The sequence below is a fragment of the Mirounga leonina genome, unplaced genomic scaffold (genome assembly GCF_011800145.1).
Source record: "Mirounga leonina isolate KUSES-001 unplaced genomic scaffold, KU_Mleo_1.0 Mir_154, whole genome shotgun sequence".
Taxonomy (NCBI): domain Eukaryota; kingdom Metazoa; phylum Chordata; class Mammalia; order Carnivora; family Phocidae; genus Mirounga; species Mirounga leonina.
The window spans coordinates 41,045,592-41,106,539 of NW_023270389.1; the positions used below are offsets into that span (position 1 = coordinate 41,045,592).

Consider the following 60,948-nt stretch of genomic DNA (forward strand, 5'->3'; position numbering starts at 1 on the left):
CAGTAATAAGAGAAAATCCTCCCAATATTCAGAGCTGTGAGTAGTGCACTGGGTCACCCACTTAGTGTAGAAAAAAGAAGTGTCCCAAGGTTAGAATATATAGTGGCAAATGGCCTGGCTAGCTGATGAGGAAAAACAGGAAAATTAGGGATAAGGGGTCTGGGATGGAGGTATGTGGATGAACTTAAAGAAGTGGACCTGAAGGAGAAAAATCTTTGTATCCTATGTTCAAATCCCCAGAGAGCATCTACCATTGGTGAAGAACTAAATCAAGTAGACAGATGACTCAGCCCACTGGCCTTAGCCAGCCTCTATCACGGGCCACTCCAGTGTCAGCACAATGGAAACGTGAACAAAATGTGGGAGCAGAGATGAAGGTTATTCATGGGCCAACAGCATAGACTCTTACTCACCAAAGATAATTTGGCTCTGTTGCCATTAAAGTTGTCCTGCCTACAGCAGCAACCAACAGAGTCCCCAGTAGAGCACCATATTGATTGGTCTTCCTCAAGAGACAAACCAGCCACTTGGTAGCAGTTTGACTACATTGGGCCCTTTCCATCCTGGAAAGTTCAGAAATCTATTCTTTGTTCTCAGAAGAATAGGTACATATTCAGGTCATGGGTTGGCCTTGCCTTTCCTGACCACAGAGACTCAACCAGCACCACCATATGAAGGTTTATAGAATGTTCCATCCACTGACATGGGAAGATTATGTTTGGCACCCAGGTGTAGAAAAAATGTGTTTCAGTGGACACTATGCATCATTTATAACATACCTTTCCAGATTATCAGATTCTGGTCGTGTTCCTCATCTTCAAGTTATTTTTCAACATTTTGATAAATTGTAGGTAATTATATGTAAATTCTGTCTTGTCTTGTGGTGATTTTAATTGACTTATTTCCCACTGCAGAAAAAATTTTTATCTCTACTTGCAATTCATCCCAATATCGCTTAATGCCAATATGCTTGTGCTCTTTTGACTTTCTTAAATTTTGTATATATACACATATCTCATCCATCTTTGTGTCTGAGAGTCCTAATTTTTCTTTTCTGAAAAAAAAATTACCTTTTAACAACAGGTGACTTGGGCACCTTTGGTGCTCTCTTGCCCAACAGTGACAGTAAATGGAGAGCTATAGAAACCTCAGCTTGCAAAGGGGCTCAGGTCCCCTAGAGATGAGGTCTCGGTCGTATCAGACTAGCCTGTGAAGCCAGGAGAAACGGTAACCGATGAGGAGAGGCTTCTAGAACGGATGAGCGTCAACTGTGACCGAGAATCCAACTGCACCATTCCGGGCTGGCTCATCCTACTAACTTCCCCCTTCTGAGTTTCTTGGGAAGAAATGACCTGAGCCATTCGGGAAGAACTGCTGCCAGAACATGTAGGGAAAACAAACTGAGTGGAACAAGGAGTGAACTATAGTGCTCACAGAAACACACCGTCCACACCTCTTTCCAAGGAAGGACTTGTTTCATAGACATGGGGTACGGCTGTGGGGGCCCCGTAAGCAGGGTCGGACAGCTCCTTCAGGGTCTCCCTCGGTGGTGGAGAGCTGCTGCACCCAAAACCATGCCCTTCCTGGGGCAATGCACATTCCGTGACTAGACAAATCCACATAAAGGCGCAGCCATCTTGTCCCCACACACAACGCTCAGAGGGACGATGTTCGCTCCAGAGTTCCATGCTGGGTCGGCCAAGGTTTTGTCAGCCTTGCGCTGCAGTTCAACTTCTCCCTGCCTCACCCTGCTTCTCTCCCTTACTTCCACAGCTCGTCCACCCCCAAACTCCCTCTCACTGCCTTCTTTTGGAAAATCTACCCTGAAGTGCTAGTCCCCTTGCTTCTAATCCTTCTTCCCGCTACAGTCTGGAACGTTGTTTGGTTTTGTTTTTTTTTTAAACACCCACCCGACCATGTCATTTCACCAGTGACTCAAAATCATCAACGACTTATTGGACCAGGTTATTTATTCTCCTGTGTATGTCAGGAGATCTGAGAAGTCAAAAACTGTACTCTTGGGGCACCTGGGTGGCTCAGTGGGTAAGCCTCTGCCTTTGGCTCAGGTCATGATCCCAGGGGTCTGGGATCGAACCCCGTGTCGGGCTCCCTGCTCAGCGGGGAGCCTGCTTCTCCCTCTCCCTTTGCCTCTGTCACTCCCCCTGTTTGTGCTCTCTCACTCTCTGTCAAATAAATAAATAAAATCTTTAAAAATAAATAAATAAAATTGTACTCTTTTCTGTAATTTTAAACGTTACCTACAATCAGCTCTGTGCATTGTAGGACACGAGGCCCTTTGGAATCTGACCCATCTGCTGGTCCACCCTCATCTCTCTCTCTCTTCAAAATGGAAGCTCCAGGAAGGCATGTCTCTCCGCCTCTGTGCCTGAGGCTGATTCTGCAGAGAATTCTCCCCTCTTGTTCTTCACCTGCTCAGGCAGTGCCAGGAAGCTCTACTTCACTCCTTCAAGAAGACTACCACACCCCTATATTTATCCCACCAGTAGCCCCCCCATTAGAGTGCTCCTTGCCTTTTTTTTACTTTTTAAGTTGAAGCATAGTCAACACACAATGTTACATTAGTTTCAAGTGTGTAACATAGTGATCGGACAACTCTACACATTATGCTGTGCTCTCCCCAAGTGTAGCTGCCCTCTGTCACCACAAACACTATTACATTATCATTGGCCAGTGCCCGCTTCAGCAGCACATATACTAAAATTGGAACGATACAGAGAAGATTAGCATGGCCCCTGCGCAAGGATGACACACATTATCATTGGCCATATGCCTTATTTGTACCTTTCATCCCTATGACTTCTTCATGCCATGACTGGAAGCCCATACCTCCCACTGTCCTTCACCCATTTTGCCCATCCGCTCACCCCCTCTTCTCTGGCAACCATCAGTTTGTTCTCTGTATTTAGGGGTCTGTTTCTGCTTTTTTCATTTGTTCTCTTGTTTCTTAGATTCCACACAGAAGTAAAGTCATGGTATTTTTCTTCCTCTGACTTACTGCACTTAGTATAATACCTTCTAGGTCCATCTGTGTTGTTGCAAATGGCAAGATCTCATCCTTTTTTAAATTGCTGAGTAATAGAGCACTCCTTATCTTTACTAAATCTGGTCACTTGTCAGTCTACCTACCGCTTCACATTCCCCATACTAGACTGTTCTCTAGGGCTAGGATGCTATCTATTTTTCTATCTTGGGTGTCCAACCATAATGCCTAGTTTACATTAGGAAATATTAGTTGAATAAATAAGTTGAATAAATTCATCAAAAGATAATTTTTTGTGTATGAATGTTAATAGCAGCTTTATTCATAACTGTCAAAAACTGAAAACAAGAAAATATCCATCAATAGATAAATGGATGAACAAATTGGGTATATAGTCTTAGTCTGGTAAGGCTACCATAAGAAAATAGTATGCACAGTGTAACTTAAACCACAGAAATTTATTTTTTCTTGTTCTGGAGGCTGGAAGATCAAGGCATCAGCCGATTTGGTTACTCCAGAGGCCTCTCTCCTTGCTTGCTGATGCCTACTTTCCTGCTGTGTCTTCACATGGCCCTTTCTCAATGGATATGTCAAAAGATGATTTTTAAAGGAGGGCATAATCATACCTCTCATATAGCTATAAAATGAACACATGTCAGAGATTTTATTTAAGTCATTAATGAAGGAGAGAACCAGTAACATATTACAACCTATTCCAAAGAGAATCCAAAACACAAATATATAGACATCTGGAATCCTGAAATTTACAAATAAATGCGATGTCTTTCACGTTTTCCCCTACAGTTTAATTAACGGCTAACTCCTCCACCCCAAATTATGCATTTATTTATCAAGTCATTTGACATAATTTTTTAAAATCCACACAACAAAATGCTTTGTTCTCAAATACCCTAGAGAAAAATCCTTTTCAGCTTTAGTCATTTAGTTAAAGCCAGCAGTCTGATTTAGGTCCTGGGGCAGATGGAATCCCCTGTCAGTTGTCCTCTTGTTTCCTCTAAATTTTCACAGATATGGCCCAATTCTTAGCAAGAGATATTATTAACAATATCAATATTAACAAGGGAAAGACTTTGTTATCTTAGGTGCTCTGAAGAGTTAGAAAAAGCTAACCACCTTTGGGTGATGCGTAAGGTTCTACCAACCCTGATTTTCACCGCTGCTTTCCTGGGGGAGAGAGAAGTCTTGTGGGCCCAGCTCCCAAGGCTGGTACCAAAATGGAGCTGGATGTTGGGGGAGAAATGTTGGGCAATGGGGCCCAAGGGAAGAAAGGAGAACAAGAAACTAGTGAGGCGATTCTGAGTGAACAGCATCTTGGAGGGAAGAGTAAAGAGCCCTGAACCGCACAGACTACCTCTAGATGTGGCAGCTTGTGAAGAGGTGATGCGGGGCTCAAGGGGTCAGGGCTCTGCACATATAAAATCAGAACGTCCAAGTGTTTGAAAGCCCTCAGACATTGGCACTGCCAAAAGGCTAAGAAGTTGCACAGAATCCACGTTGGCCGGATCGGTGAGCCCGCTTGAATGGGCTCTGCTCCGCTCAGCTCAGTAAAGGTGGTACCCCCCGCCCTGTCTCGGCCCGCGGAGATCCTTCCCCAGTGGGCTCTGAAAGGCCAAGCTGTGTGTCACAACCACGTCACACGCTCTCATACACAACCCCGGGTCTCCCCCAGGAACCCCTCGGGGACACCCTTACTTCCCCCGGGGTCCCCTCCACCCCTTTGCTCTCCACCACAGCACTTTTAAACTGCTCTGGGGCCCAAGCTCTTGAGTCAGGAGCTCTTTACCTTTTCATCACCAGCTGATCTTTTTATTACTTTTACAGACACTAAGTTTGTAAAAAAAAAAAAAAAAAAAATTGTCTAACAAACCAACCATATCTATTGCATAATAATCCTTGTCTGCTCAACAACCAGCATTGCCATACTGAGTTGATACAATACCCGTCAAAAGCAAAGACACTTCTCATGGTAAATGCATAATTTCCATTAGACTTCTTAGAATACTGGAAACAGCTTAGGCCTTTCTCCCCATTTGGGGGACCCCAGGTTGGGGACTTCTGAGGGCTAACATTGAGTGGGCGCCAGTGAAGCTTCCCTAGTCCCTTTTCACAGATGGGCAAACCAAGGCTGTTAGTCTTAAGGTGAACCGACGTCATCAAATTGAAAAAGAATCAGAGTAAAAAAATGAGATTTTTTTTTTTTAAAGTCTCATGGTAAATGCATAATTTCCATTAGACTTCTTAGAATATTGGAAACAGCTTAGGCCTTTCTCCCCATTGGGGGACCCCAGGTTGTGGACTTCTGAGGGCTAACATTGAGTGGGCGCCAGTGAAGCTTCCCTAGTCCCTTTTCACAGATGGGCAAACCAAGGCTGTTAGTCTTAAGGTGAACCAACGTCATCAAATTGACAAAGAATCAGAGTAAAAAAATGAGATTTTTTTTTTTTAAAGTCTCCCCCTCTTGGTCTCTAATTCCTAGCAGTAGATTTTCTAAAAAAAAAAAATAAAATAGAGCTGGGAGGGACTGCCACTTGCCCCTGAGGGAGCCTTTTCTACGTGCAGTGTGGACCTTTCTGTGGGATCTTGGAATTTGCTGTAGAGCCACTCGCTGCCTGCTCCCGGCCCCGGGGTGGAGAGGCCTCGCCTATCCTGGCAACAAGAAACCTGAGAGGTTATCTGGTCAGGTTGTCCCAACAGGGTGTCCCAGGATGTTGACTGCTATTTTGAGGAAAAGGGCTTCCATGGTGAATTACTTGTGAGAAAGGCAGGGTTAAACAAAGGTAAACTGGTTTAGTTTAGTTTAGTTTTGTTTTCACTGCAGGACTTCCCTGAGCCTTTGAAATGCCTTTGGGCCTAATGACCTGCTGGGAGGATGAGATAGCATATATTATCACCCAAACTTATGGGACCCGAATTCTCTTTTTCATAGGAGACCTATTAATGCCTCATGGAACCCTGGGGTTCTGGGGAACATTAGTTTGGGACTTGTGAGTCCCGTCCACCATTTCCAGATGAAGAAACTGAACTCCAGGGAGTGACCAGGCCAGAGCTGATTCCAGGTTGCTAGAGTCTAATCCCGGACTTTGCAAACTTGGGTCTTTCCCTCCATACCTCACCCACCATGTACCTTAATTTAACCCTGGGAAAAAATGAGCAGGGGACCACAGACCATGGAGGGAATTCTGCTCTGAGAGAAGCTGCTTCTGAGGTTCATGTGTGTCTCCGCAAAATCTCCCAGGCTGGTGGCGGCAGGAGGGACCCGGGAGGCAGGAACCCCACAGGACCACAGGGCGAGGAATGGCACAGCTGTGGTGCTAGAAAGGGCTTCGCTCTGGAGGCCCCAGGTCATCCTCGCTCTAAGGCACCCATCCGCAGCAGAGAGGCTGCAAAGATACCTTGCACTCAGGAAGAGCCGGGCAGACCGGCCCCTGCAAGCCGGCATCCCGGGCCAGAGAGACCTGGGCCAGCGACTCCCAGGGGTCTTCGGGGAAGGTGTGCCCAGGAAGAAGAGAGCGCCCACTGCGCTCCAGAGCTGGAGAAGCGGCATCTGCAGCTAGGAGCGAAGGCTTGGCGGGGCTCCGGGCTGATGTGCCCGCTAGCCTGGGGCGTGTTCTAGGGGCTGCAGGCGGCAAGATAAACAGGCACTGGGCCCCCTTTTCAGACAGCCTCAGACATTCACTCCAGAGACCGGATGCCAACAAGAACAATGAAGAGCTGGGCCTTTCCTGGGCAATGGTCCTGCTGCAGCTGGGATGTAGGGTCTTTCCCCTCTGCCCAAAGCAGCTCCCGAGCTTCTGGGGAGACCCCTCCCACCCAACACCGAGCCACTCTGCTTGGCCAGGTTAGACCTCCCCTGGCCAAACCAGATCCTCCCCCCTCCCTGCCTGCCCCTCGGAGTGTGGGAGGGGCACGGCGGGTCGCTGTCCTCTTGCCTTAGGTGACCACACCCGACTCAAGCCTTGTTTCCCTTTGAGCATTGGGGATGTGGCTCCGAGCGGAGAGGGAAGCATTCTTGCGGGGGGCGCCTATCTGAGAGTAGCAGTCTGGCGGGGCCGTGCATGGGACTCTCCCTGTTAGGCAGACACAGCCAGGTGTGTGGTTTCCAAGCCTGGAGTGGGGCTGGGGACTGGGTCGCTCACCAGCCTTCTTAACTGTGGGCAAATTCCTAGGCCTCCTTGGGTCTTGGCATCTTCCTCTAAAATCTGACTTGGGAGGCTTGTCGGGGGCTGACTTACAGGCTACGCAGTGCCGCTCCGTGGACTCGCTGGCATCCGCCTTCCACAAGAGGAGGATGGAGGCGGGTGACGGTGTTGAACTCACACCCCTGTGGACGTGGGAGGGGCGATGTGGGGAGCGGTGCCCCCAGTCCAGGACCCCAGCACATCAGCCCCGAGTGAAAACCTCCTCAGGGTCTCTTCAACAAGTACATGCATTTCCACCATCCTCATTACCCTCGTCTCATTCAATCAAGCTTATTCCCAGACCTGAGCTTGACCCTCCACCAAATTAGTTCCCAGACAATCTGTGATGTCTTGGGACCACCGCTTACCAGCTGGGGAACCTTGGGCAAAGTAGTTAGTCTCTTTGAGCCTCGGTGTACTCCTCTATAAAATGGGAAGGATAATATCAATTCCTAGGTTTGTCTTGTGAATTAGACTGACAAATGCAAAGTGGGCTGATTCCAAAGCTCAGGACTTAACCTCTGCTTAGAGTTTAAGGACTCACAGAGGTGACAAAGAAATGAACTCACCCAAAAGGCCCCGTAATGAATGGTGTTAGGACACAAGGAAGGGGTATTACTCTGGCTAGGGGTTGATCATGAGGGTCTCCCAGGTAGAGAAGGAAGGACCTTCCAGGTGGGGCAGGAAGGACCCTCCAGGTAGGGAGTATGCAGACGTGTTCATGGAACGTGAACTCCAGGGTGATGTGAATGGAGTGTGGGGTGTGTACAGGAATTGGGAGGCTATGAGACAAAGTTGGAGAAGGTGGGTTGAGGAGCTCTCAGCACTGTGAGCCAGTTGGGGACCACATTTCACTGCTCACGAGGACTATGCTCACAAGGTTTTAGAAAAATCACCAGGTGGGTGTAGGGAGAGACAGGATTGGAGCAGGGAGACCAGGCTGGAGGTGGGTTCAGTTCTGCAGTGGAGATCCCACTACTCCAGACTGAGATAGAGGCAGGGGAGATGGGAGAGGAGATTCCTCTAAGAGAAGGGAAAGGGGCAGCATTCTTGTCTTGGAAGGTGAAGGAGAGAAAATTTCTCAAGTTGCTGGCTTGGGTGATTGATGATGCCATTCTCTGGGAGAAGATTCAGAGAAGGGGAAGATGATCCATTTGGATCCTACCAGGTCAAATGTGAAGTATCTGAACAGGTGGGGTGTCCTCCACCCAGTTATGTAGCACATAGTAGGAACTTGATACATATCTGCTGGGCACCTCATGAGCGTGGAGAGTGGGGGTCTTCAGCATGCAGAGGGGGACAGCTTGGATGTCTTGGATTTAGATTATGTCCCTCTGGAAGCCCACACAATGTAAGAGTGGGGGGAAGAGCTCCAGGGGACAGACCAGGGGCAGGAAGAAGAGTCAAGAAGGAGCAATTGGAAATGAGTGAGGGTAACCAGGAAAGAGCGAGGTCATGGAAGCTGAAGGAAGAGACCGCTCTAAAAGGGGCGGAGTCACAGTCTCTTAAATCCTGCAACCCTGGGCCCTGGCACTTAGGGGCAGGGCACAATCACTATGCACTTGCAAAGATTATAGCTGTTTTTACATAAAGGGAAAACTCATTCGGAGCTAGAATGAGCAACGTTGCTTCCTTTGAACATTTTTCTTGAATAAACCTCCACAGAATTAACATAGTTTTTAACTGAATGACTGCATGTGCAAGGCTCTTGGAGTTGCCGGAGACTTCGTGGAGATTCAGGAACTCAGTAGAGAAGAGTGGCTAAAGGGTGCGGTCTTTGGAGGCAGACAGTGGTTCAGCTTGGTCTCCTCCACTTACTCATGTTGGGTCTGAGTCCTGACTCCACCACCTACTATCCTGCAGGTTACTTGACCCTTCTACTCCTCATTGCTCCACCTAGAAGTATGAGTTCTTACTGATGAGCGTTGTTGAGAATATTCTGTAAAATGAAGCATATGGAGCACTTAGCATAGTTTTCGCATATTGGCATTCAAGAAATGTTAGCTCTGGGGCGCCCGGGTGGCTCAGTCGGTTAAGCGTCTACTTTCCGCTCAGGTCATGATCTCAGGGTCCTGGGATCGAGTTCACATCGAGTCCCACATTGGGCTCCTTGCTTAGCAGGGAGCCTGCTTCTTCCTCTGTCTCTGCCTCTCTTACCCCCCTCCCCACTTGTGCTCTGTGCTCTCGCTCTCTCTCAAAATAGAATCTTTAAAAAAAGAAAAAGAAACGTTAGCTACAACAATAATATAAGACTAATTATTGTTAATCTAGTCAACAAATATTAACTGAGTGCCTACCATGTGCCAGGCAATATTCTAGGGCAGGTCTGTCCAGTAGAAATCCAATGCAAGCCATAAACACAAGCCCTGTATGTAATTTCAAAATACATATAATAACCATACTCTAAAAATGCATAAATTACATGTCTTTACATATAGCATTAGATATAATATACTTTATTTAACTTAATACATCCAAAATACTATCACTGCAACATGTAATCTATATGAAAAGTTATTAGCGAGATTTTTACATTCTTTTCTTATGTGACCACTTTGAAACCCATATTGCACAGTGTTTTCTAGGGGCTAAAGACACAATGATAAGTTGGGACAGAGTCTGCCCTCATAAAGCTTACGTTTTCGAAGGAGAGATGGACAATAAGAAAGAGAGTTATCGAATAAAATAATGATTGACTGTAGTATCTAACCCCTACCCCACCTAGGAATAGGATCTGACCCACAGGGCTGAGGTATATTTCACTGACTGCTTATCTCTGCTCCACTGTGGAGTACTGTTTACCCATTCCTATCTCCCTGATGCCCAGGAGACTTTAATCCTGTTCCCTGCAAGGGACAACACCACAAATCAGGGAGGATGCTTACTGAGCTGGTAAACTTAAAACAATCGTAAGTAAAAATAAAAATAACCATATTACTGGTGTGGATTTCATTAAATGAGATCCATTTTGAAGAACCACTTCCTTTATTTGAGGGTTGCAGAAAGAAGATGGTGCTAAGTTGAGCCCTAAAGTTAAATGGCAGAGGGAATATTGATACTCTTAAAAAGAAAAGTTATTTCTCTAAATTCATTTTATGATTTATTATAATGACTTCTTTTCTGCTTATGAAAATGGAACATTGTAAAAAGCCTGAAAATATCAAAAAGTATAAAGAAAAAATTTACCCAGACCCCAAAATGCAGAGATGAATATTTTGATGTATTTTCTGTCTTATTTTATATATAGATATGTAAGTATAAATGTAGCTATTTACTGATTTCACATGCATGTTTTATATACTTAAAATCAAACTGTAATATTCTGTTTCATATTCTGCTTTTTTGCCTAACACTGTTGCATGAGCATATTCCTATTTCACATTTCAAAATAGAGTTTACTTCTAAGGGCTACATAATGCTCTACCTTATAGAGATAGCATAACTTCTATTCTAGTTGGACATTTGGGTTGTTCCAATATTTTGCTACTATAAATAATGCTGAATGAGCTTCCTTTTACTCAAATCTTGGTCGTCATTTTTTATTTCCTTCTCATAGATTCTAAGAAAGACTTTGCTTTGTCCAGAGCTATGGCATACTTCAGACTTCTGTTTCACCACGATGAATTAATTGCCTTAAAAAATGTTACATCCCCCACAAGCAACGTATGCGAAAGCTCATCTACTCGTATTCTACCCCAAGTCTGGTATTACCATTGAAACATTTTTTGCTATTTTAAAGGGTTAAAACGGTGACTTTAGGATTGTTTTAATTTTCATTTCTCTGTTTTCTAATGACTTTGAACATACCCTTTTATGATTATTAGCTGTTTGTTTCTCTTCTACTGTTCCTCTTCTACTGTAAACTGTTTATGTGCTTTGCTCATGTTTCCTCTGTTCTTTAATGTAGTGGTATCATATTGTGACTTAAATTTGTACTTGTTTAATGACCAACAGTTTTGAGCACCTATTCACATGTTTGTAGATCATTTGGATATCCTTCTTGGGAAATGCCTATTCAAGTCTTTTGTCCATTTTTAAACTTAGTTTCTGTCTTTTCTTGATTTTAAGAAGTTCAGGTATATATTGGCAGTATATAGATATTGCAAACATCTTCTCCGAGCCTTTTCACTATCTTAAAGATGTTTTCTGATAAACAGAGATTCTTAATTCTAATGAAGTCCAATTTATCACGTCTGTCTTTTAAAGTTAGTATTTTTATGCCTCTTTAGGAAAGATTTTCCTAGCTCAACATCATAAAGATATTCTCCCTGTTTTCTCCTAGAAGCTTGATTGCTTTGGCTTTCGTATTTTGTTCTATAATCAATCTCACATTAGTTTTTGTGAATGGTATGAGGTAGGGGTCAAGGAATCAAGATTTATTTCCTTTCCAATATGGATATACAATTGACCTAGCACTGATTATTGAAAAGATTATCCTCTCTTGCTCTGCACTGCATGGAGCTTTGGTTATAAGTCAAGAGATTGTACATGTCTGAGTCTGTTTCTGGACACTCTAGTCTATTCTATTTGTCTATACTTTTACCAGTGCCACATTGTCTGAATTAGAGTCATTTTATTGTAAGTTTTGATATTCACTAGCATAAGTTCTCCAGCACTGTTCTTTTTGAAAATTGTCTTAACTATATCCTTTACATGTCCATATAAACTTTAGAATCAGCTTGTCAATTGCTACCAGAAAGAAAACCTGTTGTAATATAGATCAGAATGCATTGAATACTGTTATGGGTTGAGCTAGTCCCCCCAAACTCCTTAGTCCTAACCCTCAATACCTCAGAATGTGACCTTGTTTGGAAATGGGATTTTAAGATGAGGTCATACTAGAGTAGGGTGAGTCCCTAATCCAATATGACTGATGTCCTTGTAAGAGGAGGAAATTTAAATTTAAATTTGGACACAGACACCCACACAGTGAGAACACCACGTGAAGACTGAAGTTGTATCGTCACAAGCCAACTACCAGAAGCTGGAAGAGAGGCCTGAAACACATCCTTCCCTAGAGCCTTCAGATGGAGCATGGCCCTGCTGAGACCTTGATTTTGGACTTCTGGCCTCCAGAACTGTGAAATAACACATTTTTGTTGTGTAAGCCACCCAGTTTGTGGTACTTCATTACCACAGCCCTTTGAACTAAAACAAATACATAGATCAATTCTGGAGGAATTGACATCTTAATGATAGCAAGTTTTCTGATCTATGAACATGGTATATTCCTCCACTTATTCACATGTCTTAAATTTCTCTCAGTAATGTTTTGTAGTTTTCTTTCCTTTTTAAAGATTTATTTATTTATTTATTTTAGAGAAGAGAGAGTGTGTGAGCAAGGGGAGGGGCAGAGGGAGAGAGAGACCAGCAGACTCCCCACTGAGTGGGGAGCCTGACATGGGCCTCGATCTCACGACCCTGAGATCATGACCTGAGGGGAAATCAAGAGTCGGACACTTAACCAACTGTTTTGTAGTTTTCAGTGCAAAAGTCTTGCTAATGATCTTTGTCAGATTTTATTCCTAGGCACTTGATGTTTATTGATGCTTTTATTCATGGTAATTTTTATAAATCTCACTTTCGACTTGTTTGTTGCTAAGTATATAGAAATGCGATAGATTTTTATATATTGATTTTGTAACCAGAAGTCTTGCTAAATTTACTTCTTTTTTAAGAGCTTGTAGTTTCTTTTGGATTTTTCTATAATCATGTAATCAGCAAATAATTTTATTTGTTTCATTATTTATGCTTTTTTTTTCTTTTTCTAGCTGTATTGCACTAGATAGGGCTTCCATTACAACACTGAATAGAAGTGGTGGTACTGGATAGCCTTTCCTTGTTCCCAAACTCAGGAAAAGTGTTCCATACGCCACTACTATCATATTAGTTATATATATATATATTTTGTAAATTCCCTTTATGAGATGAAGAAAATGTAGGATCTGTTTTTATACTATGTGCATAAATATACTATGTATACTATGTACATATACTATAAACATACTATATATATATACTATATTCATTATGTTGCCTTGCTCTGATTATTTGTTTTGGCATCAGTTCCTCTCTATTTTAATTATTATAAACTTATAATACAATTTTGTATTTTGTAGAATAAGCCTCCTCTCCTTTTTCTTTTTTTTTCTTTCCTTTCTTTCATAAAATCTCTTTAAAATATTCTTTCCTATATATGGAATCTTGACTGAAATCACATTTAAATCTTTAAATTCAATGAAAATTTTCATCTTCATAATATACAATAAGTGTTGTGAGCACTGAGTAAGTATTTCTCCATTCACCCAGGTCTTCTTTCATATATAAAGTGGGGTTTTTTTCATATAGTTTCCATATTTTTAAAAATTATGAAATATGTTTATGTACATTATATATATACTATATACTACACACATTCTACATATGATATGTTATGTGTATACATATAATGTACATTGTAAAGACTAATAAAGTAAACATCCATATATGTGCCGCCCGATTCAATAAAGCATTATCTCTGCCTCTGGAAACCTTCTCCCAGTTGTCATCTGCCATTCTCTTCCCACACTGAGGAGACCACAATATAATTATCTGTGCTAATAATTCTCTTGCTTTCCATTAGTTTGACCCCATACGCATGGTATGTGTCTCTAAAGAATGTACTGTTTAGTTTCATCTGTTTCTTTTTTCTTGCTCTGTTTGCTCAGCAGCCTGTAAGAATCAGCCACGTTGTTCTGTGTAGTTACCATTTGTTCATCTTTCGTTGATCTCTAGTGTTCCATTTTACAAATATACCAAAATTATCCCTTCTACTATTGATAAACATTTGGATTGTTTCCAGTTATTTTGTATTGTGAACAACGTTGCCATTAATTTTCTTGTAAATGTCTTTGGTATAAAGGTTATTTCTAAATGAGCTATTACTTTTCTGGATTATACTCCTATTTCTTCATAGTCTTTCATATGTCTTACGCAAATGACTGATATATTTTTGAGCACTTTTCTGTCTTTTCTCAAGATGAAAAACTGTCATAAACATGACTTCAGGTCTCAGTCATGCTCCAGTATCGTTCTCCCTGAATCTGCTTTCATTTTGTAGATGAGAAAAGTGATTCGACCAAGATGACAGTGATTGCCGACAGGCAGGTTAAAGCCAGGTGTCCTGCCCTCATATTGATGCCACCACCCACAGAGCAGGCCTGGTAGATTAGGAGGGAGAGTATTAAAATATTTTCCTAATCACAGTCATTTCCCTGTGCTTAGGATTATGAAATGGAAAACTGTGGTTTGGGCTTGGACATGGGAACAGATGCCTAGCAGAGTGAGGGCAGATGTGGGGCATCAAAGGCAGTGAAGTCTGAAGTCCTTTTCTCCAGGGAAGGTCCCTGTCCCATCCTGGGGGACGCCCTGCCCCGCAGCCTGGGGGACGCCCTGCCCAGCAGCCTGGGGAAGTGGTTCAGGCTAACCCCGGCCAGGTAAGAACCATGCTTCTGTTCTCCTTGGGACTAGGGCAATTCAGGCAGGTGGGGCATAGGAGAGCATGTATGTGTTCTTGTATGTGTGTGTGTGTGTCCGCGCGTGCACGCGCACACGCGGGTGCTGGAGTGTGCAGAGACGTGTAACAAGGTGGTTGCTCTCTGGAGGTGCCCAGTTGTCGTGTTGCCTCAATGTATGTATTTCTGGGATCCTCTCCCACCCTGTTTGTGCTTCTCTCTCATTATCTCCTCCTCTCTCCTCCCCCATCCATTTCTTCTTCTGATAGCTCTGTTACCTCCTGATTTCCAGGCTCACTCAGAATTGAAGCCTAAAGCCCCTATCCCTGTCTGTGATCAGTGAGCACTGGGGGAAGTGGGAGGAAGGGCGAGGGCAAGCAGGCCTGGGCATCAGGTGAAAATGAGAGGCAGTGGAGAAACCTGGGTGCTGGTCCTGGCCCTGCCAGGGACCGACTTTCTCACAGACCCTGAGGCAGGACTGGCCATGTCGAGCGAATGAACCAAATCCTTTGAAAATGACCTTGATCCTTTTAGCAAGCAGTGCTGTCAGGCAGCCCTACATGGTAGGGATTTTTTCTCTCTTTCTTTTAGCTGCCTGGCATTTAGTCACTACCTTTTATGTGGCAGGCACGTGGTGGGGGCCGGGGACACAGATCCAGATCAGGAATGCTCAGTGACGTGGCAGCGTGATAAACGGTCCGGCAGCAGCGGGCCCCTGGGGCTTTAACCCAGGGTAGGAGGCCCGTGGAAGGTACTGGGAAGACTGCCCTGAGGAGGGGCCGTTTGAGCTGTGCGGAAGGTCTAGTAGGAGACAGCCAAATTGGCACGTATGTGGAGGGAAGCAGGGTGTCTCAGGCTGAAGGAGAGCCTGGGCAAGGCCGGTCAGGGGAGCTGGAAGCGGGTCCATGTGGCTGGCGTGCGGGATAGGCTGTGGGGCCGTGAGCTGAAGCCGGAGGCACCCAGGCCTTACGAAGGGTTTGAGTCTGAACACAGGACATGTGCTTCTCCAGGCTGACTGGGCCTGAAAAGCCCTTGGGAAGCCCATTAGGAGGCAGACTCCCGGGCCTTACTCAGCCTACAGAGTCAGGATCTCCACGAGCAGACCTTGGAATCAGCCTCTCACCAGTGGCCCGGGCGTGTCCACACAGGCCCAGGTCACACCAGCCCTTGGCAAGTGGCGGAAGAGTTCTAAGCCGGGGGGGGGGGGGGGCGAAGACAGGTCCCAGTGCTCTCTTGGGCCTCTGCTGGAAAGAAAAGGGAAGAGCCTGAGGGAAGACCCTGGAGCCGTGAACAGCATCCCCAAGAGCCACTGACAGGACCAGTTGGCTCTGTGTGCTCCTCAGACCATGTGCCCCACATCCAAGACAGGGGTGACCAGCTCCTCAGGCAATACAGTGGAGCGATGGCAGAGGTGTCCCTCCCACCCCAGTCCCACTCCACCCACCTCTAATGGTGTGACCTTGAAGGACCATCTCTCACCCATCCCTTTATCCTAAGTGAAACCCGATTTCCACATCCAACATGGCTCCTTGTTCAAAGCTGCGTGTTCAGAGCCTGTTGAGGGAAGGTGGGGAGGAGGAGTGAGAGGTGGTGTTTTCATCCAGGCTAAGTGGAGGGAGGCTCCTTGGGATGCTGGGTCTCCCTCGCTGTTCAAATGGAGGAAGAAGGCTATGTGATTGCTACATCCCATGTATTTGTGTTCCTCCTAGATTTCTCTCCAAAACACGGCAATGAAGGATTCTGATACACAGGACATAAGGTGCCATGCTCAAGGTAGCCCACCTTCCAAGGACTCCCACTTCACAGGACAGTGTCCAAGCTCCTCACCCGGACACCAGATGCTCTCCCGCGGACCACACCACCCCTGCCTTGCAGCTTCAGCCCGGCTCTTGCTTTTCCAGTGTGACTTTTACTCATAGTAACAATGGAACCAGGCAGTTTCACACCTGGATGCCTGTGTTTATGCTAATCTGTCTGACAGAAATGGTTCTCCCACCCCTCCCCCTCTGTCTGGCTAGCTCCTGCTCTTTCTCCATGACCCGGCGCTCCGCAATACCCCTCCCACCCAACACACACCTCAGTCACACACCTCAGCTCTTCCTGTGAGCCGACCATACCACCACCCTGTGCTAGCCTGACTGGGGAGCACGTATATAGAAAGTTTCTGTTTCCCTCCCCGGCCCAACTTGACCAGAAATTCCTCAAGGACAGGGCCTGTGGTATTACATTTTGTCTTTCCAGTGTCTGGTGCATAGTAGAAACTCAATGGATATTTGCTGAACCAAACAGAATCCAGATGAATGAGAAATGCCTTCCGATGCGTGAATGTTGTGATAAATTAATAGCTTCTGAGGATATGCTTGTTGGTATTTGTAGATGGCTTTTCAAGCCTCTGTAGAGATGTGACACCCATCCCCCTATATTAAGTGTAAAGTAACAAATTTAATGAGTAAACTGAAGGTGATTATTTGCATCTCAAAAGGTGGGGGGGCAGGTTTCCTTTAAACATTAAGCTTTTGCTGGAACTTTCAGAAACTTGCCTTACAGATCATTAACTTCTGGGGGTGGGGAACAGGAGTCATGAAGTTACCTCCAAGAGTCTGGGTTCTGAGATGCCTCTGAAAGGAGAAAGCAAGGCAGAAGATCTTGGAACCCCTCAGGACTGGATTCGGGTTCTGACTAGACTAGCCGTGTGGCCTCAGGCAAGTCCCTCAGCTCTCTATACCCCGATTTCCTTATCCCTAAAGTGGAGATACACTACACTCACTCGGTGGGATTGTTGTAAAGATCTAAAGGATCCTATATGGAGTCTCTTAGCTCGTAGAAGTTTCCCAGTAATGGTAAGAGTAATGTTGTTGGATTTGACATTGCACGTGGACGAGAGGAAGGGGTCTTACCAGGTTTCCAGAACTTTACCTTGGATTGCCAGAGTAAGGAAGGCAGAAAGTATCCAGACTGGAAGGGCCAGACCACTGCTGCAGCGCATTTTTTGTCTCACAGCACTTGACAGTGTTTTGATTTTTTAGACTAACTCTTTCCATGCTGAACATGCGCATGCAGAGTGCTGCCCCCTCCCCCCGTGCGGTGTGGTGGAGGTGAGGGTCTTGAACTCTAGAAAGCATACCACTTACGAGCTCCGTAATCTTGGGAAGATCACCTAACTCAGTTTCCTAATCTGTAGAATGGAGACAATAAACAGTACCCATCTTTTAGGGTTGCCATATGAGATAAGGAATGTAAAGTGCTTAGCCCAATGCCAGGTGCACGGTACCTCCATAAATCCCCGTATATGGTACAGTATTGTATTATGAAGGGATCCGTACTAAGAAACGGCAGTAAGTGCCCTGTTGGAGGAACAGCTTGCTCTGGGAATATGGAAGGAGGTAGGGATTCACTTGCCAGAGCACTGACCCCAGACTTCGGAGACGGGAGAGCTGCGTGACCTTGGGCCTGTTCTGTAACACACAGGGTGTGCCCTAGATAATCTCTCAGGTTCCTAAATTAGCCCAAGGCCTGTCCAGCACAGCTCCCCAGACAGCTGCCCTCAGGCCTGGGGGGGCTTGAGCCTTGCCCAGATGCCCCCACTTACAGGGTAAGTCCTCCTCACTCAAGAGCCAGGCCTCCCCCGGAAACCATCCCTCGCCTCCACCCCTGCGCAGGCACTTAGCAAGCACACTGGGTGGTCCTGTTGCTGTGCCTGTCATCTAGACGGTGACAGTAGTACAGCAAGTACAAATAGGAGAGCAGCCCCTACTTGAGTGAGAAGCTTGTCGGGCTGAAGGAACAATGAATGAGCACTTTTCCCTTTGCAGAGATTTCTGGAATCTCCTGGGTCCTAACTCTCTTATTGCTTCCCATCCTTTGTTGACAACTGTTTGCAAAGAGGTGAGATTCCTTTATCTCCCTCTGGGTGGAAAGAGAAAGAAAGCTCCGTTGGTTTGGGCCACGGGCTGCAGGGAAAAACCTTTGCTGCTACTTCCTCCCAGGTGTGGAAAAAGTGACAAGGTCTCTTCAGGAGGCCCCGGGGCTCTGAGAACCGGTCCCTATCCCAGGCGCTGGCAATGCAGGTACCAGGCTCTCCCGCTGGCAGGGCAGGATGAGGGAACCCGCCTGCACTCCGGGTACCCTTGCGCCTCCGGAAAGCAGAAACGAATGACCTTGACCTCTGAGGCGAGGGCCCCTCGGAGAGGGCGGCCCGAGTTCTCTGGAAAAGTTGTCTCAACAAAGGTCATTTCTTAGCTTCCACCCGGAGGGCCGAGCCTCCCCCCAAGCCGCGGGTGTGCAGTTACACGCATTCCCGCCGAGCCGGGGAGGAACGCGGGGTCCTCCTCGCCTTGGCTCGCGTGGAGCCGGGTCCCACGCCGCGCGCGCCCCGAAGCCTCGCCAGGGCCCGCGCGAAGGGGTCGGTCCCGCGGCGTCCTCCGAGCGCCCGAGCCCCCTCGGTCCCCGCGCCCGGGCCCCGGCCCCGCTCGTCCTCCCTTGCCCGGGGCGTGGGAGCCCGCGGCCGGCCGCGCCGGGAGCAGGAGGCGAGCGGAGGGCGGCGGGGGCCGCGGCGGGGGCACGGGCCCGCTCCTCCAGCCCCTTCCGCCGCCCCGCCTTTCTGCCCTCGGCGCTCCCTCTCTCGGCTCCCGGCCTGGGGCGCGCCAGGCTTGGCCTCTCCCCGGGGCCGGCAGAGCCGGGAACGAGCAGCCCATGCCGCTGCCTCCCCGCCCGGGCCGCGCCCGCTTGCCCCCGCGGACCCGCAGGCAGGCGGCGGCCCGCACCCCACCGCGCGGCGGAACGGAGGGCAGAGGGCCGGAGGAGGGCCGCGCCGCTCCGCGGGATGGAGGGGCTGCCGGAGGCGGCGGCGGCCCGGCCCGCGGGAGGCGGCCCCCAGTGAGTACGCGGGAGCGAGGCGCCGGGCCGGCGGGGGCGGCGGGGGGAGCGGAGGGGATAGGGTGGGGGGGGGTGCCGGCCGCGCGCGGCCTCGGAGCCGACCGGGGCGCGGGGAGGCCGCCCTGCGCGTCCTTCCCGCTTCGGCCTGCGGGAGTCAGAGCCGACCCCGGGCTCGGCCCGGCCCGACAGGCGGGCGGCTCCCCGGAAGGCTGCCCGTGCCCCGGGGAGCCCCGCGCAAGGCTCGCGTGCTCGAAGGGCTCCAGGCCCGGGTGCCCCGGGAATGCGGTTCCAGAGCCTACCCGTCGGAAAGTTCTTTTCGTCTGGCTGGCCTTGCCCCGAATCCCCTGCTTTCTGAGCTGAACTTTAGAAGAGAGGATTCGGTGGCTGGGCTGCAAAAAGAAAGTTGGTAAATTCCAGATCAGCTGGTGGAGGAAATGATCTCGCCCTCCTGAAGATCCTCCTCATACTTCACAGGCTTAAGGCTGATGTGACATTTGCACTATGTATGTATTTTGCTTTATGAACTATGTACATTCCTGAAACATGTATAAATCGAATTGTAATAAACGACAATAGAGGGACTTGCCATTTCAGAGAATCCTGTGGTGAACTTTAGTTCATAGATGAAGTGAAAAATTAACTCCTAATTTGTAATTTACGTAAATATGCATTTTTATACATGCAGTTTACTTCTAGTGAGACATATCTAAATGTATGGTGTTCAGGGAGCTTTTTCTCAGAGAGTGGGGTAAATACTGGTGCACTGAACCACTTGGTGAATAAAATCCCACGCTGACTTTCATTCTCTGTGGAGACATTGACATCAGCTCCGCCACCAAGGAGCTGTGTGATTCTGGCAAGTCACTTAACCTCTCCAGACTGGATATTCTCACCTACAGAATAAGGGGAGTGGGGGGTAAGTGATCACCTGATCACTGAGTGCTTTGAAAGAGCCACCGGCCTTGGAAGGAGATTTGCATTCCAAATCCAGCCTTCTTTCAGCCCCTGTGTGACCAGATCTCTGTGTGCCTCAGTTTCTCCATCTGTGAAAATGAGGAAGATAATCCCCTCCTGGCAGAGTGTGTGAGGATCACTAGAGAGAGTGTGTTTGAAAGCTCTTGCAGGCCCGCCTGCCACCGAGCAGACGTGGATAGGAGCCGGTGACTCGTCATGGCCACCCTTTGCGCCCAGCCCCATGCTGCTGACCTGTGGCCTGTACACAGGAAGGCACCTTCAACCCTGGTTGTGTTGAAGATACCCTGTGTGGTATCTTCCCGAAGTCCCTCATCCCCTTTGGCTCCCCTTAAAAAAGGAGGAGCTTGTTAGCTCTTAACAGATGTTGACATCCTCCCCTGAGTCCTCCTGTCAGCAAAGACAGAGGCCAGGGCCTGGGAAATCTGGTCCCTGTTGTCACTCTGGTCCACATTAGGCTGTTGTTTGAAGCTTCATTGTGCCCCATCTGTAAAATGGGGCTAGAAAAACTAGAACACTGCTCAGACTTGGAAGAAAAAACTCAATAACTTATTTGTGCCATCCAGTGATTTATACTTTTCAAAGTTCTGTCCCCAGGTTGTTCTCATCTGCACAGGCTTCAATACCAAGGCACTTTGGGGACCCAGGAGGTTGTTGGAGCTACTAGCCACATGCTGGGTCTCAGGAGCTCTGTCTGTTTTCTCCTCCAGAGGGACCCAAATAGGGAGCAGAACAACCAGCGCCATGGAGATGACCTTGGCTGTGGAGAGAAGTGGCTCTGAGCCACAGCTGGATAGTGGACACCTCCCAAGACCCTGTTCCTGCTCTCTGGAAGACAGAACACCCAGCCTGATGGCCCCCCAAGACCCCAGGGCATGGGGGCTACAACTCCCAGGTCCCTCTGTGCTGGAGTCCAAAGTGAGGGCCTTGAAGGAAAAAATGACGGCAGGCAAACAGGTGGTGAGCCCTGGCCTCACTTCTCACGAGCGGCCATCCAAGAAACCCAAATGCAGGCGAGTCAAGGTGGGCGGAGCTGGGCCTCTGTCGGAGGGGTCTTCCTTGCCGGATGCTGAGGGGGTGATCCCTGCTCAGAATTTGCCTGATGGGCAGCTGGACAGCGATATCAGCAAGGAGGAACCTGCCCGGAACGGGGGTCCCAGACCTCCCAGGCCGCCTTCTCCTGGGCTGGAGTGCTGGAACGGGAGGAGACCGCGGCCTCCAGAAGCAGTACAGGCCTTGCCCAACAATGAGAGGAGTCTGCTGCCAGGGCCTGGCTCTTTGCAAGAGAACCCTGTTCACAGAGTCACTCCAGGCCGGCCTGGGGGCCCTGGTCCTTGTAACAAAATCGCCCACATGCCCAACCTGAGGAAAGGAAGGTCATACGCCCTTCAGGATGACCTAGTTACAGGGGGAGACCTGGACAGCTTGTCTCTGACCTGCGAGGAGGACTTTGTTCCCAGGCCAGCCTTGCTAGGGGGGGTCTGGCGAGCTGCAGAGCTGGGGGCTCTGGGCACTGGGGGCAGTGCCTTATCCTTGTCTGATCGGGTGGAGAGGAACCGCCTTCTGCTGCAGGAGATGCTAAATGTTGGGAGCCAAGAACCCCCCAGGGTAGGAATCCCAGCCTGGACTCCACCCTGGGACAGAGGACTACCAGGTGAGGCTCACTCTGTAGGTCTGGGTGGTGGGGGCCAAAGGAGGGAGTCCAAGAGGAGACGAGGGGCAAGAGGGTACCCGTGGCGGGGTGTGGCAGGAAAGGGAGAAGGGCACAGCTGCCGGCCATCTAATTCCTCAAGATGTCCTCTTATTCTGGGCTTTGACATAGATTCTTTACCACCTCACAGCTAGCCTGTCTGCTGAAGACCCCCATGGCCCCCCAGACCAACTGGAGGCTACCGTCAGAGCTTGGGGTGGTTTCTCCCCTGTGGCTTACAGCCCTCTCTGGAGTGGCTCTCGGCACCTTCCTCCGGTGACCTGCCCCCAGCCCCCCGGGGGAGCTCAGTGCCTCCTGGCGGAACCACCCGCAGGGGGCAGGGTCCTGTCGGGCAGCTCCGCTGGGACGTGTAAGTGTTTGGGCCTGAGGGAGCCTTCTTTCCGTGCTTCCCCCTGCTCCGAAAGTCCACTCCTCACCCCACACCAGAGAGGACCCATGCGGTCCCCTTGGCCCGCAGTCGCGCTCCCCAGCTGTAACCATGACACGCTGTGCCTCCACTTCTTGGGCTGAGACACAGAGCGGGGTTGAGTGTGTCTCGGGAACAAGCCGTTCCTGGAGACAACTTTCTTCCTTTCTTCCCGGTGTTCGTTAAGTCGCAGCTGAGAGCCCGGTTTCTGACTCTGCCCTGAGCTCCGCTTCTGTTCTGTGTCCTAGAGCGACCAGCAGGGGACGTGGACTGGGACTCAGGCATCTCCCTGCAGGACTCGGACCAGAACAGGTGAGAGCCCACGGTGCACACATCCTCTCCTGCCCTCCTCTTCCTGCAGCTGCTCCTGCCCCCCACCTCTCACACCCCACCCCACCCCTCGTTTGCCCGGCACCAGGAGAGTGGGAGTCCTCAAGAAAGCAAGAGGCAGGCAGGACCCCCTCCCCACCCCGTGCATCCACCCCCCACCCTCCGCCCCGCCACCGCACCAGCAGACCAGTGGACAGCGGGCCACTGTGGGTCCTCATATCTGAGGCCCCATGGAAGGTGTCAGCCCCCCCAGTGCTCACAGGTGCCTGGCCACTGGGAGAAAAACCACTGGGCACAGGACACAGGGCCAAAAGCACTGCAAACCACCTGCTCTGCGTCCCTGGGCATCCTTTCCCCGGCCCTGGGCTCAGTCTCTTGATCTCTAAGGTGGCCCAAAGAGTGTCTGTCTGGTTTCCTTCCCAGGACTGTGGTGAGGCTAACAGGAGAGAATGTGTGAAAATCCTTAGGGAAAGTCCACAGATTGCAAAGCGCTTCCCCCACAGTGCCTTCCCCACCCAGGGGGTCTGCTGGCTCCTGCAAAGGAGTTCACCTCCGACATCGCACGGTCACAGACCAGTGTCTCTGGGTGGTTGGCGCAACGGCGTGCTCGGGGCCGTGGGGCCACTCTCTGGAGTGGGCAGGGTCCTGGCAGGATGTGCGCTCCGTGGGGCTGAGGGCCACCCCAAGTGCCTGCTCAGATGTTGGCCTCCGTCTTCAATGAGCTCCTGGCCCCGGGCGCACCGGGTTCTGTGTATCCAGCTGTGCAGTGACGTCACTTGGTGAGGGTCTCCTGGCGCCTGTGGGGGGCAGAGGTCAGAGTTGTTGCTTCTTCATTCCCAGGCCATTCCCTGCAGAAATTCCACTTCAGTTGACCTGCCTTCCAGAAAACGTGGAGGAGGCCCCCCTGGTCCTGCTTTCACAAATCAAGGGCTGCCCCGATTCAGACGATCCAGCTTCTGCTTGGCTACTGGCCTTTGCCGTGGCCTTGGCCAAGGGCCTGGTGGAGTGGGGGCTTTCTGGCTCCTTCGTCCCTCATTATTTATGACTTGGAATCATAGTGGGCTCCCCTCTGCCAGGTCCCTACATAGCCCGGCCACCATATGGAGGAGTGTGACTGCAGAAAGGACTGGTCCTCAGTGACATGCTTTCGTCCTCCCCGTCCCCTCCTCCTTGCCTGGGGAGCCCATGGAGGAGGCAGCTGGGGCAGACGTACCACGTGTCCTGTGACAAGGTGCCTCCTCTTCCTGCAGCTGCTCCTGCCCCCCACCTCTCACACCCCACCCCACCCCTGTCCCGGGCCAGAGAGAGGCTCCGCCCCAGCATGTTGCCCCTCGGGGCTTTGTCCAGAGCTCACTGTTGAAAGGAGAAACCAAAGCTCCTGACTGGCTTATTCGATAATAAGTAATAAAAATATCCAGTTTAGAGGAGGAGAACCTCAACTGTGGTGGAGGAAGGGACTCCCCCCACCCCCAAGCCCTGTGAGGAGATGGTGTTTGTGTAGAATCCTCGGGATGGGGATTTCTGGACTATTGTTTAAACTGCCAGGGCACCTGCAGCATTTTAGGGTTCAAGTGGGGTATATGTGTGCAGGTGTAGGATGTGTAGGTGTGTGCATATATATGTGATGGGCAAGCGTGTGTGTGTGTGTGTGTGTGTGTTGAGGAAGAAGTTGTCTCAGTGAGCTTTAGGACTGTGGCCAGCAGATATCTGGGCATAGAGTTGGCATGGGGAAAACTTTGTCCTCCGGAGTGCCCCATTGACCTGCAATCTACAGTCAGGCCCCTCCCGAACAGACACCCAGGCTGAAGGGCCAGGGAACATACCCTAGTTCAAGGCTGAGAGAAACATCGGCCATGTCTTGAGTCCACCTTGGGCAGAGCACCTCATTTGGTTCTATTCTTGAGTCTCCTGGGCAGAAATTAAAGTAGTCCCTAAGACACTGCAGGCTCCATCTGTCCCCTGAGGGGGATGGATTTATTGATGCCATTTCCTTCTAGCTGAACTTCCCAAGGGACCTCTGAAATAAGGCCTGCTTCTCTCAGTTCTGTAATCCAGGAGTGCCAATGGGACCAGCATCCTGGGGATTTAGTGTCTGTACGGAGGGGCCTAGGGCCCTGGGCAGTGGCGTGTTCTGACGCGGTGGCCGGGCATCTTGGTGGCTGTCCTTCATGGGGTCAGGACATGCTCTGGCAGTGAGTCCTCTGATCTTCTCTGAGAGTGTGACGAAGAGAAGGTCCTGCCTCACACTCAGGTCCAGCATCAGTGCCTTTCAGGATTGCCATCAAATATCCGTTTGACCACATTAATCCTTGTCTGCAGTTGTTACAGCTTTGCATGGTGATCGGACAAGAAGCTCATGAAATGATGGTCACTGCAGAGCCCGAGACAGTCGTCACTGTGTGACGGGGGGTGGGGGGGAGGCGCAGGCCAGCCTGTTGGGGGGTAGTCAGCAGGAGAGTCGGCCTTGCAGGTGGGACACCTGAGATGCTACAGGAACACCGGAGGTGCCCTGGGACCCTAGATGCTAAGGGCCGAATGCAGAGGAGACCTCCGTCCCCTGACCCCGGGGTGGTCCCCTCTACTGGGGGGCAAGGGAGGGTTGAGTCCTAGAGAGCTGGAACATGCCGGTGGCCAGTCCTTCCCTCCGGAAGACCATGCCAGCCCTGCCCTTTTCCAGCCCCTGTTGTGTGCCAGGGCCTGTGCGAAGTCTCTGCCCACCTTCTCACTTTATCCTAATAACTAACTGTAGGGCTTGTTCTGTTTCCCTGACAAAGAGACCCCTCTGGGGAGAGGTTAAGTGACCTGCCCAGGGTCATACAGCTAGTAAGTGTGGGAGCCAGGATTTGCAGGCACCGGGGTCTGTGCTCTAACCCTTACACCACACTTCCACAGCTGTCCTCTCTGTGTCCCCCAGGCTGCTCCTCGAGTTAGGGATCTGGGGTCTTCTGCCTCCCCCAGTGCCGGCGAGGTGTTCTCGAGGATGGACAAAGAAGGGGAGGTGACAGTCTCCAAGGGCTAATCTTGTTTCTCTCCCAAGCCACCGTTGAGATGATTTGGGGCGTAGGCTCTGATTTGGGGACAGGAGGGGTGGGAGGTAAGCACTTCAGAGAGGGCAGAAGGGGCCAGTGCTGTCGGCCACCTGTTCACAGGCGGACTGGGAACTGGTCCCGTCAGAGACAGGAGTGGGAAGGAGAGTGCAGTGGGCGCTCTGCTCAGGGCTGGCTCTGCCCTCTTCCATCCTTAGCAGCCCGTGGGCATCCCACCCCAACTCCATGAAATGGCCAGGACCAGCTCGGCCTCTTCCCTCTCTTGAGGCTCTGCGAGAGCAGATCAGGATTACAGGTCGCCCTAGGACCCCAAGTTAACCCAGCTTGTGCAAAACATATGTGAAGCCAGAGGTGCAGCGGCAGTCAAGGCAGTCCTCACCCCACGCCCTGCACCGAACGGGAGTCGGGAGCTGAAAGCACCCAGCTCCGGGCGGCGGCAGGTGCCAGCGCGCCCCCTTGAGGCCGGCTCGAATCAGGACGTCCGTGTGGGAGCAGTGCTCCAGATCAAGTGTGTCTGCAGGGCTTTAATGATTGCTCCGCTGTGCGCAAAATGGAGAGAAGAGGGTCTCTGGGGTTGTGTTTTATTTGTGCTCTGCTGATGAAGGAAACTCGGAGGATTCCCTAGGTTGTTGACCGCCCCCCCCCCCCCCCCCCCCCCCCCCCCCCCCCCGCCCCGCATCCCTGTGGCAGAATCGTGCCCATTTCGGAAGCTGAGGCTGGAGGGAAGCTCAGTCCCGTACACGCACCTCTTCATGAGAAGAGAAGGCAGAGTGCCAGCCCACAGCCGCTCACACCCTGGTGGGTCGCAGTTTTCCGGCCCCTGCTGGGATTGCTACAGGTCAAAACTCCCTGCCCCAAAGCAGTTCATAGACTGTAAAGGGAGGCAGGGAGGGAGCCCCCAAGAATTTCCGAGGCCTGGCCTGTGGCTCAAGGGTTCAGGCCCACAGCTGCGAGAAAATCTCCGGCTTGTTAAAAATTAACATATTAACTCGCATTTCTGGAGAGCATCCTGTGAACCAACCACTGTGTCTGATTTCAGAGGGAATTGCCCGTTTGTGCGCTCACTGCCGTCTTTGTCTGTACCAGCTTTAGCCAAAGTTGTTGCTGGGTCTCCTCCTCGCGCTCCTTGGGGACAAAAACTACGCCGGTCTTCTCTCTGGGGCCCCGTGCCTGCCAAGTAGCTGCAGGGAACAGGCCCTCAGGAAACGTTTGGCAGAGGCTCACAGGCAGGAGTGTAGGTGGGCTCGATAGAAGCGGGATGGACGCAGGAGAGGACACCCCCGGGTGGGTGGGACCCGCGGGAATGCTTTCGAGAAGGCTGAAGCGGCATGTGTGGATACTACAGGGTACAAGATGGGAAGGCTGGCTCTCCATTTGTGGAGAGCTTTGGAATTGAGATTTTAAGTAGGGCAGTAAGAAGTGGAGAGACTTTCACCATCTTCAAGTAAACCGCTCGCCCGTGTTCCCATACCGTGCTCCCGGTTATAGGCTTCTAAGTCCTGGGTGGAGAAGGAAGGACGCTAACGCTGGAAGCCTTGACGCACAGCTCGTGCCCCCTGGAGCTTTCACACCACGCCATTTCCACACTCCCGTACACGCCACACATGGAAATCCCCCGGTGGCCCCAGCCTCTGCGAATACAGAGGCTGTAGAAAGCTACTTTCCCCTCGACCACCCGTGGGGGGTCGGGCTGACATTCAAGAAGAGGAAGCCCGGGGCACCTGGGTGGCTCAGTCGTTAAGCGTCTGCCTTCGGCTCAGGTCATGATGCCAGGGTCCTGGGATCTAGCCCCACATCGGGCTCCCTGCTCAGCGGGAAGCCTGCTTCTCTCTCTCTCCCACTCCCCCTGCTGTGTTCCCTCTCTCGCTGTGTCTCTCTCTGCCAAATAAATAAATAAAATCTTAAAAAAAAAAAAAAAAAAAAAGAAGAAGAGGAAGCCCTCCTTTCTGGCCTCTGGAGTTGAGCCGGCCACTCTCCCTCCAGTTGGGGGTGTCTCGGGCACCTGCCTGCGCACACTGAGGCCAGGCAGTGCTGCCCAGAGGGGCCGCCGCCAAGGAGCTTGTTAGCCTTCAAGAAGGCAAGAACAGAGCCAGCTGCTGTACTGTCCCCAGGAAGCTGGCGTCTTGATGCCGCTCGCCTGCACCAGATCCTTTTCAAGGTGTTAAATGAGACAGGCGCCCCCTGCGGCAACCATTCTTGAGGACGCCCCCTCTTCCTTCTCTGTTGAGAAGTTACCTGTTTATTCTCAGGGCAGCAGCTTTCGTCAGCCACCAGTCTCCTCTGGCTCCCCGTTCGTCGGATACTGCCTTCTCTGCGAAGCCCTGTCAAGAGCTGTCTAGAGCAAAACCCCCGAGCCTTCTGGAGCTTCAAAACGGTTTCCCTCCCAAACGTACCTTCCCCTTGCAGATGACGGCAAGGTGATCTCTTCGGCAGGGATTTCAGTTCGAGGTTAGGGATTCCATCCTTTGTTCATAAGGGGGAGAGTTACCTAAAAAAAATAGCACCCTTAATAACAGCAGTCGTAACAGTGAATGCTAACACTGATCGAATCTCACCCAGTACCCAGCTCTGCGATCAGCTCCTTTAAAAGGAGCTCAATCTCACTTATCGAGTGAGCCCTTAGCTAGCAGATGAGGAAACTGAGGCTTAACCCCAAAGTAACCTACCAGGGTGACCCACTTGTAAGGGGCAGCCCCAAATTAGGACCTGGTTAGGCTGCCCCAGAACCACACTTGGAACCCGCACTCTGGTCCCAGCCTGTCCGTGTCCTGTGATAATGTCCCCAGGATAGCATCCTGCCCTCAGGCCACACGCAGTCAGGACTCAGTTTCAGGCCTGCCTTTCTCTTCCCCTCCTCAGGGAAACTGCACACAGTGTAACAGCAGGAGAGCGCGACCCTTGCTCATCTAGAAAGATGGAACAAGTGGGGGGCAAGAAGGTTTATGTATGTTCTGTATGCCATACATTCCCCTCTACCCACTGCATCCTGGAATCTGGGATATGTCAGATCTCTTTATATTCTAAATTATTTCCCTGATTCGTGTTCCTGGGATGAAAGGGTGAGACCCAGACTTGCTGGAGCTTATTATTTTAATCCAGGATTATGATGGCTGCAGAAAGAGGCCACTCTGTCCTGCTGACCTCCCTCCTTGGCTAGGAAATGAGTGGTGGCTCTCCTGACTCGAGATCTCGACCTGTCTGGCCATGAGGGGAGCTGAGGTCGAGCTAAGCCTGTCTCTCCACCAGGAAACTGGCTTAGAGGGACAGGCCAGATGGGGGCACATGCTACCTTTGTCCTTGAAATCAGCTTGGGACACTGGTGGTTGGAGGGGCAGAGAGAAGGGCTAGAATACCCCTGTGGTGCTCAGGTTGTCCCCAGCAATTAGTTCCTTAAAAAAATTTTATTTATTTATTTATTTATTTGAGAGAGAGAGAATGAGCAGTGGGGAGGGCAGAGGGAGAGAGAGAAGCAGGCTCCCCGCTGAGCAGGGAGCCCATTGTGGTGCTCAATCCCAGGATCCTGAGATCATGACCTGAGCCGAAGGCAGACGCTTCACCACCTGAGCCACCCAGGTGCCCCCAACAATTAGTTCCTTGTAGGTATTGCTGCTCCTTGGTGACTAAACCTCTGTGATGTGAACTCCCCGGGGAGAGGACCTCAAAATCCCCCACCCAACCCTGTGGTCCACCAGACTACCTGGCCAAAACCTGGATTCACAGGGTAGCAGTGCGAGTCTACGCGCCTATCCAACTCCCACTGTTCACAGATGGGAGACTCAGGCCCAGGGAGGAAGAGCGCTCAGCCATGTTATCTCCGTGCCCTACCCGCTGAGCTAATGAGGCCCAGACATGCAGGTTTTCGAGAGAGTAGCGACGGTGTCTGTTCTGAGATGGAATTGCCTCAGCCTCGCCATGCGCCGACGGCCCCAGCCCTTCCAGGAAATTTCCACAAATGTGGGAGCTGAGATGGTGGGGTGTAGTCCGTGATGGGAAGGAGTTGGCTCTAGGGCTGTGTGCCCTGGGCAGAGGCCAGGGCCAGGCGAGACAGGAAAGCCTCGCTCAGATGGAAGAGTCTGAACCTGTCAGGCTGGCAGGGCCGGCACCCCGCCAACAGACCAGCACAATTCAGCGATGGTTCTGGGGTGGGCAGTCAGGCTGGGAGAGGCTCGACATCCCCCAGCACTGCAGCCGCTTGCCCCCCGCCTCCCGGGAGGAAGAGCCCTTTCCCCTGCACGGGGCTGGTCAGGGCCAGGACTGCCTGCCCTGCTGACCTTGACTGCCATCTGTGAAGGTGGCTGCCACGCCCCTCCCGGCTCAGCTTGCTACTGCACGGACACCTTCAGGAGCCTAAAAAGCCTTACTTTTGTAATCAGTGGAGAAAGCAGCTTTGTCTGCCAGGAACCAAAGCAGGGCAGCTGATGAAAACAAAAAAAAAGGAAAAAAAAAAAAAAGAATTAATAGCTCCAAGTAGAAGGAGCAGAAAGGAAACAGCAAAGCTGGAAAATGGCTTAAAAACCTGGGGGGCAAGGCCAGTCCTGGCAGCATCTGGCCAGCTGCCTGGGGGCGCTCCTGCCTGCCCACCAGGTCTTGTGACAAATGCCCTCCGACAGCTGGGGAACCACACTGTCACCGGAAGGCTCCGAGTGTGGGGGCCGGCGGCCGGCGGCTGCAGGACGTCTCTCAGGTTGGTAACCTCATTATCTGTGCTGTGGGAGCAGGAGCCCCAGGGGGCACAGCTGCTCTTAGCAGAGGGTCGGAGAAGCTGCCTGATTGGGAAGCTGTGCAAAGTGAGGCCTCTCCTGCCAACGGAGGCTTCACAGGGCCACAGGCCTGGAGAGTCACTTTCACATCACTGCAGTAAACCTTCCTGGTTCCAAAACTGTGCCTGGGCCTTGCCAGGGTTCATATGCACAGATGGTGCCTTTATTCTAGCAGTTCTTTTTTTTCCCCTTGAGCTCTAAAGCAAGGTTAGGTGCAAAGCATGAGCAACAAAGAAAGAAAGGCGAAAGCAAACAAGAAGGGAAGAGAATAGGAAAGAAAAGAGAAAAAGAAAGAACCACAGACTGCCTGAGCTTGTCCAAGGTTGTCCCAAGGAGGTCTCAGAATTATGCCATTTGCCACTCACATCTGTCATCTGTCATCCAGGAAACTGTTTGGTACCTTCCCCCAGTCAGGCCCCTTTCTTGGGGTCACCCATGCGGCGGGCAAGACAAGGGATTTGGGGGGCTACCGCCTGAGATCTAAGCCTGGCTGAGCCTCTACCTGCCTGGGTTCTCTTTTGGTGGATCCTCCCTGGTGAGGACAGCCCAGCGTATATGACAGTGAGGACAGGGGCAGCCGGGGGGGGATGCTGAAGTCACGTCAAAGAGTGTGACTTCAGCCACAAACACTCTCAGCCTGCCCTGGGATCCAGGGACAGGAGGAAGGAGGAGACAGAGGGTATGGGAAGGAGACCGGAGGCAGTGGGGCTGGCGATCCTCTGCTTTGCTCTCCACTGCTGTTCGACCTTGAGCAGTGCGCCAAATGTTCCTGTCTGCTGCGGAATGCCCTCATCCGTCAGGCAGAGAACACACCTGCCCTGGGTCAGCCTGGCTGGGGAGAGGAAGCTCGGTGGAGAGAAATGGCTTGTCAGTGGGGGGTTGGAGGCTGCTGTTATTCTGTACCCTGGTGCAGGCTGTATGTCACCGTCTGCCAGACAGCTTTGAAAAAGGGCCTCGGCTCTGGACTGTGGCTCTGGACCGGCCCGGGAGGCCGCACATCTGGTAGGTGGGGAGGGCTGGTAGAGGACCCTTATTTTTACGAAAATCGAGCCATTGGCTGACTTGGTGTGGGTCCAGCTTAATTTCTCTGAGCCCTGAGCCGGTGCCTGATGGGTTTGGATTGGGACTGAGGCAAGCAAGCACCAGGATTTATAGAAATGTCATTCCCCCCAAGGAGCAGAATGTGACGGGCTGAGGCCTGACTCCTCGTGTCTGCGGTGGGGGCTTGCATGGGTACGTGTGGGTGCAAAGAGAGGCAGAAGGAGAGAGGGAGGTGATGTGTGTAAAGACCATCTGGCTGGGCACAGGCCCAGTCCAACAACGCCAGGCCCTTCCCCCGTCCTCCCGGATAACTCCCATTGCCTGCCCAGGGAAGGAACAATAGAATAATCTAGAGATTCTCCTGCCCTTCTTAGATCCTCCTGGGATCTCTGCCTCCAGTCCCTGAGTGGATGTCCAAGGTGAGCCAGTTCCCTGGACGTGTCCAGAGATGCTCAGGGCCATTGCTCAGACTCCAGGCCCCAGGTCCCTGGCCCCGGGCTGGAGCCCTCTGTGTGGGAGCTGGACAAGGAAGGCTGCACATGCAGGGCCTTTTCCGGCACAGCCAAGCTCAATGCTGTTAAAGCCCTTCTAATCCATGTTATTTTCTTCTAATCCCTCCCCCCGCCTGCTGGCCTGTGGGCCACCCTGCAGGACCTTTGGTCCCAAGCCAGAGTCTGTGCTGAGCCCCAGGCCTGAGGAAGCCAAGCATCTGCTGCAGCGTGCCCGCATGAAGGCCAGGACCCGGCCCCTCCGTGCCAGCCATGAGATCGTGCCCGCCGTCGCCCAGGGCAGCCGGTGAGTGGGGCCCTGGCCAGGCTGGCCTAGGAGGGCTGTGGCAGGGAGAAGAGGTAGGATCTAGCCAAACTGCCGCTGCTCACTCCTCCCTCTGTCTATGTGTGTGGTTCCCACGCCAGGCACTTGATTTAACTCATTTAGTTGCTCAACACACCTTGACTGAGTGTCGAGTGTCAAACATTGAGTCGTCAAAGATGAACGACACATAATCCAAGCTCCCTGGAGGGACAGATGCCACGGTCTCCAGGGAGAAAGACAGGCACACAGATCAATACAATTCTGTGGACTGTGGTGTAGGAGAGGTGAGACAGGCATGCAGGGCAGGAAACCTGAACCTCCACCTGGAAAGGACAGCAGAGGCTCTAGAGGCCATGGCTGCTAAGTCGGGGCTTGAAGGAGGTGTAGATCTTCACTGGGCACATGCTGGAGGCCGGGGGGAGCATCCCAGGGCAGAAACCCTGAGCAGAAACACTGCACTCGTGTGGGAGGGAGGGAGTGGCTCGAAGGCCAGAGAGCTCAGTGGAGGCCCGTCAGGGAGGCCTCCAGGCCTACTGAACAATTTGGATGTCTCCAGGAATAGCTAGGAGGCACTGAAGGATTTTAAGCGGGTACATAGCATGATCACACACACATCTCAGTAAAGCTGTTCTGGCCGCCGGGTAGCGTTGGATCTGGGGGCCTGGGCAGTGAGGGGGCTGAACTGTGGTCCTGGTGAGATGTGACAGGGACAAGGCTGTGGAGACAAGGGATTGCCAAGAGCCAGAAGCAGGCAGGTTTACTGAGGCAGCAGAGCAGTTAGACTGGTTAAGACTCCAGAACCAGACCACCGGGTTTGAATTCGGGCTCTGCCACTTACTGGCTATATGCCTTTAGGGAAGCTTCTGTGCCTCAGTCTCACACAGCAGAGCTGGCGCTCCTGGGTGGGCCTGACTCGGAGCTGCCAGCCCATGCCACAGTGGGCCTGCCCCAAAGCGGGACATCTGTGCTGTTGAGAAAGCCTCTGCTTTGGTCACCAGGATGGGTACGCTGGCTCTGCTGGTTTCCATCGCCATGTGACACTGGAGGGAGTGAGGATTCTCAGTGGAACTGGACCGTATGCTCTTGGATGGGAACACTGAGCCCGCTCACTGAAGGCTGAGAACTGTCAGGGCGCCACTGAGGTGACTCCAGCATTCGCAGAGGGCTGAGGCCCTCAGCTGGTTCAGGGTCATTGCGACCCCTAGGAGAGGGGCTCAGGAAATCCTAAATCCTGGCAAGCGGTGCCCAACAGGCTACCCTTTTATTGCTCCATCTGTACCTTGTCTCCCTCCGCTTGGAGGGCGCTAGTTAGGAATGGGCATGGCTTCTTTGGAGCATCCGAACTATTATTCTCTGCATGTATATGGCCCCCAGAGCCTCAGAGTTACACAGAGCCCTCCGTTCCACTTTCTATAGATCCTTAGGCTGGGTTTCGTAGCCGCAAAATAGTCAAGAGGATGATTTGTGAAACAGACGTGACTGCGTAAAGGTCCTCCTGGACACCTCCTGTGCCCCAGATTCCACGAGCAGCTCATAACAACCCCAGTCACTGACCTTAAAGTACGTTCCCTTTTGTCAGGCTGTCCCCTGGCCATTGAAATGCTATAGAAAGGCAAGGTGACCCACTTTAGCAGCTGCTGTGTCCAGAAAGAATTACTTCGACTTGGCAGCACTGGTGAATCCTCAGAGGGTGTAGCTGAAAAATCAACACCAGATGGCTTGCTGCAGATGCTTCTAAAGGTTATGCTTGTCAGAGCACCCTGGAGAGCCATGCTGAGTTCACAGGGAGATGCCGCACGGGCCCCAGGCCTGAGTTGGATGCAGGAGCGCCCCCGCATCCTCCCCTGCCCTCAGCCCAGAGGCATCCCTCCTTCCAAAGAGCAGCTCGGTAGAAGATGGATGGAAGAGTGGGGGCAGGCAGAGCAGTCTCCAGAAGGCCTTCTCTAGCCTCAGTCTGGCTGGAGGTGGCTGGGGCAGGCCCAGATGGACAGGCTTTTCTAGGAGGGGAAGAGGTAGACGGAGCTGCATTTTCTGGCAGCAAACCAATGTAGAAATCCAGCAGCTCCTGGAAACACAGGCTCTTGCCGTTTGGGGGACAGGCACACCGAGGTTGGTGTTCCTAATACCGGGAGGGCAGAACATGACAGCAAGAGGCCTGGGGTCCAAGGTTTGAGCTGGTAGTCTGTCTGCCGTGGCATGGGGGAGGGAAGGCCTTAAGCTGTCAGCCATAGCTGGTTCCCGTGGGGGTGGCAGAGAATCAGTCCTGAAGAATTTCACTCTGACCTCTCAGACCGCCCCCTGATTCCAAAGACTAGCTTTATACATCATATTCCACACCCTCAGCAATCCAGACCGTTCCGATCCATCAGGACTGTGAGGCTAGTCAGTGGCTTTGCTGTCAAGGCCCAGAGGCAGGGGATGGTTAGGGATGGCCAGTGACTCCCCCAGGGCACAGGTCGTGTTCACCTGAGCCAGATAGGCAATGCCTTTTACTTATACAGAAAGTAGAGCTGGGAAGGGCAGCCTGCCCAGTCCAGTAAATGCTATGTCTCTGTATAGGCCGCTCCCCCCGCTGGCTGGCATGCTTGAATAGTAATTGTGAAGCATGTATGGTTTCTTCCTGCTGTTATCTGAACTCCTTTCCTTTCAACTGTATACCATATTTGTCCTTCAGTTGGGTAGCTTGGTGAAGGAGCGGGTGAAGGAGGAACTCGCATGAGGGCAGCCTTTTTGAAAGCATTGGCATCCTTCTTCCAGAATCACTGAAGCATCCAGTTAGAGAAAGGATTAGTAAACCCACTAATCACCAACATGCATTTCATTATAATAAGCTGGTGTGTCCAGGCCCCTGAGCAAACTGTGCTCTGTTCAGTATGCTATCGGAGAAGAGTTTACTTCTCCGTTTGGGGAGATGGGGGGCGGTGGGGAGGGAGAAGGTAAGGTTAGGGAAGGCTTCGAAGACACTTTGAGGACGCATGAAGTATACCAGTATAGATCCTTGCATATATGGGCACACTTCTGGGCAATTGGAAAGAAGCCGCAGGTCTCCAAAATCCGGGCTCCTGTCTCCAGGTAAGACTAGACCACCAGCATGATCAGTGTCTAGTTCTATTTTTGTGGTTCCATCTGAGGGAGAAAAAAATATCCACAGCTTGCTTGTGCAGCTGCTCAGGTGCCGGTCAGCCCGGGAGCTGGGCTTTTGTGGCCTCTCCTTTCGAGGGAGGAGGAGGGACCATGTGGTCATGGCCGTGCCTTCCAGCACTAACATCCTGTGAGTCTGTGCTGACAAATGAGAGGTACAGGTGTTCAGAGGAGGAGATATTGTCATGATGCATTAGTCAGGTTTCTTCAGAGGAAGAACCAACAGGATGTGTGTGTGTGTGTGTGTGCATGCGCGCGCGTGCATACATATATATGGAGAGAGAGAGAGATTTATTTTAGGGACTTGACTCATGTGATCATGGCATGGTAAGCCCAAAATCTGCAGGGTAGGCTGGCAGGCTTCAGACTCAGGAAAGAGGAGCAACTCAAATCTAAAGGCGGTCTATTGGCAGAATTCCTTCTTGCTCAGGGAAGAGCTGTATTTGTGCCGTTAGGGCCTTCACGGATTGGATGAGGTCGACCACATCGTGGAGGGTAATCAGCCTTATTCAGAGTCCACCCATCTAAATGTTAACCTTACCCAAAAAATGTCTTCACAAAAACGTCCAGGAGAATGTTTCACCAAGTAGCTGGGCACCGTGGTACCAGTCGAGCTGACACACAAAATTAGCCATCACACATGGGATGTCTATACAACAGGTAACATTTTAACAGACAGGATTCAAATGCAGGCAGGTTGCCGGAGTCCAGCTCCAGCCGGGGTGGGTCTCTCATAGGAAAGGACGGTGTCGGCGAATGAGGAGACACAGACACAGGATCAGGTTGCAAGCATCTCCTCCTGACAGTCTCGGAGGAACTTTATTTATATGTTAGGATATTTTTGTTTTTCCAAATCTTAGATCATTTTCTGGATTACAGCCATAGCCTTCTTTCATTTTTCCTTTGTAATGATTAACATGACCTTTATTGATTTCTGCTTATTGGCTTTCACTAAAACTAAAAAACAATATGCAAAGAGAAAGGTGCTAGACAGAGCGTGACCGTTTTGTTATTTTGTTCTATAGAAACTAATTCTTTGCGGAATTAGTTTCATTATGATTGCTTAGATAAGCGTAACTAAGGTGAGCAGTCACTTTATCATGAAACCTCAGAAATATTCCCACAATTATAAAGATTGCCATAAATAAAATGAAAGAGAATAGCAGGAGCCAGCTGTGGAGTCTCCTGTTTTCAGGATCGTCCCCCATACTTGGACTTTGTCAAACAGCATGAGTAGCTTGGCTCGCACCAGCAGGTTAAGAAAAAAAGACTCCAGGAAATGGGGCAAGAGGGCTGCATGAGGTGGATGAGGTGTAGGAAGCCTGGGGGTCCTATAAAGTGGGTGGTGGGGGGCAGAGCTGGGAAGGAAAACAGTGAGGAAGGTGGAAGGCCTGTGTTTTTACCACAAAGACTGTGAGCTGGATCCTGTGCCCCCTTCGGGGACAGTGTGACAAGGCTGTGCTCCAGGAGGACCAGCAGACAGGAGGCAGGGAGGCTGGGTAAGAGGCGGGAGTCCAGTGTGAGTGATAGAAAAGCGATAAATGAGAAGAATGGTGTGAATGCCAAACACTGAGCAGTAGATTGATGGGGATGCTGCTGCAGGGAAAAGGAAGGGAACGTACAGTCCTTCCTTAGGTAGCCTATGATGGGAAATGCCTGGAAACTCAGGTTCCTGGCTCCAGGGGGCCCTGGTGTGAGATTTATGTAGATGTTTTCTTGAGCTGAGCAGGACTTGACCACCAGCAGTGTCTCCCAGGGCAAAGGCCGGTGACAGGACGGCTCTTCCTAGCGCAGTCCTTGTCCTCACAGCTTTTCAGAGTGCGAGTGAGGGGCTGAGGAGGGCAGGTAAGTGGGTGCTGGAACAGACAAGATGCAGAGTCCAAGGAGAAACATGGGTGGCATTCTGTCTAAATTTTGTCTGAGCAAGAGGATTAGGAACCCTGAGTGGACACTTTTGGGAGCAAGAATGCTTAGAAACCCTGATTTCAGGTCCCGCACCGTCTCTGTAGAGACTTATAATTCATTCTTCCCATTAAACCTTCATAGCAAATACATCATTGGAACAATTCATCCCTACCAGATGCCCATGAATGCCAGGCTCACTTCCTCTTAAGTGCACGCACACTTACACATACACATACACACACGCACACACCCCACTATGAGGATTTTGCTCTTATCCATCGGTACATCCTCTGTTCAATATAATGTTTCATCTTGAATCAGGCAACAGAAGGAAACACAAAATAGGAAGCTCCTACTGATTTCGTTTAGAGCTGGGTTTCAGGATCAAGATGCGCTTGGAAGCTACTCGGGTTTGCTGCCTAACTCCCCAGGAACCTGATGTCGGGTAACTTTGGAGTTGTAGTCATCACGGAGCTGTACCCCATGGTACCCGCCTCCCCATCTTCTGCCTGTGACCTGTCTCCCCCTGTCTCCCCCTCAGAGACGGCCGGAGAAGCCCAGCCCCGGACTCGAGGATGCCCTTTGCCAGCAGAGACACCCCGCAGAACGGGAACACGAGTGACTCGTCCAGCGGGGAGTCCAGCAGCGGGCAGTGGCCCAAGCGGGGCGCCTCCCCATCCCGCGTGCGCTTCGAGGACGAGTCGGCCCGCGACGCCGAGTCCCGCTACCGGGAGCGGCTGCAGCAGCGCCAGCGCCAGGCGCGGAGCTGCGCGCTGCCGACGGCGGCCCAGGGCCCGCTGCGCTCCAAGCCCGAGCTGGCCCACTACATCAACGCGGGCTTGGCGCGCACCGACGCCGGCCACGGGCCGCTCTACCGCCTGGTGGGCCGGCCGGAGCGGAGGGGCGGCCCGGCGCCGCCGCCCGCACGGGGCGGCGCCGGGAAGTGCCGAGCCTGCGGCAGCTGCATCCACGACCGACGCCCCGCCCCGGGGAAGGCCGGCCCGGACGCCAGGGCCCTCCCGGAGCGCGAAGCTGCCGGCGGGGTGCCGGCGGAGCCCCTCGGCTCTCGGGGCCCGAGCCCCCCCTTCGGGCTCCTCCCTGCCGAGCCGGGGTGCCTCACGGAATGGATCCGGGAAACGCACATCGGAGACTCGGCGCGCCCCGAGGAGGCGGATTCCGCGCTGGACAGCACGGACACCTCGGACAGCTGCAGGACCGACAGTGAGGAGGCTGGGACCTCGCAGCCCAGTAGGGCTCGGGGGCCGGCCCGAGGCAACAGCCCCCGTCCGCGGGGCTCCAGGCCTCGAGGAGGCCCCAGGTGGTTCCGGAAGGCGGAGCTGCCCGGGAGCCCTCAGGCCCCGCACTACCTGCTGGGGGTTGACCACGTGGAGGGTGCAGCCGAGGTGAAAGAAGGCAGGGGACACCTGCCTGAGGGGACTCTGGTTCCCAGAGAAGAGGCTTTCGCTAAGCCTCCCGTCCTGGAATGTAAAAGGGCTTCCCTGGGCTCCCAGTGGCAGCCTGGCCCAGGGCTGGGAAATCACTGGGTCCACCCGGTGGATTCCCGGACTCTGAGCAGGACAGCCTATCCCCTGGCCTCTTCCATGATGCTGGGGTCCTCGGCGCCAGGCAGACAGGCCCAGGATGGAGGAAGCCATGAGTCTCTGGAGACTGTCTCTGCTTCCTCCCTGCAACAGAGTCACGCAGAGCCCTCTGCCCTGCACCAGGCCCAGCAGCTGACCTCTTCCCTCTCCCCCGAAGGCTGGGTGCCAACCCCTCCATCTTCAAGGAAAACCACCTCACCTGTGTCTCACAGGAAGGCAGCCCTGGCTGCACCCCGCAGGCTGGGTGAGCAGGGAAAGCCTGTGGACCCACCTCCGCCTCCTTCAAGAAGTGTAGTTCCTAGGACCTGTGAGCTCTCCCCAGCCCAGACCCAGCCCTACGGCCCTGCAGGCAGGCATCCCCAGCTGGCCCTGTCCACCAATAACTGCAGCAATAGCCTGCCTCTGGGGCTGCAGGAGCCCTGGGGAGGGGCCGGCCTCGAGGCCAAGGTGGAGGATGGCCCCTGCAGCCAGGAGCTGCCCCCGGAGAACCGCGGCCACGGTAAGCAGAGACCCCAGGCCAGGCGCTCTGAGTCCTTCCTTACCTTTGATATGAATCGATGACATAGCTGTGCGCCCTCCCGGCAGCTTCTTGGGGCCCTTCAGAGCAGCAGCAGGTGTTCTGGAAGCTATGGGGTCTGTGGGTTGGGTGTAAGACTCAACGTCAGCCTGGATACAGATTAGCCACCTCCTGCGAGGGGAGGCAGAAGGCAGGGAGGCAGGGGGTGACGCCCTCTGACTGCGGGGGACCCTGAGCTGTGTACAGAAGCACCATACTCTGGCTGCTGGAGGCCGGGACTTTAACGGGGTTTCACTACCAAGAGCAGGAAGGAGGCCACAGCTGTAGATTTACAATTTGCTTAGAGCAGTCAGTGCCTATAATCACATGGTTGAGACCCTTTCCTTCAACATCTTCATTTCATTCATTCCCTAATCCATTCGTTCAACACTGATTGAGCACCTGTTACATGCCAGGCATGATACCAGGCACTGTGGGGAATGCATAAATGAATGAATTCAGCGGGAGTCCTGCCCTTGAGACCTTCTGTGGCCAGGCAGACGTGCTATCTGGAGAACACGGTGACCAGCAGGCAGAGCCCTCCCAGACCCCCAGCCCTCCTGGGCAGGCTCCTAGGTTTCAGCAGGAATGGCTGCAAATGGGTGTAGGGCATCACCTCCACTGTTGGAAGAGATCCTTATATTGTGGGCCGATCCCGGGCATCAGCGGTCATAGGCTCTGATTCCTGGTGCTGTGATCTGGGGTGAGCAACTCAGCCGTTCACTCTTAGGCAGAGATAACAGGTCTGCCCCCCATAGCCTTGCCTTAGTGTGTCCACGACTGTGACAGTGCTGGGGTTGGGGTGGCTTGGGAGAGATCCAGGGCTTGGAAACACAGTGGAGGAGGGCAGAGAGCTGGTAGACCAGGCTGACCTTCCTGAAGATGTGGATGCCAAGCACCCTCCCCCGGTGTGTTGGCCGCCCCCTCTGCTCCACAAGGGGACACAGACATTTCCCCTCTCCCTCCCTTGCTGACAGGAGCCTTAAGAAAGCAGGCATTACCCTGAGCTGCCTGCTGCCTGCCCGGTTCTAAGGTGTGGTTTCTTCCGTGGGGTGGGCTCTAGGCCGGCTGCTGGCTGCCCCTAGCCGCTTCCTGAGGAGCTTCTATTCTACCAGCTGCTGGCCTTTCTGGGCAGCCTGGCCTTCACCTCCTCAGACTCCTCCTCTCATTAGCCAGGAGGTCCTGGCCACACCATGTCAGCCCTCTGTGCTCCAGGTTCCTCCTCTGTAACCTAGGGAAATAGGAGAGCCTATAGCCTATCTCCTAGGAACCCACGACGTCATCTCTGTAGAGGGTTTAATTCCTTGCCTAGCACCATATACGTGCTCCCGAAATGGTGCCTGTCATTAACGCTTAGACATCACAACCAACGAGACTGTGGTTTGCATCCCAGGAATGCAAAAGTTCCCCTTTCCCAACTATGTCTCTTGTTATAGGAGGCACATGACTTATCACCAGCAGCCCCTTCATCGTACAGACATTTATTAATCACCGACTGTGTACCAGTTGTGGTGCTGGGGGTGGTGGGTCACAGCAGTAAACAAGACCCCTCATTCCCGTCCTGCTGTATGGGAGTCTCATCACTGCCTCCACTGCTCTCCTGGGGCTCCCGCCTCTCTCCAGCTTCCTCTGGTTCTCCTGCCTCTGTTGTTGGGCATGTCCCCTCCCCTGACCATGACCTGCGGGGATGGCTCAGTGACACGGGAGGGCTGTGGCTGTTGCAGGAGGAGTCCAGGGCTTTCTTGGCCCAGCAGCTGTTGGCGCAGTCAGCTCCGTGAGCATCACCCTCTCCCTGGCCTTAGAGGAGTCGGAGTCCAGCCAGGAACCAGAGGGAGGCCTGCAGAGGCCAGGGTTGAGTTCCGGAGGGCAGGTGTCATCCCGGTGAGTGATGAGGGCAAGAGCCCTGACTGCCAGAGGTGGGGGGCTGGGAGGCTGGGCGGAGAAAGAGACCCCCTCCCTGGCATGACTAGCCTCACTACCCCAAACCCTTAGAGGGTTCCTAGACCTATTCCGGGCATGGCACCTTAATACTCCTTTCTCAGCCACTTTTCGTGTGATGCGCATGCTGGCTCATTCCCCAAGCCTCAGGCTCCAGGTGCTGTTCTGGGCACAGCTGGCCAGACAGTCCCGACCCTCAGGGCGCTCCCAGGTGGGGCTGCCTGAGAGTGCTTGTTTCTGACTCAGGGCTTGGGAACAAGCAGACGCTGAGGAAACAAGCCTGGCATTCACCTTTCCATTCATTCTCTCCTTCCGCGCCGAGGGTCTGAGTCTTCGCCGAGTCCCCAAAGCCTTGGTGAGCCAGGGCTGTGGCCACGACGTTCTTTCCTGCACCACACCCCACTCCTGGTGACACCGGGAGCCAAATCTCCATCTCTGGTGCTGTGTGCTCCCCAGAACCCCAGGCCCATACACCCTGTTTCCCCTGACTTCTCCACTAGGGTGGCTGAGAGGCCCCTGACCCAACGGCTTCCCCAGGTCCTCTTCCCGGCACCATCCACCATCCACATGGTGCTCACGCCCACTTTCTTCCTTCCGGCCTCTCTGACCCCCTGGCATGTCCCCTCCAGCTGCTGCACCCCCCTCTCTCGCCTTTCTCCTGGTCTGAGCTGCATGACATCTTTCTGACAACCCCAACAGCCCCGGCGACTCTCTGCCTTCACTCTCGCTCCTACACTTCCTTCTCGGCACAGCGACCGAAGGTACATTCTTGAAAATGCCATTAAATAATGTCATGTCTCCTGCTGAAAACCCCCAATGGCTTTCTTCTCCCACTTGGGATAGAATCCGAGCCCCTTACCTTGGCTTCTGTGCTCCGTGGAATCCGGCCCACCTGCCTGGCCTCTCTGCCCGCCTTGCTGGCTCCGTCCCAGGGCTGGTGGCTGGGCCCCCTCGTGCTCTGGAACACACGGAGCCTCTTCCTGCCCTGGAGCTGTGGCCCCACCGCTGCCTCCGCCTGGGGTTCTCACCTCTGGCCTCGCAGGACGGCTCCTCCTTACCATTCAGCTCCCAGCCTGGGTGCCATCTTCTCGGAGGGAGCTGATCTCCCTCTCCCTCTGCTTGACATTTCTCAATACTTGCTGTTGGTTTTTCTCCTTCGTTTACTAGTCTGAGAGTAAGGACCTTGTCTGTCTTGTGTACCACGGACCCCTGTTGTTTCTAGAAGGCACAGAGGCCCGGAAGAAATCCTGAATGAATGAATGGAATGAATGGGTGGGTGAGCCCACAGTTGGGTGTGAGGCCCAGGGTCTCGTCTGAGCGTGTCTCCCAAAAAGCTGCCCAAGCAGAGCATCCTGCAGATATCCTCTCAGCCTTTCTGTAGCCGGCCGTCATGTCCTCCACAAGGAATGGGTGCTGGCTCTCCTGGGGCCCCCAGGGCCCTGAGGAGCAGTCCGCCCAGGCCCCTGCCCCCCAGCCGTCTCCTGCCCGCTCATGTACCCCCTTGCATTTCAGGGCATTCCCAGGGGTCGGCGCAGGACCTGGCCCACCCTCCACTGCCCCTTCTGACAGGAGCAAGAAAAGCAGCAGCCTGGCCTCCACCCTGGGGCTGAAAAAGCTCTTGCTGGCGCTGGGCCACAGCGCCAGGCCCAAGCTGGGCAAGGCCCGCAGCTACAGCGTGGAGCAGCTTCAGTCCCCTGCGCCTGGCCCGGCGTCACACGCCAGCACCCCCAGAGTGAAGAAAGCCCCGTCGGTACAGTCCCTGCAACTGGTGAGTCTGAAGGGCCCCGGCCAAGGGCTGAGTGGCACTAGTGCCACTGGAATGGAAGGTGACAGGAGATGGGAAGCACTGAGGATGCCACCTGAGGAGCCCAGGTGGGGAAAGGGAAGCCACTGGTCTCCCTGCAGTTGATCCACGAGACCGGGCTCCCCACAGGGGTAGGCAGCACCCCACAGTTTTCTTCCACCCAGCTACCCCATCATGGGCTCTTCCTAAGCTCCTCCTCCTCCTCCTGTCTCTCCCTTGACTCTGCCACCTCTGCCAAGTCCTAGAGGCTACTGCCTGATCATTCTGGAACCTTCTGCATGGCCGCAGTGACTCTGTTAGTCTAGCACAGATCACTTCACACCCAGACTAACGCGGCAGCCTCCTGACTGGCATCCCTGCCGTGTCTTTCTCCACCTGGCTTCCACGGAGGTCCTTCTGATACGCAGATCTGGTTATCTACCCCCTTGCTGAACATCCGCCGTTGGCCCCTTATCACCCGCAGGGTAAAGTTCAGATCACCTGATGTGGCCAGAGGCTTCTGTAATCTGCCTTCATCTCTCATCACTCTCCTTCCAACACCCTATCCGTTATCCTTGACCTTGCTGTTCTGTCATCAGGCCACACACTGACTTTGAACCTTCACCTGAAATGTTTCTCGCACCTTCTCTCCCTGCTAACATCTGCTCATCCTTCAACTTTTCAGGAATTGCCTCCTCCATGGAGCCGTTTCTGGTCCTTTCTTGGGCTAAGCTGGGGGGCCTCTGCTCTGTGTTCCCATCCTGTCCTGTGCTTCCATCCTTTGGGGAACTTGCCACATAGTATTTTAATGGATTTTTGTCTGCCTGCCCTCACTGGAGTGTGAATTCTTTGAGGGAACACCCCTTGATCTTTATATTCCCAGTACAGCTTCCCCTGCTGTCCAAATTAGAGAGTTTCTATGAAAACTTCCATCAGCCAAAATGGCATAAACTGAAGAAGCAATCACCATTAGTTAATATGGGAAATTTTTTGAACACTCCCAGACCCCCTATTTTGGGCTCTTCTCTCAGGCTTTTCTGATCCCCCAGGACACCTCTTGCCGACGGATGCACACATAAATCGAGATAGAGCACGGACACTCACAGATGCAGTTCAAAGCTGTAGTGCCTTGATGTGAAAATGCTGAGCGTCTTCCTGGGGAAGGAGCTTGGTGGGGCCACGCTCACTGCCTGGGATCCGCTGCTCCCTGACGGCAAAACTAATGCTGAATGCTAGTTTTGCTTTTCACCTTTTTTCCTAAAAGTGAAAATCTTCCAAATTTCTTCCGGTTAGTGAAAACAGGTCTTTCATAAAGGCAAACGTTTGAAAAGTGGGGGTTACCCGTACTGAGTACAATGGCTAGTATATAATACATATTTAAGACACAGCGAATGAACAAATGAGTGAGGGAGGGAGCGAATGAATGCAGGGCAGCTAGCGGGCCATCTCCCTCCCCGTGTCCAGCTCATAAACCAACAGCAAACCCACAGTGCGCTGTCAACTAGGTTTCTGAAAACCCTGCTCTGTCCCAGGTGTGTCCAGGGCTCCAGTTTGTTCTTTTGTTCCCTGCCCCCTGCCCCTGGGCAGAACAAAGCAGGTGATGTGGTTGGGGCCAACAGAGGCTTCCACTGGTCAGGCTGAAGTAGGGGAGAGAGGGCCGGCCGAGTGAAGATGGCCAGTGGTTGTCCTGTACCAGGAGCAGTGCCTTGTATGCAGTCGGTGCTCAATACCTATTTGCTGGATGCATGAATGGAAGGCAAGGAAACAGAAGTCAAGTGATCATAAGCTGGGGAGAAAAGCCTAGGGCGATGCTGTGCTCTGGGAAGTCACCTTTCCCCGGAAGTGAGGTTTGGGCCCTGGGTGTCGGAGTCGGGCGTCCGGGTGGGTCACCGTCAGAACTCCAAGCTCCGTAAGCCCCCCAAGGGCAAGGACGCCGCTAGCCTGGCATAGAGACTGTCGGCGACGCAAGCCGAGTGAGTGGGTAAAGAGAGAGAGCAAGCTGGCCAACCAAGGGTGGGACCACGTGCGGGGAGGACAGAGCAGCAGAGAGAACGGCTCAAGGACTGACGAAAGACGATGCAATGAGAATCCGTCTCCCCCAGAACGTGACACCTCGGATGGGGGCTCCCTCCTTTAGATCGGCTCCCCTTGCCTTAGACTCTCCCGTCGCCACGTGTGGGCAGGTGCCGCCCTGGTTTCCTTTTCATTTTGCCCTCCTGCGTGGGCCCTGTTCCCACACCCGACCACACTGGGCTCCCGCGTCCCCGGGCGGCTGTGGCTTTTTGACATTTGACCCCGCATCTGGAACACTCTCCTCTCTCTCTTCTCCCTGGGGAATGCCCCCTGGTCTTCCAGGTCTGAGGTAAGCATGACTTCTCCCAGGAAGCCTTCCTGAACTTGGACACGAGGTTAGGGCCCCCTCTAAACCTCTTGATAATATACCTTATTTCTTCTTCTTTTTTTTTTTTTTATATATTTTATTTATTTATTTGAGAGAGAGAAAGAGAGCGCACAAGCAGGGGTGAGAGGGGCAGAGAGAGCGGGAGAAGCAGGCTCCCTGCTGAGCAGGGAGCCCAATATGGGGGCTCAATCCCAGGATCCTGGGATCATGACCTGAGCCGAAGGCAGACGCTTACCCGACTGAGCCCCCCAGGCGCCCGGATAATGTACCTTTCTTCTTGAGAGCATGTGGTAAATAATGTGTGCCATGTTTGTTTAAAAGCCTGTCTCCTTTTCCACCTCCCCCACCCTCACAATAGCCCCCTCACTGGGTCAGTTTCTAGAACACAGATCTATTTTTGTCTCTCTTCTGATTAACATCATTCCAGTGGCTCCTTAGCAGGCCATATAAGGTCCTTCCAGGTCTGTCCCCTGGCTCCAGCCCATCTCCTGTCTGCAGCCTAACCATCCAAACCCTGTTCCGGAACATATGCTTTCTATCATCTCTCCATGTCCTTGCACCTGCTGTTTCTTCTACCTGGAGCACCCTTACTGGTCTTCACCTGGAAAGTTCATGCTTCAAGCCTCGCTCAGGTGTCATTTTCTGCAGTGTCCCCAGACCTCCTAAACTGGAGTCTCTCTCTGCTTCCCTGCACGTCCATCTTTTAGCCTGGCACTTACAGCAAGTATTTAGGGCTGTTAACTCATCTGTGTTCAACCCCACCCCCAGTGGTGGGTGAACTCCTTAAGGGATTTTTGTCTTGTCTACCTTTTTATGCACAATGTTTTAAGGTGCATACTGAGATAATTCTTTTAAATTCCAGTATAGTTAACATACAGAGTTATATTAGTTTCAGGTGCACAATATAGTAATTCAACAATTCTATACATTACTCAGTGCTCATCAAGATAAGTGTGCTCTTAATCCCCTTCACCTACTTCATCCATCCCCCCACCCCCTTCCCTCTGGAAACCATCAGTTTGTTCTCTATAATGTAGAGTCTGTTTTTTGGTTTGTCTTTTTGTCCATTTGTTTGGTTTCTTAAATTCCACATGTGAATGAAATGATATGGTGTTTGTCTTTCTCTGACTGATTTGACTTAGCATTATACTCTCTAGATCCATCGATGTTGTTGCAAATAACAAGATTTCATTCTTTTTTATAGCTGAGTAATATTCTGTTGTGTATATGTCACATCTAATTTATCCATTCATCTGTCGATGGACACGGGGACTGCTTCCATAATTTGGCTATTGTAAATAATGCTACAGTGAACATAGGGGTGTGTGTTTCTTTTTGAATTAGTGTTTTCATTTCCTCTGGGTAAATATCTAGCAGTGGAATTGCTGGGTAATTCTATTTTTCCTCTTCTATTTTTTGGATTAGTTTGAGAAGAATAGGCATTAATTCTTCTTTAAATGTTTGGTAGGATTCACCTGTAAAGCTGTCTGGTCCGGACTTTTATTGGGAATCTTTTGATTACTGATTCAATTTAATTGCTGGTAATCAGTCTGTTCAAGTTTTCTATTTCTCCCTGATTCCGTTTTGGAAGGTTATATGTTTTAGGAATTTATCTATTTCTTCTAGGTTGTCCAGTTTGTTGTCATATAGTTTTCCATACTATTCTCTTATAATCCTTTGTATTTCTGTGGGGTCAGTTATTTCTCCTCTTTCATTTCTGATTTTATTTGAATCCCCCTCCCCTTTTTTTCTTGGTGAGTCTGGCTTAAAGGTTTATTGGTTTTGTTGATCTTCTCAAAGAACCAGCTCCTGGTTTCATTGATCTGTTTTATTGGTTTTTTAGTTTCCATTTCATTTATTTCTGCTCTAATATTAATTATTTCCTTCCTTCTACTGGTTTTGGGTTTTGTTTGTTCTTTTTTCTAGCTCCTGTAGATACAAGGTTAAGTCGTTTATTTGAGATTTTTCTGGCTTCTTGAGGTAGGCCTGTCTTCCTATAAATTTCTCCCTTAGAACAGCTTTTGCTGCATCCCAAAGATTTTGGACCATTGTGTTTTCATTTTCATTTGTCTCCATGTATTTTTCAATTTCCTCTTTGATTTCTTTTTTTAAAAAATTTTTAAAGGTTTTTTTTTTTTTTTTTTTTTTTTTTAAGATTTTACCTATTTATTTGTCAGAGAGAGAGAAAGAGCACAAGCAGGGGGAGTGGCAGGCAGAGGGAGAAGCAGGCTCCCTTCTGAGCAGGGAGCCCAATGCGGGACTCAATCCGAAGACTCTGGGATCATGACCTGAGCCAAAGGCAGATGCTTAACCAACTGAGCTACCCAGGTGTCCCTGATTTCTTTCCTTGTTTTTTTTTTTTTTAAGATTATTTGTTTATTTTAGAGAGAGAGAGGGGAGAGGGGCGGAGGGAGAGGGAGAGAGAGAATCTTAAATAGACATCTCACTGATCACAGAGCCCATGTGGGCTTCAATCCCAGGACCCTGAGATCATGACCTGAGCTGAAATCAAGAGTCGGTCGTTTAACTGACTGAGCCACCCAGGTGCCCCTCCCCTTTGATTTCTTGGTTGACCCATTCATTGTTTAGTAGCACGTTATTTAACCTCATGTATTTGTGCTATTTCCAGATTTTTTCTTGTGATTGATTTCTAGTTTCACAACATTGTGGTCAGAAAAGATACATGGTATGACTTCAGTCTTTTTGAATTTGTTGAGACTTGGTTTGTGACCTAATATGTGATCTCTTCTGGATAATGTTCCATGTGCACTTGAAAAGAATGTATATTCTGCTGTTTTAGGGTGGGATGTTCTGAATATATCTGTTAGATCCATCTGGTCCAGTGTGTCATTCAAAGCCACTGTTTCTTTGTCAATTTCCTGTTTGGATGACCTGTCCATTGATGTTAGTTGGGTGTTAAAGACCCCTCCTATTATTGTATTACTAGTGATTACTTCCTTTATGTTTGTTATTAACTGCTTTAAGAATGTGGGTGCTCCCATGTTGGGTGCATAAATATTTACAATTGCTATATCTTCTTATTGGATTGTCCCCTTAATGATTATATATAGTGTCCTTCTTTGTCTCTTGTTACAGTCTTTGTTTTAAAGTATATTTTGTCCAGGGGTGCCTGGGTGCCTCGGTTGGTTAAGCAGCTGCCTTCGGCTCAGGTCATGATCCCAGGGTCCTGGGATCCAGCCCTGTATTGGGCTCCTTCCTCAGTGGAGAATCTGCTTCTCCTTCTCCCTCTGCCTGCCGCTCCCCCTGCTTGTGCTCTCTATCTCTCGCTCTGTGTCAAATAAATAAAATCTTAAAAAAAAAAAGTATATTTTGTCTAATATAAGTATTGCTCCCCCGGCTTTCTTTTCACATCTTTTTGCATGATAAATGTTTCTCCATACCCTCACTTTCAACCTGCATGTGTCCTTAGGTCTGAAATGAGTCTCTTGTTGGCAGCAGATCTTGCTTTTTTCTCCATTCCACCGACCTGTGTCTTTCGTTTGGAGCAGTTAGTCCACTTACATTCAGAGTAATTATTGATACACATGTACTTCTTGCCATTTTGTTACTTGTTTTATGGTTGTTTTTGTAGTTCTTTTCTGTTCCTTTCTTCTCTTGCTCTTTTCTCTCTTGGTTTGCTGGCTTTCTTTAGTGATATACTTGGATTCCTTTCTCTTTGTTTTTTGCATATCTATTACTGGCTCTTGATTTGTGGTTACTGTTAGGTTTATAAATAACATCTTCTGCATACAGCAGTCTGTATTAAGTTGATGGTCACTTCAGTTTGAACCCATTCTTTACTCCTCTCCTCCCTACTCCACATTTTAAGTATATGGTATCCTACTTTACATCTTTTTACCTTGTGAATCCCTTGACTCATTTTTATAGATATACTTAATTTTACTGCCTCTGGGTTTCCTACTTTTCTTACTCTTACTTAAGGCCTTTCCTTTCCACTCAAAAAGTTCCCTTCAACATTTTTTGTAGGGCTGGCTTAGTGGTCATGAATTCCTCTAACTTTTGTCTGGGAAACTCTTTATCTCACCTTCTATTTTGAATGATAGCCTTGCTGGATAGAGTACTCTTGGCTGCAGGTTTTTTCCTTTCAGCACTTTGAATGTATCATGCCCCTCTCTTCTGGCCTGCAAAGTTTCTGCTGAAAAATCAGCTGATAGCCTTAGGGGGTTTCCCTTGTATGTAACCGTTTTCTCTTGCTGCTTTTAAAATTCTCTTTATCACTACTTTTTACCTTTTTAGTTACTATGTATCTTAGTGTGGACTTCTTTGGGTTGATTTTGTTGCGGGTTCTCTGTGCCTCCTGGCTCTGAATCTCTGTTTCTTTCCCCAGATTCGGAAAGTTTTCTGCCTCCTTTTCTCTCTCTTCTCTGTCAGGGATCCCTATAATGAGAATTATATTATGCTTGATGGTGTCACTGAGTTCCCTAAGTCTATTTTCATTTATTATTATTATTTTTCTCTCTGCTGTTCAGCTTGATTGCTGTCCATTACTCTATCCTCCAGCTCACAGACCCATTCTTCTGATTCCTCTAGTCTACTATTTATTCTATCTAGTGTATTTTTAATTTCAGTTATTGAATTCTTTATCTCTGAGTAGTTCTTTTTTATGTTTTCTATCTCTTTGGTAAGGGTCTCATTCAGGTCCTCCACTCTTTTCTCAAGTCCAGTGAATATCTTTATGACCATTACTTTATTTATTACTATTATTATTATTATTATTATTATTATTATTATTGGAGAGGGAGAGAGAAAGGGGACAGGAGAGACAGAGGGAGAGGGAGAGAGAGAATTATAAGCAGGCTCCATGCCCAGTGTGAAGCCTGATGTGGGGCTCGATTTCACAACCTGGAGATCATGACCTGAGCTGAAATCGAGAGTCAGACACTTAACCATCTGAGCCACCCAGGCATCCCTGACCATTACTTTAAATTCTCTGTCAGGCATATTACTTATCTCTGTTTCATTTAGCTCTCTTGCTGTGATTTTGTCCTGTTCTTTCATTTGAGACTTATTTCTCTGTCTCCTCATTTTGACTAACTTTATGTCTGTTTCTTTGTGTTAGGAAAGTCAGCTATGTCTCCTGCTCTTGAAAGTGGTGGCCTTATGAACAAGAGGTCCTGTAGTGCCCTGCAGTGCTGTGTCCCCTGTTCATCAGAACCTGGTGCTTCAGGGGGGTCTCCTCTGTGTGTTGCGTGTGCCCTGCTCTTGTGGCTGAGCTGCTTTTGCCTTCAGTCCAGTCATCTGCAGTGGCTCTCTTTGCCTGTTGTGGGCGGTGTTTGGTCCCTGCAGTGTTAGTGGGCCACTGCTGGGCTGCCTTAGACTTGAGTTGAGTCAGACCAGGCATTTGCCAGAGATGCAATAGTATTGAACTACAGGGCGCTTTCTCTGTGTTGCCCTGTGAGAAGCTTTTGTTGGTGGGACTGCTGGGGCCACAGTCTCAGGCTGGTATATATGGTTATCTTCCCCTCTCCCCAGGGCAGGAGTCACTGTCATGGCTGCTTTGCACACTGCCAGACTTATGGCACCACTTTGAATGGGCTCTGGCCAAGGGCATATCGGAGGGGGCATGTGCACAAGAGAACGAGGGGATATGCTGTGCTGTTAGCAAGTTAGGTGGAGAGTGTTGGTGCTGTGCTGGTTCTCCCAGCTGTCCATGTGTCTAGGCTGGGGGGCAGGGGAGGGAAATGGTGCCTGCCTGCTCCTTTGTTCCTAGAGAAGTCTCCCAAAGATCCCTGCCCTTCCAGCACAGACTCTGAGATTAGTAAAAAGTCTCCCTCCCATATACCCCAGGTGTTTTTCAAACTGCTGCTTCTCCATGCTGTATCTCAGTGGGGCTCTTTGCTGTGCAGTCTCTTTAAGGGCAGGGACTCAGTTTCTTATCATCTTCCCAGGTCTCCCAGAGCCAAGCCTACTGATTTTTAAAGTTCCATTGTTAAGCGCCACTGACTTTAGGAACTCCTGAAATTAGGCCTCTCTGGTTTTCAAAGCCAAATGTTATGAGGATTCATCTTCCCTGTGCAGGTTCCTCATGCCTGGTATGCCTGGTGTGAGGGTCTGGTCCTCTCCTCTCCCCCTCTCTCTGCACCCAGTGTCCCTCCCTCCCTCTGATGGTCCTGCAGATTCATTTAGCTCCCGAGTGAATCTCCACCCCTCCTACCCTCTTCGAGGTGGACTCTTCTCTACATTCAGCTGTAAAGAGTCTGTTCTGCCAGGCTTTGGATTGTTTTATGGCTTATTTACACTGGTATGCGTGTTATCTAATTGTATCCATGGGATGAAGTGAGCTTGGGATTGTTGTACTCAGCCATCTTTCCTGGAAGTCCTCAGATAAAAAATTTTAATATAAACAATCATAAAAGGGATACTAAAGAATCACAAAGTTTTAATATTTTAACTCTAAAATCGTATTTATTACTCTGTAATTAATTTGCTTTCACTTTTTTCTTAATGAGAACATTAGATTTTCTTAATCAATGAAATTATTAGTATTCTAGTGCTAAGTTATTTTAGCCAAAAACGAACCTTCAGATCACCTCTATAGGACTGTCTACTTGAGTAAATTATGGTGATTCCTGATGGGCACTTTGAAGTAGCGACAAAAGCTTGTATCATTACTTTCTTAAAAATCCCTCGGGCTTGGGGCACCTGGGTGGCTCAGTTGGTTGAGTGTCTGCCTTCAGCCCTGGTCATGGTCCCAAGGTCCTGGGATGGAGCCCCACGTCGGGCTTTCTGCTCTGCAGGGAGCCTGCTTCTCCCACTGTCTGCCTCTCTGCCTACCTGTGCTCTCTCTCTCTGTCAAATAAATAAATAAAATCTTAAAAAAAAAAAAAAAGCCCTCAGGCTCATGGTTAGGGTCAGGTCTCAACCCCCAGACGCCGTGGCTTTTCTCACCTGCAATATTGAACCCTCACCACCAGGTGTCACCATCTCACCAACATCGGAAAGCTGCCTCCTTTCAGAACCTCCATTCTCTGCTGAGTGGCAAGGGGGACCGGTCCAGCCTCTACATGGTAGGGGAGCCGGGAGACCACAGTGCAGTTGGCCGGTAAGAGTTGGCAAGTGGTGTGGGGGGTAAGCTCAGCATGGGCGGTGGAGCTGTAAGCCTAACTCCGTCCTGCCTCAGGTGCCACAGGAGTCTTGGAGCCCGCATCTCAGTGCCTTGCCCCGCGCACCTGAGCTCTGAGAAGGTGTGGAGTTGGTGGAATGGGTAGAGTTGGAAGGTTTGATTCTTCCATCCTTCTGCTGTCTGATGACATCCTAAAATCGGGATGTTCAGAGAGCTTCCTTAGCCCAGCTGAAGATCTGATTAGAGATCCAGAGATGGGGCCCCCAAAGAGGCACTTGACCTGTGACCCTGTCTAGAGAACTCCCACCCCCTGACGAGACCCTCTAGGCTAGCTGCTCTTATCTGGGGCTCCATGGAGGCACCTCAAGTGGCCTGTTCACTCCTGGAAATGTTATATAATATCATAGCTTTGGTTAGATTCTCAGAGTGGGCTCTGCACCCACAAAAATTTAAAATTGTGTTTCTGTGTTGGGGGGTTGGGTAGCAGGGGGCTTCTGGTCCTGCACCAGGCTTTGTGGAGCCTCAGACCGCTGGGACAACCCTCCAGTCTTGTTCCTAGCATGTTGTTTTTGCTGGTTGGAGCCAGTCAAGAGGCATCCGTCATCTTTAAGGCAGGGAGTGATTGAGCCCCGGTGCCCAGCCCTCTTTGAACTCACTCTGTCTCCGGTCCCCTGGCAGACCAACCAAGGCCTCACCCCGACGTGCCCTCAGTGTGGAGGACGTGAGCGGCCCCAGCCAGGCGCGCACGGTGGGCCGCGTGGTGGAGGTGTTCCCAGATGGCACAACCCAGCTGCAGCTACAACGCTCCCCGGAGGGCTCTTTTGGCTTCTGCGTGGCCTCCGGGAATGGGCGCCGGGACTCAGGTATGCCCCCTCCCCTTTTCTGGGCTCCATATCCCTGGGGCCTTAGCAGACCACTTTTGGCTATGGGCATTTCCAGTCTGGCTGAGACGCGGAGCTCCAGACTCAGACAGCCTTGTAGCGAAAGGACTGGAATTCTCCCTTCAAAGGCTCTTTGGAAAGTGTCAGGTGTGGGGCTGCTGGAGTGGGTAGGGATGGCGAGCCTGACTCCACTGCCCCTCTGTTGTCTGCTGACATCCTGAAATCGGAATCGGGCCGCCTTTTTGCTGGAGCGCCCAGAGGAGGCTGTGCTTGCTGGTTCTCAGGAGCCCTGTGATGCGGCTGGTGCGTGTAATGGTTCCCTTCCTCCGGCTGCTATCTGGCCACGTGCAGTGAGCCCGCCTGGCTATGCGTCCGGCTCCCTCCCGCAGCGCTGGCTCCAGGGGATGATGTTCTGGGGATCCTGCCCTGGCTGCCCTCTGCAGAGCAGGGTTCAGTCCTGGGCGGTGATCTCCTAGGTCAAAGTCATGTAACCTGGAAAAAAAATCTGCCTGTTGCCAGGTTTGCAGACTGCAGCAAGTTCTTACCTCTGTTCCGTCGTTCATTGTTTCAGCGAGTTTGCACGGAGCACCTACTAGGTGTTTTAGATACCGGCTATAGGGCAGGAAATGGAACAGAAAAAGATCCTGTCCTCAGGAGCCCACAGTCCAGGGAGGGAGATAGGCTGTACCTATAAAAAGGTATACATTTTTATATATTATCCAAATAAGCTGCCAGATAGCAGAGGGTATGAAGACACGAATCCAAGCAAAGCAGGGTGAGGGCCTGAGAGTGGGAGGACAGGAGTGCGGGTGGGGCAGCTCTTCTGAGCGGAGGTGTCTGGAGAAAGAGCAGTCCAGGCCCAGGCTGGAGGGTGGGAATGAGCTTGGCTGTCAGAAGAGCTGCAGGGTTGATCTGCACAGAGCTGCAGTGGGGAGAGAGGGCGCTGAGCTCAGGAGGGAGGTGGCTTCCCCACCCCCTGAGCTGGGAGGCGGCAGGGGCTTGGAGCAGGGACCAATGTGCTCTGTCTGATTTGCACTTGGAATGGGTGCCGCTGCCCGGCTGGCCGCCCGACCGTGAACAGACGCTAGCGGGTCGAAGGTGGACCAGGGAGACCCCTTGTAAAGCTATTTCGGTGGAAAGACTTGCCGGCGATGGCTCGGGTTGGGGAACCAGTGGGGATGTGAGAAGTGCTTGCAGTCAGCTTGACTTGAAGGCAGTTTGACGCAGTTTGCTGATGGTTTTACCTGAGCGTGAGAGGAAGAGGCCGAGTTTCTCCCCACTCTGGACCTCAGGGGGGTACAGTGTCTGTCCTCACAGGGAGATGGCGTTTGTGAACTTATACTGATCATCATAAAGGGCTAGCGGGCTGTTAGCTACTCCACCCTTTCCTTTAGCCTCCCTGTTCCTCAGGTGAGGGGCGGCAGGCCTCCCAGAGGGGCAGAGAGTTAGGTGACATGGCACGGTTTGTACTCCAGAGCCTCTGCCAGCTGTGTGACCTGAGCAGGTCACTTACCCTCTCTGAGCCTCAGTTCTCTCATCTCTAAACTGAAGATACTCAAACCTGCCTGGAAGAGTCAAAAGGAGCGTCCAGTGAGGTACATGGGGAAGTGCCTGGTACTTTTCTTCCCTTTCCTCTTCACAAAGAGAATTTGTATTTGGGGAACAGAACTCCGACAGGGAGCCCATGATCTGCACCATCTGTCCACGTGAGGTCACACACAACCGGGCCTTGTGCTCTGCCCTTCATCTTCCCCCCAAGTCCCGCTAGGCCGCTTTGCAGACAGTCGTGGAGTTGATGTCTGGTGGGCAGCGGTCTCTAATGACCAAGAGCTCCTTGGGCTCTGCCCTGCCCTGCCCCCCCATGGCACCCCGCACCTGGGTCGGTACGAGCTCTTCCCTGTCCTGCCCAGGCGGTGCCCTGCTCCCGCCGCCGTTGGCCACCGGCTATCCCGCAGAGATCCCCAGGCCCACGGAACATGGCTGGTGCTAGTTCCTCCTGGCCGCAGAGCCTCCTCCAGCAGCCACAGGTCACTCCTGCTGGGCCTCAGGGGGGCCGTGAGCTGGGGCTGGTCTGCATTCCTGGCTAAAACGTCCAGGCGCTGGGGCTAACTTGCTGGCTGTCACATCCGATGCTGTGCGAGCATATGAGAACAGCAAGCTTGGCCTCCGGCTTCTGAGCACCACACAGAGATGATCCATGCTGAACAGAGGCCATTTCCAGCAGACAGTAAATACCAACAACAGCAGTCTGTCTGTCATATTTTTGTCACGACGTTCCGTTGTGAAGCCTACCCCAGGGTCTCCCCCAGAATGACTGGCATGACATCAGTGTCTGTCCGGCTCTGGCTCCATGCTTTTGGGGTTTCTCCTGGCTCCCCACATGCATGTCCTGCTTACAGCAGCCATTTCTGTAGGCACCACCCTCCCCTCCTTACCTGCCCTCTGTCCATGGCAGCAACATGCAAGGGGGCAGGCAAGTGGTTAGAACACCCGGACAGAAGGGGTCGAAGATAGGGCAGGGGCTGCGAGAAAGGCCTCACTCGAGCAGCTGAGATGGCCGGCATACCGCGTCAGGGGAGGCAGCCTGGCGGCAAAGGCTCGGCTTGGCCAAGAAGCCCCCCACACCGAGAGAGTTCCACAGTCAGACCCGGGAGAGGGAGTGTGTCAGGAGGGTGGTTTTGCTAGACTCAGAGCTACCAACCTTCAGGTGCCTTGAAGGAGATTTCAGTGCTTTCAAGCCCCCATCAGAGGGTTGCTCTGGAAGGCGTGCCACAAGCTGGGCTGAACAAAGCTCCTGTGGGCGGGGGGGGCAGCAGAGGCAGGATGTCCCACTATAGTCCAAGTGTGTTAAATGCCTTCAGGCTCGAGACCGTGATGGGGGAGGAGAGGCCCTCTCAGGCCCCTTCCAAGGAAGCTGATTCTAGGACGCAGAAGTAGAGAGGAAGGAGGGTGCGGCCTGGGCTGGGGAGCTGTGAGGGCGTTTAAGGTGGCACTGAGCGGCCCCCCTAAATTCTGCAGGTGTTGTCAGCTGCACACCGTCCACACCTTGGCCTTGTGCTCTCAGATCACCTGTGTTTGCTCAGTTGGAGGTGGGGCGGGCGCGGGGTGGTGCCCAGCTTTCCCTGTAAGACCCTTTATTCTCTTAACTGAAGGGGAGTCTGGAAGGTTTTCAGAAGAAGTTGAGGTGACAGGGGTCCCTCAGCAGGACTCGCCTGTGCTGTGCGGCCGGGAGAGTCCCGGGGAACTCAGGCTAGCCAGCCCCCAGGCCCCACAGAGCCTGCTCCACTGGTGTGGGTTCCCCAAGTCGGACCCAGGGAAAGGGGAAGAATCAGGCTCTGCCCAGGCTCACGCTGCACCTGAGAGACCCAGGAGACGGTCACACTGGCCAGGCAGGGCCTTCCTAGGGGCAGTGTGGGGGACAGGATGTGTGTGAATAAGGGACAAGTGAGCCACCATGGCTTTAAATAGGGGGTGGAATTTTTATGTTTCCTGGGCTTTTGCCCAGATGCCTCCAAATCCCAGTGAGGAACCACCTCTGAGGAAGATTGAGACCGGAGCTGGTCCTAACAGTAATATGAAGCAAACCAGGTTTGGATTTGACCTCGGCCATGTTCATTACTCCAATGATACCTTCCCACCCCTCCAGCTTCTTGAAGGCAGTAACTGGATCATATTTGTGAATCCCACCCAGTGGCAGGCGTGAAGTAGGGGTTTTTTTCTTAATTTTTAAACATCAGTTTCCTTCCTAGTCTACAATCAAAGCTCATCTCAGAAAAAGATAAGATCACCTCATTCACACAGGGGTATACACGAATAATAACAATAAAAAACAAGCATTATTTGCTTAAAACATTATTTTATTAAAGCATTATTTGCACAGCTTTTTAAAAGAGACAGAAATGAAATGATACCATGAGGGTGGGCACACTGTATCTATATAGAAAGCCAGTTGTGGTTGTGAGGTAGGATAATGAGGGTGTGCGCGTGCGAGTGTGTGTGTGCATGCGTGCGTGTGCGTGCTCATGGAGCAGTGCCCTATATGAGCACCCGCTCCTCGACCCCCGCCCGAAACACCACCGGGTCAGCATTCCACAGAGCTGCATCTGGATTTCATGTGTTCACTTGTCCTGTTTTCCTTTGCAGGGTTCTACGTGCAGGAGATGGCTGATGCGAGCATGGCCAAGCTGTACTCGGGGCTGCTGGGGGTAGGGGATGAGATCCTCGAGGTGAATGGGGCCAAGGTTGCCGGGCTGGGCTTGGCTCACATTAAAGAGCTCCTGGCCCACGCGGAGAGCTTGTCAGTCCGTGTGCTGAGGCAGAGGCCTGTCCCTCAGTGACCCAGGGCTGTTTTGCCCTCACTGTCACCCCCTCGGAAGCCCTGACCTGCCCCAGGAGGGACGGCTGGAAAGGCACTGCACGGAGCTGCTTTATGGGTGAAAACAGATCACAGTGGCGTGTAACCGCTTAGGCTGTGGCAGGGGCTTCTGGGATTGACGACCGTAGGGTGAGGGCAGGATGGTGTGTTTTGTTTAGGGATGTTAATTTATGCCGAACTGGGGAAAGCAAACACGGATCTCCTTCCATGCCAGAAGTGGTGTCAACATCTTTCTGTACCTTTGTCGGCGGGAGGAGGAGAGAGATTCCGGGGTACTTGGGTGAGCCCCTGATTGTCTCCTCACCCCAAGTCTCATCCCACTCTCGAGCAGGGTCTCCCCCAGCCTCCACACTCCAGAACCAAAGAAAGGGCTTGGCCATATTGGCCTTGAGTCTGCCTTTAAAGTCTCCTGTCTTCCATGTCCCATTTGACACCTTTGCTCTTTTTCCGGAAATGGGCAAAGTGTCCTAGTGTAACAGCCTAAAGCCATGGGCCATATATTCCAAACCCAAAACTGGAATATGTGGTCTGGTGTGAGAACATCTGGGAGATGTTATCTGGCAGCCAGAATATTAAGAATCTCTGGGAAATTTTTGTGATATATAAAGTTGGAGGGGGAAAAACAATGAACCCGAGACCAATGTCAGGGAAGTGCCGCTGTGGCCAGTGGGTCTGGCCGGCTCCACCCCCAGCCCCCTGCCCTCTGCCTCTGCCCAGGGCAAGGCTGGCGCTGGTGGGGAGGGCCTGCCTGCCTTCTCCGGTGGAGTGTGGGCACAGGCTGCAGCCAGTGCCAGGCTGTCCCCAGCCACAGGCTCTCTGCCCAGGCTCCCTGATGGCTGCTGGGGGTGGGCCGGCAGGGAGTGCAATGACGGGTACAGGCAGGGGGATGGGCTCTCCACCCGGCTGCCTCCCAGCTCTAGGCCCAAAGGGTTGGGACTCTGGGAGTGGATGGCCGTGTGTCAGTCTTAAATTATTAAAAAGCAAAGCTGAAGCTTCTCTCGCTTTGAGTCGCTAAATTCTGGGCTGGATGCTCACTTGACCTTGAATGGCCAAGAGCGGGGTTCTGGGGTGGGGGAAGAGGGAGGGAGGATACAGGCCCAGCAGTGAGCTGTGTTGGGCCTGCCAGAGGGGAAGGCCTGGGCGGTCCCCTGGGGTTGGGGTGACAGCCAGGGATGCAGAAGCCTCCAGAGACAGTCCTTCCGCTGGGAGAGGAGCCTTGGGCAAGGTGCATTTCTGAACAGAAGACAGAATGGAGCTAGGGGCTTTGGGTAGGTGATACTGGGGGGCGGGGAGTGCAGAGGGCAGCTTCAGGGCTGTTGTAGACCTTGGGAAAACACACAGCCTTCGCTAAAACGAGTGTCCTAGCAGCTTTCCGTGGGCAAGATCACTGAAAGGCACATGTGGGCTGCGGGAAAGACGATGGGGGAGGAGGCAGGCAATCCTGTGGAGTGTGCAGTGAGTGTTTCAGGCCCTACCTGCAGGAACCAGTTAAAACCCCTCTTTACTGGCCCCTGGAGGCTAAGGGTTGAGGGGTGCTCCCAGAGCCCCTCCGCACTGTAGGACTGGGAGACTGAGCCACCTGGGGTGGGGGGGAATGTGGGAGGAATGGGGAGCTGCCAGCAGGGGAGCAGGGAGGCCGGTGGAACAAGTGTTTGGGCCTGCAGGGTGTGAAGAGGGTGCTGGGACATCTCAGAGAGCATCCTGGCCCCCCAAACTTGGGAATGGCCTCATGTCAGAAAGTATAGTCATGGGGGAACACTGGCAGCTCCTGTACCCCAATTCTTGGTCTTGAGGTCATGAAGTTTCATGTTGAATGAAAGCTTCTAGGGACAAAGGCACCTCTCTTCTCTGTATGGCGATCATGGACAACATGCCCTTCTGGCTCCAACTGGGAAGAAAGGGAAGAAAGGGAAGAAGGGGGCTCTGGCTGGGACAAGGCCGGGGAAGGTCTCTAAGGAATCCTGCGCATCTGCTTCTGTTACCTGCCAGGGTCAGGGCCAGGCTCTCGACACATCCTATTCAGTCCTTAAAAAATAGATTTGCCAGGTAAGCTCTGTGTAGCATCTTCCTTTACACAGATGGAGATCCTTTACACAATGACAGGTGTCTCTGACACAGGGCCCACTCCTCCTGCTGCGACCCCTCCCACAGCCCCCGAAAAAGGCTTGACAGACGGGAGTGGACACTCTGGACTGTGTGGAAAGTAGACCTGCGCTTCTTGGGTAAAGTGGTGCCAGGGGGCCCGACTTGTGTGGGTGGGAGGGGACTTGGATTCCTCCAGACACCTGTCTGACAGTTCCCATCTGCTCTGCCTGGGGAGCTGCTCACCAGGTCAGCCCTGCGTCCCCCACACAGCCATCAGAATGTTCCCACTTAGAACGTCGTGTATTAACTGGGAGCCAGGACCTGTGACAGGCAGGAGCTCGGGCAGGTGAGAAAGACGGGCTCCAGGGGCCACAGTCTAGGGGAGACGCAGACATTAGGCCTGGTGCGGGCAGCCGAGCAGGAGAGGGGGCCGGAGATGCCGCCTGCGCCAGATCCGCCCTCGGTGGGGGACCAAGGCTCACCTCCGTCCAAGGGGCACCCACGCGGGGCTTTGTAACACGAGTAGGAGCTGACAGGAAGGATGAGGGCA

The 60,948-nt window shown here is 51.8% G+C and overlaps 1 protein-coding gene and 1 non-coding gene across 2 annotated transcripts; both read left to right on the plus strand.

Annotated features, from left to right (window-relative positions):
• The first annotated feature begins 2,691 nt into the window (after positions 1–2,691).
• LOC118014649 lies at positions 2,692–2,798 on the plus strand. The gene has a single exon (XR_004680340.1). It is a non-coding gene; the product is annotated as a U6 spliceosomal RNA (small nuclear RNA).
• A 16,565-nt stretch (positions 2,799–19,363) lies between these two features.
• On the plus strand, positions 19,364–59,304 carry KIAA1614 (KIAA1614 ortholog). Its single transcript, XM_035010568.1, has 10 exons — positions 19,364–19,568; positions 21,251–22,194; positions 22,906–22,969; positions 32,487–32,630; positions 38,236–39,794; positions 41,576–41,732; positions 43,302–43,557; positions 52,909–53,036; positions 53,736–53,920; positions 58,082–59,304. Exons 1-10 carry the CDS (start codon positions 19,516–19,518, stop codon positions 58,273–58,275), a joined length of 3,684 nt encoding a protein of 1,227 aa, XP_034866459.1. The 5' UTR covers positions 19,364–19,515; the 3' UTR covers positions 58,276–59,304.
• The last annotated feature ends 1,644 nt before the right edge of the window (positions 59,305–60,948 follow it).

Excerpts from the sequence above, each read along its gene's own strand:
- KIAA1614 (XM_035010568.1), top strand. The coding sequence starts at position 19,516 with ATGGAGGGGCTGCCGGAGGCGGCGGCGGCCCGGCCCGCGGGAGGCGGC. Across the intron at positions 32,631-38,235 it reads GCCGTCGCCCAGGGCAGCCG|AGACGGCCGGAGAAGCCCAG; the intron begins GTGAGTGGGGCC and ends TCTCCCCCTCAG. Across the intron at positions 53,921-58,081 it reads GAATGGGCGCCGGGACTCAG|GGTTCTACGTGCAGGAGATG; the intron begins GTATGCCCCCTC and ends TTTCCTTTGCAG.